General features: G+C 41.3%; 1 protein-coding gene across 1 annotated transcript; it reads left to right on the forward strand.

Moving 5' to 3' along the window:
- Window positions 1-32680: 32680 nt before the first annotated feature.
- Window positions 32681-38187, forward strand: LOC117501954 (CD59 glycoprotein-like). The gene is made up of 3 exons (XM_034160932.1): window positions 32681-32755; window positions 33548-33652; window positions 37730-38187. The coding sequence occupies exons 1-3, from the start codon at window positions 32695-32697 to the stop codon at window positions 37888-37890; spliced, it is 327 nt and encodes a 108-aa protein (XP_034016823.1). The 5' UTR covers window positions 32681-32694; the 3' UTR covers window positions 37891-38187.
- Window positions 38188-72089: the final 33902 nt, after the last annotated feature.

The following is a 72089-nucleotide window of genomic DNA, read 5'->3' on the forward strand; positions in this document are numbered from 1 at the left end:
ATCTGCTGGCGATACAGAACCCAGGTTTCAGCTCCATACAGGAGGGTAGGGACCACAATGGCTCTGTAGACCTGCACTTTTGTGGAAAGGCGCAGTGCATGATTCTGCCAGACTTTCTTTGAGAGTCAACCAAAAGAACTGCTGGCCTTGGCAAGGCGACTGTCTAGGTCCTTGGCAACAGATGCGTCATTTGAGATAACACTACCGAGATACGTGAAGTGCTCTACTGCATTCAGGCTGGTACCCTCGATGTTGATTTGGGGTGGGGTATATGCTGTATGGGGGACCGGTTGATATAGCACTTCTGTCTTTCTCAGGCTGATGGTGAGGCCGAAGGCACTTGCTGCTTCAGCAAAACAGTTGACAATGTGCTGCAAGGCTTGCTCCGTATGGGCGACGAGGGCGCAGTCATCTGCGAAGAGCAGCTCCATGATTAGCTGTTCTGTGATCTTAGTGTGGGACAGAAGGTGCCGCAAGTTAAACAGACCTCCGTCAGTTCTGAAGCGGATATAGATGCCGTCTGTCAAGTCTTCTTTGGCCTCACAAAGCATCATGCTGAAGAAGATGGAGAACAGAGTGGGCGCGAGGATGCAACCTTGTTTGACGCTATTTGAGATGGGGAAGCTGCCGGACAGAGTCCCATTGTACTTCACTTGTCCCATCTGGCCTTCATGCAGCTGGCGGATGATGGTGAGGAGCTTTGGAGGGCAGCCAAGGCGTGCAAGAATCTTCCACAAACCCTCACGACTGACCATGTCAAAAGCCTTGGTTAGGTCTATGAAGGCTGCATAAAGGGCCATGTTCTGTTCTCTGCACTTCTCCTGGATCTGTCTCAGGACGAAGATCATGTCAGTGGTTCCCCTGTTGGCCCGAAATCCGCACTGACTCTCGGGAGTATTTTCATGCGCTATGGTAGGGGTAAGCCTGTTGAGCAGCACTTGAGCCAAAATCTTGTGGAACCATGGTCCTGTGGAACCATTTCCTTTTCCCAGCAACTGGAGAAGAGAATCTGAAGCTTGTTGAGGACTGCCTCACCTCCATTTTGGTACACTTCTGCTGGGATGCCATCTATGCCAGGAGACTTCCCTGGATTCAGCTGCGTGGTGGCTTTTCGGATCTCTTCAAGTGTTGGGAGTCATCAAGTTCCCATTTCACCTTCACTTGGGGAATCTTCTCGATTGATGACTCTTGCACAGTGCGCTTGTCACTGAAGAGGTTTTCAAAGTGTTCTGACCAACACTGCATAATGGTTTCCTTGTCCGTCAGAAGGGTGGAGCCGTCTGAGGAGCGCAGGGGTGCTTGCACTTGATGTGCTGGCCCATGGATGGTCTTAAGGGCTTCATAAAAGGAGTGCATGTCTCCGGCATCGGCATGTTGTTGTGTCTTCTCCGCAAAAGCTAGCCACCAGTCATTCTGCAGTATACAGAGCTTGCTTTGCAGTGTGGAGCAGGCATTTCTGTAAGCTGTCTTGGCAGAGTGGTCATCAGGTTTAGCTAAAAGAGTCTTGTGGCATGCACGTTTCTTTTCTAGTAGTTCCTGGATCTGTGCATCAGACTCATCAAACCAGTCTTTATTTTTCCTGGCTGAGAAGCCCACTACTTCTGCTGCCGTCTCCTGAAGGATGGTCTTTAATCTCATCCATTGTTGTTCAGGGTTGTCAGGCAGGCCTTCTTTTCCACCCAGTCTCTCCTCTAGTTTGGCCTGGAACTCCATTTTTGTGTCTATGTCTTGCAGCTTGTGGAATTGTAGCTTCTTAAACTGTGGGCCTTTCTTCTTAGGAGGGGGCTTGAAAGTGAAAGCAATCTTGGAACGGACCAAGCGATGATCCGTATAGCAATCCGCGCTAGGCATCACCCTGGTATGTAGTACGTTTCTTCTATCATGCTGTCGCATCAGAATGTAGTCCAGAAGGTGCCAGTGTTTGGAGCGTGGGTGTGTCCAGGTTGCTTTGAATCTCTCTTTCTGTTGGAACAGGCTGTTGGTGATCGTCAAGTCAGAACTCCAGCAGCAGGCGGCCATTGTCGTTACAGTTGCCTATGCCATGTTTCCCTAGCACGTCCTTCCATACATCAGAGTCGCGGCCCACTCTGGCGTTGAAATCTCCCATGATGAGGAGCTTGTCCTGGGTGTCGACGTGCTGTAGAAGGTTGTGCAGATCGCTATAGAAAGCCTCCTTAACTCCGATGTCGGCCTGCATGGTTGGGGCATACACAATAACAATAGTGGCAAAATCCTTGTTGTTGATGGGGAGCCGGAGTGACATGAGTCGGTCAGAATGTCCAACTGGCAAACTGTGTAACCTATGTGCTATGGCGCTCTTAATCATGAACCCGACCCCTGAGAATCGCCGATCTTCTTTAGCCTTCCCTGACCAGAACAGTGTGTAGCCTGTGCCTTCCTCTGCAAAGCACACCTCGCTGAGTGCAGCAATGTCTATGTCAAGCCTTGCTAGCTCTTTGGCGACTAAGGCTGAGCGTCTTTGAGGACGATCGCTATTGTCTAAGTCCATCATTGTGCGTACATTCCAGCACGTAATTTTCAGGTTCTTTGTTTTTCTTTTCACACCGCGTGTAGTGATGCCCGTTGGCAGCGGTGAGCCAACCGGGTCTAGTGAGACAAGCCATTTTTAGACCACCTTTTCTAGGTCTGTCTCCATGTGGAGCAAGCAGGGCTATCCCTAAACAGGGCTGCTTGATCACCCAGGGCCCTGCCGGATGATGCTGTTGTCTTGGGTCAGCAATCAAACGACCATAGCTCCTGAGCCGCCTGCATGCAGGATCGAGACTGCAGCTCCCAGTGCCATCATGCACCTGCTGTTTTCGCCTCTTCCCATTGCTGCAGGGCTTTCCTTCCCGCCTGCGCTCATTGCTTAAAGTGGGGATCAGCTCCCGCACACCAATTCCACTCTTTAGGCAAGGTGGCACTCCACAGTGGCACAGACAAGCTGAGACGGCTGTGGCGACCACCAGGCTGTAGGTGTTACATCAGAGTGACCTTCTCCTAGCCTCTGGCTAAAGAACCTTCCTCGGAGGCACGGGGGCAGTAACCCAGGCTGGGGGTTTAACATCAGGGTTTTTCTTCCCCTAGGTGGACCGCCTTAACAGGGCTAATGAGTCCCATCTACCCACTGTTATAACCCAGTCAGCTGGGAGGCTCGTGATGGCGGGAGCGCCTAGATCCCGTATAGGTCATGGACCTACCACTGCCATAATGTTATGGGTTATGGGTATGTACATCCACACAACTGGTGTATGTCAGGATTTGCCCCTGCTCGGGTCTAGATGATTATTTCTGTCAGTCTCTCTTCATTGATTTATTTTTGTCTGTTTTTTGATCAACTGTTTATTTTCCTTTTGTCACAGGTTTTAGTTTCTGTTCCTCACTATAGCCACATGTTGCGTGCCATTCTTGTTTCGTTCAGTTTTGATCCACTGTTTTTGATTGTTTCATGATTGCTTTTGCCCATATAGAAAAGTTTTATTGAAAAGTGTATAAATTTCATATGTTTTAACTGATTTATATGTTGATCCTGTATGGTGTAAAATCTCCCTATACAAACTTTACAAATTTTATGTATTTTTAAAATAACATGTGTCATATTTGGCAAATATTACATATATGACACGTATGTTGTATATATAAAAGTCTATTGCCCCCTTTATAGAGTATCAAATTTCTACGAGATTTGTGTTGTGAAATTGTAGTGACACGGACCCACAACAGGGGGCGCAAATGAACGGCCAATAGATGAGCCAAAAAGTAACAATTTAATGTTGTGAAATGTGCACAACGAATATACAGACAATCTCAGAATATAATTACAGTCAATCCACAAAGGTGACGTGTGGGCAGGCTCGAGGATAGAAGACGTCCGTCCTGAGAAGAGCCGGAACCACACGATTTCCGCCACCACAGAACCTGGTGAATACTGGAGCCGCCAAGTCCCGAATTCCCAGGTGATCACCGTCCCCGACTGTCGGATCTGGTACTGCTGGCGAGAACAAAGACAGTCAAGTGTGGGTGTGTGTACACCCAGTAACAACAGCGGTGGGAATGCCACCTCCACCTCTCACTCAATAACTTGCAGAGTACTGAAGATTCCTCAGGGAAAAGAGTGCCTTCTAGCGCTCTCTCAGCTTCCACTGACAGCGGTACCGGTACTCCTGCAAACACTCACAATATACAAACAATATTGTAAAATGGCTGAGGATATTACCTCCAATGAAGTATGATATCTCGGCAACGAGGTGGAGATGACGTCTGGTCTTTATGGAGTGAGATGATGTTGAGTAGATGGGTGACAGCTGTCAAGAGGTAATGAGTGACAGCTGTCACCCCCGGCTGTGTCCATGGTGGCAGCGCCCTCTCATGCCTGAAGCCCGCACTTCAGGCAGGGCGCCCACTGGTGGTGGGCCAGCAGTACCACCTCTTCTGGCGGCCCACACACAACAATTTGTGCATTCTCAAACTTGTGAAAATATATCTTTAAAGAGGCCACTGATTCAGATCAATGACATAGAGCATTGCAGCAGGGTCTATTATAACACTGGCCAATATGAATCTAAACTACTGTAAAACCACTTTAGAGTGCTTTTTTCACATTTTTTGAATTCTGCGGCTTAAACAACCAAAATACACACATTGATGCATTGATTGGCAGAGTAAAAGACACGTTAGTAAATATAAATTCCTACCTGTTAGTTTCAGTGAAATTCATCTGAAGAAATAAAGTGTCCCTTTTTTTTTTATCCAAAACAGTGTCTAAACAGTGAAGAAAAGTCCCTCTGTACACACAGCTGCGCCATGAGAGCTCCTCTACCCATCGAGTCTTGGCGATTAAATTATTCCGTCAGCCACAAAGAAATAAAATAAAATAATGTTAAAATTAGTCAGTTTTGTTTGGGTCGAGCGGACGGTAACAGTGTAACATCTGAAGTGAACCTGAACTATACTACCCACAATGCTCCCTGCGTTGACTGGCCAATCACACACTTGCGCTTAACGGTGATGTCATCAGCAAGCGACAGGCAGCCAGTCTGCCACAAATACACAATAGACGGACTAAAATGTTTGATTTTAGGGTTTACAAATGTTTTTGACCGTTAAACTTTATTCACTTTACCAGGAAAAAAATGTTATTGACTGAAAGTTATCGGAACTAAATTTATCGGAAGATAATTGGTCCGTTGATGGTTTTACAACTTATCTGAAAAGCTAATCCGCTAGCAAAAACATTAGCTTTGATAATTATCTGTTATCGGATTAGTTGAACTGTGCCCACCACTGTCCAGTTGGCCATTAAAGCTTCACCACAATGGATATTTCCTGCATGATTCATATGTTTGCTTTGGATGTTGGTTTTGTTTTGTTCAAGTATAAAAAATGTTTGTAGAGTTTTGTATTGAAATAAAAAAATATTATTATAGTATTTTTATTTTAATTGTATGTTTTAGTTGAATGTTATATGGACACAGAATCTTATACAAAAAATAGTAATCTTATATTAAACTTATGAATATGTAAGAAATATAAAAATTGTATAGATACTTACATTTAAAATTAATATCTTGTATACGAGGTCTGTCCAAAAAGTATCGTACCTTTTATTTTTTCCTCCGCACGCTTTTCATTACAAAATCTCCTGTAACAGTGGAATGTGCCACAAAAGTGCTATGTCCAGCTCTGTTGCCATTTCTGTGGTAGTCACATGATGTCCCAGATCAACGCAGCGTTCAGTTTAGAAATGATCTGGTCGATCCAGCCTGTCGAATGGCCGCTCGGCGCGCCGCGCACCCTCCGCCGCTGTGTGCCGTCTTTAAAAAGGTTTTAACAGTCCATAATCCGCGTGACGTCGACAGAATCTTCACCGATATCCAACTGAATCTATCGAATGGTTTCAAACTGCCTGTCTCTAACAGTTTCTGAAAAAAATTTCATGGAGCAAAGCGGCAGTCTCTCAGCAAGTTCTCAGACAAAAGAAGTCCGACAAGGGGGGGGGTAGACCAGTGCTCACTCAAAGCCTGCCCACAAGTGAATGACGCAACCGACAGGCGTGGAAAAACTCACGCATGCGCACGAAGGTTCACACGTGATTCAAATCCATATAGTTTTTGAAAAAAAATAAAAAGGTACGATACTTTTTGGACAGACCTTGTATTATTTGTGTTTTTTGTATGCACTTTCACATGTTCATATAAGATTTTTATACTTTTTATATAGAATTATTTACTAGTACAATATATCTAAAATGCTAAATTGCATATATAAAGCATATAGTATTCATAAGAGTCTGAAAATCCATTGTATGATTTATGTGTTCTTTCTGGTATGAAAGAGGCCATAATCAGTTGGATATTTTACATAATATACAGTAGTCTTATAAAGACAATACGGCTTAATTTATATAAGAAAGACATGATGCTTGCCATATATAAACCATACAGTTTTTTCCATATGGATGTCGCTTTGTCAGGTTTAGTCCTTGGTTGTAATATTTGTGTTTTATACTCTTGCCACATATCAGTTCCATTCTAGTTTCAGCTTTTGATTTTCTTGTTGCTTTCTCTTCAGTCATTTCCATTTGTTGTCTAGTCTGATTTTTTTTCATGTTGAGGTTCAATGCAGCCTTTGGTTTTTAGTTCTTCTCTGTCTGGATATTTTAGTATTGTTAGTTTATGGTTTTTAGTCATGTCCATACTGTCACTGCACTCCCTTGTCTGTCCCTTCTCATCTTTGTTCTCTTGTATTCAAGTCCGGTTTCATTTGTATCACTGTCTCCCTACTGATCACTGCACTCTCTTGTTCTTCACCTGTAATTCCTCATCTCTGTTGGCCATGCCCCGTTTTGTTTGTCATCTCCTCGCCAACTTGTCACTGCACTCTCTTGCCTCACACAAAAAGGGGAAATTTCACACTTTTATAGTTATCTTTACAATGAAAGTGTGTTAAGAAATTTGTTCTAGTAGTCTATGATGACTTTTTCACCTTTTTTCAGCATCATTATATGCAAATATTGCCGTTTTGTGCTTGTCCCACACCCAGACTTTTGATCTTCAATGATAACATCCATCAATTCAAAAAAAGATACAAAGAAATGGTTCTGTTGAAATACATGAATGAGGAGAGAGGTGCGTGATCATCACGTCTTTTTAATTTATTTCTAGTTAATTTACCTTTGCTTTTTTGCCTTGTCAGCAATAAAAGGAGTCTCGCTAGGACACACAAACTTTCATAAAATACCTGGAATAATCCTGTACATCAATTTAATTATATATATCATAGCCATAATTGTAAACTATATTATAAAAAAAATGATAATAATGATAATAAAATCTTACTATATGTTTGTTAATATAATAGATGTTAACATATTTGCATAATACCTGTTATTTTCGGTTTTGTAACCATGGTCAAAAGTATAATTTTTATACATCATGATCCTGTAGTTGAAATGCTAGCCAAATAGAAGTATGGTGATGATGGTAATAACTTAGAGAGAGGGGGAAACATGTATATGTATGTATGTATATATGTATGCGTATATATATGTGTATGCGTGTGTGTATGTATGTTTGTATGTACGTATATATATATATATGTGTATGTATAATATGTATGTATATGTGGGTGTGTATGTATGTATATATACATATATGTATATTTATGTTTACATTTATATAAATATGTACATATGTAAGTTTATTGATACATAAAAAGACTTTTCCTTTTCTTTCCTCCTTGTTTCCCCCTCTTACATCACTTACATCATTATCACCAGATCAGGGTCGGCAAGTGGGGTCTGTTGCTCAAAGGTCTCCCCCTTCTGCCAGCAGACTCCAAAACCTTGTCTTTTAATGCAGAGCCTAGGACATTCAGCAAAGGGTGGACCTGTGTCAGGGGGCGACCCCTCTCTGGCAGCAGGTTTACAAAATACTTTGCATCTTTTAATGCACCACACACATGACAAATGGGGAAGGAGGGGAAGGGGAAAAAAAAAGAAAGAAAATATTGATAATAATAATGATAATGATAAATTAATAAAAAAGTTAAGGTAATTAAATTAATGAATAAATGAATGTAGCATAATTGTATATATGTATGTGTATTATGTGTATACATGTGTGTATAGGTGATGTATGTGTGTATTTTGTGTATGTATGTTCGCATGTATGATGTATATATATATATATATATATAGAGAGAGAGAGAGAGAGAGAGAGAGAGAGAGAGACAGAATTACCATCGACACACACAAGAATAGTCCTTTTAAATAGTAATTTTCTGAGTAAATGTGGGGAATTTATTGACATATGAAAATGGCTTAAGGAATGACACCAGCAATATCAATAGCAATAAAAAAAAAACGGTAGTAATAATAATAATAATAGAAAAAAAAATTTTTTTTGATTGACAATAATTATTGTCATTATTACTGTCTATTATGGTGGGAATTGTTTTATCATCATTATTATTATTATTATTGTTATAGATACTCATCACTAATATATGATATCAATTACATAGTAATAAAAAGGGAATATTGGTCACACTCGGTAGTCGTAATAACGTATGGGTATTTGGGGGTGGGATTAAATAAGTTCGTCTTCATCCCACCCCTTTTCGGGTTAAGTGCGCGGGTATGTATGCGTGTATGTTTGTATCTCCTGTTCTTTTCAACCCAATGTGGGTAAATGTAGATGTCAAAGAAATGCTTATTTTGTAAAACTCAAAATAAATGATCAATCAGTCAATATGTATGTATATGTACGTGTATATGTGTGTGTATATATGTATATGCATATATGTAGTATGTATGTGTATATATGTATATGTGTGCGTGTATATATATGTGTATATGTGTAGGGGTATGTATATGTATGTGTAGGTATAAATGTATGTATGTGTATATATATGTAGTGTATATTCATTTATGTGTTAGTGGGTATGTATATAGGTATATATGTGAGTGTGTGTATATGTATATAATGTGTGTATATGTATGTACGTATACAGGTATATATGCACGGCCCAAGCAGAGGGTCACACCCTAGAGCCTAGTCTGCTTGAGGTTTCTTCCTAAGAGGGAGTTTTTCCTCACCACAGTTGCCTAGTGCTTGCTCTGGGGGTCGGCAGGGTTAATATGGAGTGACTTGGGCCAAGTTTGCTGTGATTTGGCGCTTTATACATAACATACTTATACATGAATTGAAATGTAATTGAATATTGAAGTGTATGTCTGTGTTGATATGTAGTGTGTTGTGAATTTGTGTATATGTTGTTATGACTGTTATAATTGTTGGACTCATTCTAGCAGGGGTGGGCGTTGATAAGCTTTGCTTCTGCCCACACCCTTTCGGACTCACAGGCTTGTTTATATAACATTCATATTATTGGTATGTTTCTGTTCTTTCGGATTTGTGTGTGTGCTGAATAAATCCATTCATTCATTCATTCATTCATAAAAATGAATGGTAAAGAAACGTTTTTTCTAATGTTTTAAAATATCTCTGAATAAAATATCAGTAAAATAATCAAAACATAATTGGGGTATTCAATGTCATACAACTGTTGTGATTTTTTTAAACAAAATGTAGTTGTCCCACACTATTGCCGTAATTTCCACCACAACACTGTAATGTCCCTTTAAACAGTTTGTATGAAAGATTGTTTGGGTAGTTTCTATGGAGATAAACAGTGACATCAGAGCACATGTATATAGCGCCAATTCACAACAAACAGTTGCCCCAAGGCGCTTTACATTGTAAGGCAATGGTGTGGTGGAAATTACATTTACAAGGCCAATAGTGCCCGTAGTTAAAGAATCATCCATTAATGATATATGTTTGGTTTCTAAGTATGTAAGTTGTATTTTATTTGCGGACGATACGACTGTGTTTTGTAGTGGGGATCATCTGGATGGCTCCTGGACAAGATGGAGAACGAATTACATAAATCTAAAAAATGGTTTGATTTAAACAAATTATCACTCCATTTTGGTAAAACTAAGTGTATTATATTTGGGAATAAGTCCAGGAATTTAAGCAAAAAACTATTACTACATGATATTGAAATTGTAACAGATACAAAATTTCTTGGTGTTCATATTGATGATAGATTAAGCTGGAAAACACATATTAACTATGTTAAAACTAAAATGTCAAAAGCCATTGCAATTCTGCACAAAGCCCAGGACTTCCTCACCCAACATGCATTGACCACTTTATATCATGCATTACTTGTTCCATATATGACATATTGTGTCGAGGTTTGGGGAAATACATACAGAACTAATACTAAACCAGTTTTTCTGTTGCAAAAGAAAGCTATAAGAATTATCAGTAATAAACCATATCGAGAGCCAACAAATTTGTTATTTGCTTGTCTGCAAATTTTAAAATTCCGGGACCTGGTTGATTGTAGTACAATATAGATTATGTATAAAGTTAAAAATAAGCTTTTGCCTCTACATGTCCAGAATCTGTTTAAAATGAGAGACTCCAGCTACAGTTTGAGAAGAACATTATTATTTGAGAAACTGAAGATCCGAACTACTGTTAAAAGTCATTGTGTTTCTGTCAGGTGTGTTAATATTTGCAATAATTGTCCTGATAATATTAAAATACTTGGTACACTGGTTGATTTTAAAAGGCTTTCCACAAAGAATATATTTACATGTTATAGGTTGAAGGATTAGGTTTACCATTTTGTCACTGTTCACTCTTACTTGTTTGGTTGTGTTTTGAAATTTTGTGATTAAGTTAAATTGTTTATATAATTGTTTTTTTTCTTTTCTCTCTTTTCTTGTACAGCTATTATGATCATATGTGTAGGTGTGTAATATATATATATATATATATATATATATATATATATATATATATATATATATATATATATATATATACGAGGTCTATTAGAAAAGTATCCGACCTTATTTTTTTCAAAAACTATAGGGATTTGAATCACGTGTGATTACATCAGACATGCTTGAACCCTCGTGGGCATGCAAGAGTTTTTTCACGCCTGTCGGTTACGTCATTCGCCTGTGGGCAGTCTTTGAGTGAGGAGTGGCCCACCCTCTCGTCGTTTTTTCATTGTTTAGGAATGGCTCAGAGACTGCTGCTTTGTTTGATAAAAATTTTTTCAAAAACTGTAAGGCACAACTGAGTGGACACCATTCGATAAATTCAGCTGGTTTTCGGTGAAAATTTTAACGGCTGATGAGAGATTTTGGTCTGTTAGTGTCGCTTTAAGGACGGCCCATGGCGCCTGACGGCGATCTGCGCTTCAAGGCGGCGGCGTCTCACTGTTTCAAGCTGAAAACTTCCACATTTCAGGCTCTGTTGACCCAGGTCATCATCAGAGAACAGAGAAGTTTCATAAGAGGTCGGCATGAGGAGTTTATTCGGACATTCCACTGTTAAAGGAGATTTTGTAATGAAAGAACGTGCGGGCAGATTCGCATGTCGGGCCGGACCCGACCGCGGGGGGTTGCGACAGGAAAAACACCTCCATTGGAAACCTTAACGGACAAGTTGGAACATGCCCAGCTGTTAAACAATTTCTCAGATACTCACTTGTTGAAAGCCATCAAAAGCCGCCTGAATTTTACAAATGGTTTTCAACACGGAGGTGTTTTTCCTGTCGTGGCGCAGACGGATTTGCGTCGTCGTCACGGAACCGACTCGGCGAATTTGCCCGCACGTTCTTTCATTACAAAATCTCCTTTAACAGTGGAATGTCCGCATAAACTCCTCATGCCGACTTCTTCTGAAACTTCTCTGTTCTCTGACGATGTCCTGGGTGAACGGAACCTTAAATTAGGATGTTTTCAGCTCGAAACAGCCAGACGGACGCCACCTCCGACTGTGCCGCGCTGATCCGCTTTGTGAGCTGTCCTTAAAGCGAAAGAAACTCCACAATCTCTCATCAGCTGTTAAACTTTTCACTGAAAACCAGCTGAATTTCTCGAGTAGTGTCCACTCGGATATCCCTCACAGGTCCTGAAAAAATTTTGATAAAGCAACGTGCGCCGTCTCCAGCAGTGTCTCACACAAAGGATTTCAGCCGTGAGGGCTGGACCAGTGCTCACTCAAAGCCTGCCCACAGGCGAATGACGTCACCGACACGCGTGAAAAAACTCACGCATGCGAACGAGGGTTCAAGCATGTCTGGTATAATCGCACGTGATTCAAATCCATATAGTTTTTTTTTTTATAAAACTGCCGGTTAGTTTTCTAATAGACCTCATACATATACATTCTTTATTTTTAATGGTATAAGGGGAGGGTGCTTATAAGCTTTGCTTCTGCCTTCACCCTTTCGACCACACAGGTTTTTCGTACATTGTTTCTTTTATGTTTTGTTATTGCCTTTGTTGTTGCTCAGCTGTGTGCCGGATAAATAAATAAATTCAATTCAATATGTTGGGGAAGACTATTGGAAGTATAATCTTCCAGCAAATTTGAAATTTGTTGGACTTTTGTAGGATTTATTATAGGTTTTATGGGTTCTGTGTTTTTGGTCACCCTGTACACCTTGTTAATGCCAATTTAAATATGTAAAAAGATTAAGATTTGTGTTATTATTGGTTACTAATAATAACCCACTAAGATATTTTGTAAAATGATGTGATAATCCTGCTTCATGGAATGTGTCTGATGTTTTATGTATTGACTTGTGATTGTCGGTCGTGCAGTGTAAAAGAATGACAAACTGATGTTTGCTGTATTGATTTGATTACCTCAGAGCGTCATGGTGATGAATCAGCTCTTGAAGCAGAATCTCTAATCCATGAATGTGCATGTGGTCATGCTCATGGTGCGGCATGTGGTCTTCATGGTGATAATGATGATGATGATGATGTGTGATTGTATGAAGAAAATTTTCCATCTCCTCTTCCAACCTCCCATCCCTCAGTGCACTACAGACCAGGTCGGGTGAAATGAGGAACAAGAGACAGCCAGCCAAGACATCCTCTGATCCCAGTTTTTATTGTTCTGAAGTTACATTTTTGTGATCTTCATGGATGGAATGATGTCTGATCATCTGGTGAAAGACCTCTGTCAGATTACACTGACCATTCAGAAAGCACATCATCTAAACAAAGAGAAAAACAAGAATTAATTTAATAAAAGGCTAATTCATGCTGTAGGATCAACAACATTATGGCATTTGTCTTGTCTACCTTTCATTTTTTTGAATGAATCAGTTTTTTAAAATTATTTCCAAAATAAGACAAGAAATTATACCTTACTGATGTAATAGCAGATGAACTACTGTCTTAGCATGTGGGACAACGGGGTGTGGATTATCCTGAAAGAGCATCGCTCATTCATTTTGAAATCATTTTTGGCCAAATATTCACAGTACAGCATGTTAATTCTCCTGAAAAATTAAGATTATGCCTCACTTTTAAGTAAAATTGAATTAATAAAATGTCTACTTTTTTCTGCTTCATGTTCAAGTGCATGTGACTTCATTTATGGTTCAAATTGCATCTTTTGTTCAAGCAGTAGTGGATTCAAACATGTACCTAACAACATACATACTATCCTGTACAAAATCTGGTATTTGTTTATTTTTACATAACTATTTTCATACATGGTAATGTATTACAGAGGAGTTATGAATTAATATGGATTTAAATTGTGTTTCAGAAAATTAAGTCGATTTTGTTAAAAATGTTTCTCCACTCTAATGTGTGAGAAGCTCAGGAAGACGGGTGCATGGTGTCTTCGAAAATTAGACTTTTAACACAAGAAATTTTTATAGTTTAGCTGCTGACAAAACTTGCAAACTGAGATGTAGAATAAGCCTTGTACAGACTTGTGAATGTTTTCTTTTTTCCTCATGATGTTCTGAAAGGTCATGCACAGTCATCAAAATGCATATAATTAACTGGCATTTACCAGCTGAATGTTAGCTTTTTGGACCTCCAACCTCTGCACACTTCAGTTTTTCTCTCCTCGCAGCTCACCTGGCTGTTGACTGATTGTCTAATAAAATGTACCTTTTCACATGACACTTCGTCGCACAGCACATGGTTCTCCAGCGCCTCTTCGGTCAGATGCTGCTGTTCGGGCAACACAACTCCAACCGGCAAACCCCCAACAGAACCCAACAAACCCAAAGCCACAAACTGACAGAGGAGTAACAGGACAGAGAAAATCATTTTCTTAACACTTAAATGAGAAGTGCTGAGAAAGTTAAAAAGCCAAGAAAATTACTACGAGGCAGAGTGAGGCAGTGCCACAAACACTCTGAGGTGCACAGACCTCAGCACGTGCATTTTATCAACCGAATGTGGAGGGGCTGAACTGTGGCTCGTGATTGGCTGAGATGTTTCTCACATTGTTGAACCTGTACATTTTAAGAGGACTCATTATTCACTCTTCTAGGGAACCGTTATACTCCAAAAACAGATTAGTTACACGGTCCGGTATTGTTTGCTTTCAACAGATACGTTAGTCAAACTGTGGCCAGTCTGTCGGTCTTCCCCATTACCATTGTGTTTGTACGGCCAGTGCTGCACATTTCTCTGATTTAAGGAAAAGATAGTCTTGTCAGTATCTTCGACTTTGAGTTGGCCAAATCTCAGAACGTTTTTGAGTCTCCAATTTGAAAAATACACACGTTGAGTCCAGCGTAAAAATCTGTATCGGGTGTTTTGATTGGGCACATAACACAGAGCATGGGATAATTTCAACCAATACCTTGCTTGACCAATTCCTTTTTAGAGTATCTGTCATTTAGTTGTCTTGTACATTATAGTTTGTTGGCAAAAATAACCCATAATCATTGAGCGAATGCATTCTTGGGAAAAATTGTTTTTCAAGCCTTTCTGCACATGTTGCTTTAAATGGAAAGTTGCTGCTGCTTGCCCCAGTGTGCCTTTAAGTTTCAACATTTGTCAAGGTCCTGCATTTCTTTCACTGTGCCTGTCGATGCTCCCCTTCTACGTATAACAGAACATTATGCCTGAAACAGCTCATTTTTCACATCTGTAAAGGAAGGCTATAGACAGACTCCTGTTGGTCCTCTCTATTAAATAAAAAAAGTAAGAATCTTCTTCAGAGGACTAAAAACCCCCGATTACTTTGAAGCCCTTAGCCCAATGCATTATTCCACGAAGACAAATGGAAGAGTCATCACAAAATAATGACTTAACATGGAGAACGTTTAGATAGTTTAACCAAAATAAGTATGAACGGTAAAAAAGGGTTCATTATTATGAATTGCCCATTTGTCCAAGACAAGTAGAAAAGCTGTTGGGACAACAGGAGTACTCCATGTTGTCCAAATTGGACAAGTGCAGATTTTTTGTGTGAAGTTCTTTATTTCGGCGAGATATTTTAGCACGTTAGTTGACCGTTGAGCCACGGGTACGACATGAGAGGGTTGTAGTTGTTTTCAAGACATGTGACTGACAGACTGCGTACAAAATGCATTTATTATGGTATACACAGTTATAGAATAATTAGCTTGCAGAAAATTTTATTAACTTTTGTTTCAGATGGTCGACCTAAGTGACAGGGAGAAGCTGGAAGCAGCAATTCACCATCAACTTAATCATTTACGTGTCTTGAAAACTTCATGTTTTAGATCTTTTGTCACATAATGCGATGCTAATGGGCTAACAGCATTGGTGAGTGTGTGTAAATAAGTAATGGCACCTTGACACTTGCACAAATTTGATCCCAGCACTGCCTCGCAATTCGTCATGCCAGTGCGTCCTGCTTTGTCCCACACTATATACTGCATTGTGTGGTGCAGAATGCATTTGAAATCTTCTCTCAAAGGTAATTAGTTATAATATATATATATTGTAATGGATTGGTAAAACAGTTAGCTAATAGTTAGCTAATAATAGCAATAGCTAATAGTTAGCTAATGCATCTATAAAATTATGTTTATTATAGATTTAACGTCTCTTCATAATGTAATTTCAGGTTCAGATGCCCTGCACGCAATGACATGCATTGATACACAATATTTTTGAATAGGTGGCACGAAATTAATCAGAAATTTTGAACATTTCAAAATTTTCTTTGTGCACTGGCACGCAGCCACACACAGTTTACAGTGACTTCAGTTATTGGCATGCAAGATTGCATGCCAATAACTTGCAAAATTTGTGCAAGTGTCAAGGTGACTTAAGTAAGTAAATAAGGTTTATTTGTATAGCACCTTTCAAAATAAAATCACAAAGTGCTTTACAGTGAAAATAACTCGAATAGAAACAGAAATTAAAAACAGCAGTAACATAAAACTATTTGAAAGCAAGCCTGTACAAGTGGGTCTTGAGCTTCTCCTTAAAAGTTCCAACAGAGTCCACAGAACATAGATGTAGTGGCAGTGCATTCCACAGTTTCGGAGCCGCAACCTCAAATGCACAGTCTCCTTTGGTCTTCAGCCTTGACCTTGATACAACTGACAGGTTGTAATCCGAGGACCTCAGAGACCTGCTTGTTACACAGAGTTCACTGAAGTGGCATTTGACTGTGCAGAGCTCTAAAAGTCATCACCAGTATTTTAAATTGCAGTTTGAACTGAATGGAGAGCCAATGCAAAGAGGACAGAATGGGTGTTATGTGAGACCTCTTAGATGACCTTGTAAGGAACCTTGCAGCTTCATTCTGGACCATTTCTAAGCGATCGAGAGAAGATTTAATGAGGCCAGGGAACAGTGAATTACAAGTCAAGATGTGATGAAAAAAAGCATGGATGACCTTTTCCAGCTCAGCTTGAGACACAATGTTTCTAAAGTGGGCAATGTTAAGTAAATGGAAGAACTAAGATTGCGTTACAGATAGCGTGTATCAAAATTAAGAGCCTGATCAAATGCAACACCCAGATTGCTGACTGAGTGAAGAGAAGAGGACAGACAGTCTTGTTCTTAATCACTGAGGGAACAAACTCCTCAGGTGCACAAACCAGAACTTCAGTTTTGGCTGTATTAAGTAAGAGATAGTTAGCAGCCATTCAGTTTTTTATGACATTAACCCAGTTTTGAAGGATAGCTACCTTAGTAACATTTTGTAGAGTTAAGGAGATGTACAGCTGTATGTCATCTGCATAACGATGATATGAGACATCATCAAAAAAATTCAAGACATGTCCAAGTGGGAGCAAATACAATGCAAATAAAATAGGTCCCATAATGGAACCTTGGGGCACACCACAAGACAGAATGGAAGAAGAAGACGACCTGTATTTAGCTGCAGCAACTGAAAAATTCCTGTTACAGAGATAGGATGAAAACCAATTTCAGGCTGACCCAGAGATGACGACTCGTCCTTACATCTATTCCGAGATCAAAGGGTCCTTTTGTGTCTCACTATAGGCCAAAAATTATTTTCCTCCTTTTTGCCAACTTATATGCTATAATCAGTCTTCAGTCTTACAGTAACTGGAATTTGCACAACAATTCTCAGTTTTCTCTGTATAGACAAGTGAAGACAACAACTTCTATGGGGAGGGACATGACACAAAATTAACGATGGTGTTAAAAATGTTCTTCAAAAACACATCAGACAAGAATATCTTACACAATTTTCATTTTTTTTTATTTCTGAAATAAGCTTACAGTTAAACAATAAAATTAATAAAACGTCCATTACACCTCTTAGACCTATGCAGCTTCCATCTTAAAGGAAATGTCTTACAGGCATACAACATCTTTTTGTATTACCTTTCCATTCATGATTACTTTGTGTGAGAGAACATAAGAAGTAAAACTCTGTCATTACAAAGGGGTACAAACACTATAGATTATCATGGAAAAAGATTATACAACATGAAAACACTATTTCCTCTGCTTATAGAGGGGGACTGACATTACATATTTGAACAGACACTACATCCATCCATCCATCCATCCATCCATCCATTTTCCTCTGCTTTATCCGGAGTCGGGTCGCAGGGGCAGCAGTTCAAGCAAAGCCGCCCAGACCTCACGATCCACACACACCTCCCCCAGCTCCTCCGGGGGAACCCCGAGGCATTCCCAAGCCAGCCGAGAGACATAGTCCTTCCAGCGTGTCCTGGGTCTTCCCCGGGCCTCCTCCCAATGGGATGTGCCCGGAACACCTCTCCAGCGAGGCGTCTAGGGGGTTAGGAAAAGATGCCCGAGCCACCTCAACTGGTTCCTTTCGATGTGGAGGAGCAACGGCTCGACTCAGAGCTCCTCCCGAGTGACCGAGCTCCTCACCCTATCGCTAAGGGAGCGCCCAGCCACCCTGCAGAGGAAACTCATGTCAGCTGCTTGTACTAGCGATCTCGTTCTTTCAGTCATGAGCCAAATCTCATGACCATAGGTGAGAGTCGGAACGTAGATCGATCGGTAAATCGAGAGCTTTGCCCCCCTGCTCAACTCTCTCTTCACCATGACGGTCCGATACAGTGACTGCATCACTGCAGATGCTGCACCGATCCATCTGTTGATCTCATGCTCCATCCATCCCTCGCTCATGAACAAGACCCCGAGATACTTAAACGCCTCCACTTGAGGCACCGACCTGAAGAGGGCAAAGCACCTTTTTCCGGTCGAGAACCATGGCCTCGGCTTTGGAGGTGCTGATTTTCATCCCGGACGCTTCACACTCTGCTATAAACCGCCCCAGTGCACGCTGAAGGTCCTGATTTGACGAAGCCAACAGAACCACATCATCCGCAAACAGCAGAGATGAGATTCTGTGGTTCCCAAACCAGACCCCCTCTACATCCTGGCTGCGCCTAGAAATTCTGTCCATAAAGGTAATGAACAGAACTGGTGACAAAGGGCAGCCCTGGCGGAGGCCAACATGCACTGGAAACAGGTTTGACTTACTACCGGCAATGCGAACCAAGCTCCTGCTACGGTCGTATAGGGACCGGATAGCCCTTAGCAAAGAACCCCGGACCCCGTATTCCTGGAGCACCCCCACAGGGTGCCCCGAGGGACACGGTTGAACGCCTTCTCCAGATCCACAAAGCACATGTGGACTGGTTGGGCGAACTCTCATGAACCCTCGAGCACCGTTGGAGGGTGTAGAGCTGGTCCAGTGTGGCGCGAACAGGACCAAAACCACACTGCTCCACCTGAATCCGAGGTTCGACTATCGGTCGAATTCTCCTCTCCAGTACTCTGGAATAGACCTTACCGGGGAGGCTGAGGAGTGTGATCCCCCTATTTGGAACACACCCTCCGGTGCCCCTTCTTAAACAGAGGGACCACCACCCTGGTCTGCTAATCCAGAGGCACTGTCCCTGACTGCCACACGATGTTGCAGAGGCATGTCAACCAAGACAGTCCCACAACATCCAGAGACTTAAGGTACTCAGGACGGCTTTCATCCTCCCCAAGGAGCTTTGCCACCAAGGAGCTATCTGACCACCTCAGTGACTTCGGCCTGGGTGATGGATGAGTCCGCCTCTGAGTCCCCAGTCTCTGCTTCCTCTTCAGAAGATGTGATGATGGGATTGAGGAGATCCTCGAAGTATTCCTTCCACTGCCCGACAACATCCCCAGTCAAGGTTAACAGCTCCCCACCTGCACCGTAGACACTGCCGGTAGAGAGCTGCTTCCGCCTCCTGAGATTTCAGACGGTTTGCCAGAATTTCTTTGAGGCCGACCGATAGTCCTCCTCCATGGCCTCCCCGAACTCCTCCCAGACCCGGGTTTTTGCCTCTGCGACTGCACAGGCTGCAGCACGCTTAGCCTGCTGGTACCTGTCAGCTGCCTCCGGGGTCCCACTTACCAACAAAGACAAGTAGGACTCCTTCTTCAGCTTGACAGCATCCCTTACTTCCGGCATCCACCACCAGGTTTGGGGATTGCCACCGCAACAGGCACCAGATACCTTGCGACAACAGCTATGAGTGGCTGCATCAACAATGGAGGTGGAGAACATGGTCCACTTGGACTTCCTGGTCCAAACTCCCTGGGATCTGAGAGAAGCTCTCCCGGAGGTGGGAGTTGAAGACCTCGCTGACACAGGGTTCTGCCAGTTGTTCAAAGCAGACACTCACGATATGTTTTGGCCTGCCAGGTCTGACCGGCTTCCTCCCCTCCAAGTGGATCCAACTCACCACCAGGTGGTGATCGGTTGACAGCTCAGCCCCTCTCTTCACCCGAGTGTCCGAGACACGTGGCCGAAGGTCAGATGATACAACTACAAAGTCAGTCATCGACCTCCGGCTCGGGGTGTCCTGGTGCCATGTGCACTTATGGACACCCTTGTGCTCGAACATGGTGTTCGTGATGGACAAACTGTGACTAGCACAGAAGTCCAACAACTGAACACCACTCGGGTTCAGATCGGGGAGGCCGTGCTTCCCGATCACCCCCCTCCAGGTCTCACTGTCGCCGCCCACGTGGGCGTTGAAATCCCCCAGGAGAACAATGGAGTCCCCAGTCAGAGCACTATCTAGTACCCCTCCCAGGGACTCCAAGAAGGTCGGGTACTCTGCACTGCCACTCGGCCTGTAGGCCGAGACAACAGTAGGAGACCTGTCCCTGACCCGAAGGCATAGGGACGCAACCCTCTTGTTTACCGGGGTGAACTCCAACACATGGCGACTGAGCTGGGGCGCAATAAGCAATGCTACCCCAGCTCTCCACCCTCTCCCCGTGGGCAATGCCAGAAAAGTGGAGCATCCAGCCCCTCTCCAGGAGTTGGGTACCAGAGCCCAAGTTGTGCGTGGAGTTGAGCCTGACAATCTCTAGTCGGTATCTCTCAAAATTCCGCACAAGCTCAGCCCAGCGAGGTGACGTTCCATGTCCCAACAGCCAGGGGCTGTGAGCGCAGACCGGGCCGCTGGGCCACCCACCCTCGACTGACACCCAATCCTCTCTGCACCCGATCCCCATGGCCCCCTCTGCAGGTGGTGAACCCACAGGAGGGTGTGCCCACATTGCTCTTTCGGGCTGAGCCCGGCCGGGCCCCGGTGGCTAAGGCCCGACCACCAGGCGCTCATGCGCGAGCCCCAACCCCAGGCCTGGCTCCAGGGTGGGGCCCCGGCTACGCCATACCGGGCGACGTCTCAGTCCTTGATTTTGTACTGGTAATGGGAGCTTCTGAACTGCCCAGACACTACATCACATGTTTAATGTTCCATATATATGAAGCTTTCCAATTTTAATGGTTTATGGGTGTTTTGTCTAATGCTGCGTTCACACCGGGCGTGACGCAAGCGACAGCAGCGACAGCAGCGGCAGCAGCGACAGTAGCGACAGGTTGCCATGTAATCCCTATGGAAGGACACGATGTGGTGCCAAGCCACGCAGTGCGATGCGATGGACACGAATGAAGCGACGCGTGTGAAGCGATTTTAAGCGATTGGTGTGTTTGTGGTGCGATATTGCATCACGTCACGTTGCGTTGCCGTCCTCCCCAAGTTGAAAAATCTGAACGTTTTCATCTTATTGCACAGCGATGACTAATCAGGGACTGAATATGTAGTGATGTGGAGATGGCTGGAGTTTGACTGAGTTGGATGTGAACATGTCCTGTCTCTTGTAGCCAGCCTGTGAGCAGGACTTATGTCCCCTTTGTACTTTATTTCACAATTATGACAGAGTTTGTGGGAAGAGCGAGCTGCAGCCCTGCAGCAGGGGGAGCGAAGCTTTTTCTGTTTCATGTGCGTGCACGAGCGAATCGTCTAAAGATTATTTTATTTATTAACTACACAATGGTGACTGGTTTCTAAACACAATTATGACAGAGTTTTTGGAGCGAGCAGCAGCCCCGCAGCAGGGCGAGCGGAGGTTTCTTTTTTTTATGTGCACGCGCGAGCAAATCATCCATGAAGGTTATTTTGTTTATTAACCACACAGATGTATAATAAAGCAAATGGTGACTGGTTTCTAAACACAATTATGACAGAGTTTCTGGAACGAGCAGCAGCCCAGCAGCAGGGGGAGCGGAGGTTTATTTTTTCACGTGCGCGCACGAGTGAGTCGTCCGTGAAGATTATTTTATTTATTAACTACACAGATGTGTAATAAAGCAAATGGTGACTGGTTTCTAAACACAATTATGACAATTATTAACACCACCTATCAATCATTCATGACAACCCTGATAGGACTACATGGCCAGGAAACAGACACTACAAAAATTTGGCTTCACTTTTAAGGCTCAGTTCAACAATTCATTGTGTAATATTGATACTTCATAGTCGGTTGTCTTTATCATCTACCATTTGCACTATAGGCTTAGAGTTAGCATGTAGCCTAAATATCCTATATTTCAATGTGATTTTCCCTATTAGGGAACCACATAATTGACACAAAGCAAGAAAAAACAAAAAGCTGTAACAAAATAATTTTTTAAAAGTTTAATCATGGTTTCCATCCATACTTCTTTTTCTTCTTGAAAATACCTGAAAATCAAAAGAAACTCCTTGTGTTTAGATACAATAATTTAAGAATATGAATTTAGTCTGGCTGTCAATAGAAGCTGTTCAAAATCTTGAATTTTTTATTGAGACTCTAACGCTCCAAACGCAGCCTCCTTCAGACACAAAAAGTGTGATATTTTGATGAATTAACCGATTTGCATGATTTTTTTCATGACAGTTTTGGTAATCTCTCCCCCATGTAACACATCTATCCTAATTACGTTATTATGTACCATTTCAAAGATACTATCAAAAGGGGCCTCTTGATCTCAGAACAGGTGTAAGTCTCTTAATTAAAACACCATCAACAGCATGAAAAGCTGCAGACAGACCCAAAAGTACAAGTGCAGAATATTCACTTGCATCTTTGTAAATTAAAATATCATTTGAAACTCTAAGAGCTGTTCAGAGTGCAAGTGGTGGAAACCAGATTGAAACCACTCCATATGAGCCTGTTTAAAATACTGAAGGATACAGCCAGAAATCAATGATCTGTTGATTACTGATAAAACACACACACGGGGCAATGGTGTGGATGACCTTTTTCTGAATGAGGTGGGGACAATATCAAGTGTTTATGAGGAAGGTTTCATTCTCTCAACCAGATTGATGAGCTCTTTCAGCGATACTGGTGTGAAACTCTGTGTGTGTTTTGCCTTTGCTGTGTTTTGCAGAAATCACTTTGTGAAAGTCACAGGTCGAGTCCAAGCATAATGTCTAAACCTGTAAAATGTTAATGGTTACATTTTTCCTCCCAGGAGTGGAGGAATAAATACCCTCTTTAAAAAAAATGATTGTGCGTCGGTCACACTTTCATGCACATTTTTAAAAGAAGTCAGATGGCAAACAATGCTTGTGCAAAAAAAACTGGGCAACATGCGCAGCAAAATGCCTATATAAAGTCCTGAATATATTCTCCAAATGCAATGCTTTAGTTTTATTTAAAGAATTATCATTAAAAACCACAGAGGTCTTTAAGAAACACAGGAATGTTATTTCAAAATTAATATGTTACAATGTAACCAGATGACTTTTAGAACACTGTGGGACAAAATGTTCACATTCTGCCATAAATTTTGTCCTGAGTACAAATGAAACAAATTAACTTTCTGCCAGAACTTTATCACAAGATCAGAGACTGTGCAAAAAAAAAAACAACAACAAAAAACAAAACACAAACAAACAACAACAACAAAAAACAAGTACAGGTTAAAGATAATTAACTAACAAAATCAGAGGAATATTCCAGAAAGTGACTAAAGTATCCTGTTAAATTCTTACTGTTACGGTCTGGGACCGGGTTGTGTGTTAGACCCAAGAGCAGGAGCAGTAAGGCAGACACAGGAGGAGTAACCAAAGGTTTATTGAACCAAACAAGAGACTGTGCAGTGGAGGGATAAAGGAGGATGGACCAAGAGGACTGGATGGACGAGACTGACAGGACCACGAGACCGGAACAGGAACCAGGGAAGTGAGCCTGTGGTGCTGCTGGGGGAAGGGAGAGGGCAGGTGAGATTATGGAGTGCATATGGGCACACATCTGAAAGTGAAAATAAATCTAAACTAAATAGATCAGAGGTTCAGTTCATTCAGGACATGAGAGCACACACACACACACACACACACACACACACACACACACACACACACACACACACACACACACACACACACACACACACACACACACACACACACACACACACACACACACACACACACACACACACACACACAGAGAGAGAGAGAGAGAGAAATTGGGCTTATAAATTATGTCTTTGAGCTTTATTTTTTTTGGCAGGGTGAAATAATTGTACAGCATACATCAATAATCCAGCGCACAATTTTGAATTTATTTGGGATCTTCTCTGCAATTAGTGTGCAGCAGATGGAATTTATGACTAAACTGAACGTTTGCACCTGGTACTGGAAAGTTGCACCAGGAAAGTCTTTATTATTTTCTCCAAATATTAATTAATTTGGTACAATTAGACCATCATTTATCCATTAGTGTAAACGCGACCAAACCACTTTCAGTTTGCACTTGATACTGTACGCGTCCACCAGATGGCGCAAGAGCTCTGTGCAGTGGTGACACCCTGCCTCATGCTCCATGACTGCTGGGATAGGCTCCAGCTCACTCGCCCCCCCCCCCCCCCCCCCCCCAAAAAAAAACAATGCTGAAAGGAGATGCAACATTTGATTTTTTTTTTTTTGAATATGATCATAGAAAAGTGTAACTGATTTATACAGTGTGGCGCAGTTTTGGGCACATTTACTGTGCTTACTACTACAATTTTTTTTTTAAAAAAGTTGCTAAATATAATCGATAAAATATAACAATAAATACATAAGAATTTATGCTAAAGGTTTTTATCATGAACAACATGCCATAATTTTTGTTGTCAGTTGTCTCTTGCAAGGTTAAAGATAAACATGGTGTGTATAATGTATATAAGGTTCTTTAAAAAAAATTTTTTTTCTTTTTAGAAAATTGAGTACTCAGCAACTACACCCACAAAAAAAGAAAATCTTTTAAAAAATGGGTTCGACTGAGGTTATTGTAATGGCGTTCATTATATATACTATACTATACTATACACACACACACACACACACACACACACACACACACACACACACACACACACACACACACACACACACACACACACACACACACACACACACACACACACACACACACACACACACACACACACATATATATATATACGACTATAAATGGTACCAAAAAGAAATTAAAAACATGAATGTTAACAGAGGTTGCATATTTGAATAATTAAAATATACTGTATATTAAATTCACTTGAAGCAATATTGTTTTATAACTATATAACAATTCTACTTTAAGGTAGTGAATTACAGGTATTTGCAGATGTGTACATAATTACAAATGTAATTATTTACCACCTCTGGCTCTGTGCCTGATACTATCTGGGTAGATTTTACTTATATATTTTACTATATATCTGGGTATATTTTAGATATTTTACTGAAAACATAAGAATATTCACGTATCCCCAGCTGCCCTGTCCCTTTATTTTTGGATTAGATGATCTAAAATGCTGCGATTCAACAGAACAGATGATTCACAGATCCTGATGTCTGAAATCATGACAACACTCATGCAGCGTCTCTATTAGAAATCACTGGCATGAAAGATATTGATTTGATTGGCTACACACACACACACACACACACACACACACACACACACACACACACACACACACACACACACACACACACACACACACACACACACTTGCTTGTCTGGGATCTTTGACATCTGTCACTCATTTCTTGGAGACAAAGCGCACACTGTCCAGTGACCTGCTTTTACACACCCTGTTGTCATGTCACTCTGTGTTTTGTGGCCTGTCACATGAACCTGTAGATGTTCCCAGCACACACATTCATCACGTCCATTGGCCCCTGGTCGTTTGGGGTCATCAGAGCAGATCTGATTCAGATCAACATTGGGATTTGGCACAGATTTGACCCGGGATGGTCTTTCTGACACATCCCCTATTCAACATAGAACAACTTGCTCACTTCAGGAGGTCACAATGCATGCCCAACAGTCAGTGAATCTTCCAAAATTCAGTTCACTTTTGAGTCCATGGATAAACTTTTTGAGCTGGACTTGGATAAAAATGTGATATTGTACTGCTGGAAAATGGCTGTAATTGCTGCCAAAAGTGCATCAACAGAGTATTGAGCAAAGATTGTGAATACTTATGTACATGTGATTTCTTAGTTTTTTTTTCTCACTTTTTAATAAATTTGCAAAAATTTGAAAAAAAAAAACCCATTGTTGTCATTATGGGGTGTTGTGAGTACAAGTTTGAGGGAAAAAATGAATTAATTCCATTTTGGAATAAGGCCGTAACATAACAAAATGTGTAAAAAGAATGGAATTTTCTTTTACGTGTATTGTTGCTGCTTGTCTCTGGGTCGCTCACCCTTTCTCCAACTGTCTCACACACACGTACTGCAAGGCCTCAGACCTACTTTTCTTTCTGCGGCTGCAATTTCCATTACAGAAATAAAAGCATGACAGCTAATCCTGTTATGTGTTCCCTAGACTACTTGCACAGCCACACATATGCGTGCACACGCAGCTAAAGTTCCAGCACAGTTTTCCATAGAGATACAGTGCATCCAAGTGTTTACAGTGCTACACTTTTCCCACATATTGTTATGTTACAGCCTTATTCCAAAATGGAGTAAATTCATTTTTTCCCTCAAAATTCTACTCACAACACCCCATAATGACAGCATTATTTTTTTTTGTAGATTTTTGCAAAAACTAAGAAATGACATGTAGATACGTAAACACCCTTTGCTCAAATCTTTGTTGATGCACCTTTGGCAGCAATTCCAGCTTCAAGTCTTCTTGAATATGATGCCACAAGCTTGGTGGACTCCAATTAAACTGTAGAAACATCTCAAGGATGATCAGTGGTAACAGGATGCACCTGAGCTCAATTCTGAGCTTCATGGCAAAGGCTGTGTGTTGGGAAAGTGTAGGAACACGGACCCACAACAGGGGGCGCAAATGAACGGACAATGGAGAAAGTCAAATCACAAAGTTTTACTGTTGTGAACTCACACAACAAACACAACAGATTTACAAATACAGCAGTAACCGAATTCCAAAGGTGTCATGTGGGCAGGCTCGACGATAGGAGACGTCTGTCCGAGTCGAACCGGAACCACCCGATTTCCTCTGCCACCGAACCCCGGGGATACTGGAGCCGCCAAGTCCCGAACCCCAGGTGGCCACTGCCTCCGCTCGTCGGATCCGGTACTGCTGGCAAGGAACAGATACAGTCAGGTGTGGGTGCGGCTGCACCCAGCAACACACAGGGTGGAAACACCACCTCCACCTCTTGTCAGGAAAATACAGGTGAGTGCAGGAATGTGAGTACTTATCCAAAATACAGTCTCCTGCTGTCTTTTCTCTTTCTGTGTAAAGGCAAAAAGTATTTAATGGTCAAAAGATGATCCGTTTGGCTGGATACGTTACCTCCTTAGTAGAGCGATATCTCGGCAATGAGGTGGAGATGCTGTCCTGCTGATATACCTCCCTGTTGATTGATATCAGCTGTCTCGTCTCAGGTGATGGGTGACAGCTGTCACCCTGGCTGCTCCTGTGAGGCGGCAGCGCCCTCTGGTGCCTGGAGCCCGCACTCCAGACAGGGCGCCCTCTGGTGGTGGTGGGCCAGCAGTACCTCCTCTTCAGCGGCCCACACAACACTGTGAATACTTTATGTACACGTGATTTCTTTGTTTTTCTTTTAGATTTTTGAAAAAATAAAACAAAAACCTTTTTTCACATTATTGTTATGGGGTTTTGTGTGTAGAATTTTGAGAGGGGCGGGATTTCATCCATTTTGGATGAAATTCAACAAAATGTGGAAAAATGAAGCACCGTGAATGCACTGCACACATGCAGCTAAAGTTCCAGCAGAGTTTACCACAGACATACATCTTCCCTCACACTTTCAGGCTAAGATGAAACTAATCAGTTCCCAATGAGAAAAACTCAACACTGTTGAAATCCTGTTACCAGCCTGGCTCCAAGAGGAAGCCTATTCCAAGAAGTGTTACTTCAAAATATTTCTGATTTTAGGATCCTGGGTATTTCAAGTGTTGTTCAGAGTGAAAAGATGGCCTATAAGTGTTATGTGGGCCGCTGAAGAGGAGGTACTGCTGGCCCACCACCACCAGAGGGCGCCCTGCTTGGAGTGCGGGCTCCAAGCACAAGAGGGCGCCAGACCCAGAAGAAGTGACAGCTGTCACTCATCGCACCAGCTGTCACTCATCATCATCACCATAAAGGCCGGACTGCAACTCCACCTCCTCGCCGAGAAATCGACTACCATTGAAAAGGTCATTTCTCTGCTGACAGACACTTTGTGTGTATAACCTGAACTTCTGTTGCAGCCGTTTTCCTGGAGTGTTTCCTTGTCTGAGGGATTGGCGTTTGGTGTGACAGCGACGGCTTCGCCTCACATCCAAACCCAGATAAGTGGTTAAACCAGGAGCTGTACGAGTGTGTGATTGGAGGTGGAGGTGCTCCCTCCTAACTGTGTATGGACTGTGGATTACTGAGTGTGCGGACTCACACTCATACATCTTATCTCTGCTTTCTGCCAGCAGTACCAGGGTCGACAGCCGAAGACAGAGGCCACCTGGGGACTCGGGACTTGGCGGCTCCGGTGTTCTTCAGACCATTGGTGGTGGAAGCCGTGTGGGACGCGGCTTCTCTCTCGTCGGGGGTCTTCTATCTTCGAGCCTGCCCACACGTCACCTGGTGTTTATTGACTGTGCAAATTTCTGTAAATTTAGTTGTGTATTATCACAACATTAAATTGTTACTTTTTGGCTTACTCATTGTCTGTTCATTTGCGCCCCCTGTTGTGGGTCCGTGCTACGACACCTTCCCTACAATAAGATTGACATGTGGAATGGTGTGGTGCCAGAAGAAATGTAGCCATCACTTCACTCTGCAGCAGTGAGGAAGTTCCAAGTCACTCAGATTACTTTTAGTCAATTGTGTAGTTACTATATTTCCTTTAATTCCTTAAAGGGTTGTTATTCTCCTGCAAATAAGCTTATATTATTTGCATGCATGAATAACTGCAACTTTTTTTTTTTTTACAATATACAGAAATCATGCAGAAACTTTGTGCAGAATCATGTTTATTTTAATATCTATGTCAGACTGAATAGTGATCGTGCTCTGACAGTATCATGCCAATATGTAATCATACTCTGCAGTCCCATGTATTGCCTTCTAATAATTCCCTTAATATAATGGCTGAGTGGATCCTTGTCATTTGATTGGTGGGTTGTATGTCACGTGACATGGATTATTCATACCATTTGCCATTGTGTTTCATTCACTGTGCAACAGTTCCTTTTTAGTGTGCAATTTTGGTGCTATATGAAATGTGCTATTGCATGTCCCAACCACCGCACACGCTCACACTACTGGGGCGGCATTTAGCTAAACATGGCAGAGTTTGTTTTGCTGACAGACGACAACTTGAAGGAGCTAATTGACACTGCTAATTCTTGTAACACACACACACACACACACACACACACACACACACACACACACACACACACACACACACACACACACACACACACACACACACACACACACACACACACACACACACACACACACACACACACACACACACAAAACAAATCCGTTATGCTTTAAGCTGTCTGGATGCATGAAGAGCTGTTAGGATGAAAAGCTGGACAAATTTCCGATGTGATTTTTCGCTGGACTGAGGAACTCCACAAAGTCTTTTTTTTTTTTTGAAGTACATGAAGTCAGCATCACATGGACAGCATCACAGACTACATCGATGCAATTTTGGACTACTATATAAAGTTAGCGTTGGACTGTTACGCACTAGAGGAATAACAAAATGTAAGTCCCTTTTCTGCTATTTATAAATTATTGAAATATCAAATGACAAGAATCTAGTTTAGTCATTAGATAAAACAAATAGTGAATGTTTTTTTCATTCTTTCAATGGAACGAATATTTAACTCAGAATTATTCATTATTTGTATACTATAAGATGATAATCAACTAAAACCTGTTCATAAGGGCTATGTTTATTTATTTATTTATTTATTTATTGCCATTTCTCACTCCACAGGTCCGGCTCTCCAACATGCATCATGCTCCAATCCTGTCATCCTAAACAAGCTCATATGTGGTAGCTCTGTGCATGCATATTAGATTAGATCAGATTAGATTAGATTAGATAGAACTTTATTCATCCCTTGGAAAGAAAATTGTGGTTCCAGCAGCATTGTATAGCAGCACACAGGGTAAGAAGCACACAGAGTATCAAAAGAGAAAGTAATAAAGAAAAACAGTTTGCAAATATAAATACCAGAGGTGGGATGAAGTCACCATCAAGTTACTCTCAAGTCATGAATCAGCAAGTCCCAAGTCAAGTCTCAAGTCACAATGACCACCAATTGTTTGCAAGCTGACTTGAGACTTGACTTGGGACTTGCAGATTGATGACTTGAGAATGACTTGACAGTAACTTCGTCCCACCTCTGATAAATCCACAATATAAATACCAGACATACTAATACAATAACATGCTTTTGGAGGGCGGTATGCATTTTCAGAGGCCCGACGTTCACGCCCAGTCGCCCGCAATGACAGATATTCGCCCGAGTTAGACTCGGGCGAATATCTGTCATTGCGGGCCGCACGACAACAGCATGTTATTTGCATTATTATCACTTTTTACTGAGATACACAACACGTAATGCGTACATAAAAAGTTGGCTCACTTAACTTTTGTCGTGTTGGCTGGCATGCGCTGCTCTCCAATTTAGCCAGTGCGTCCTCATCAAGCTGGCTGCTTTAGCTTCTGTTCATTGTCGTACTATCCATGAGAAAATCATGCAGAATATCCATATTGGGACCAAAACACACTTCTCGCATTTTCATCTTTTCCTCTGCGGACAGGTTTTTTTTTCCCCTCTGCGGACAGTTCTTGGGCTGCACTCGCGCTATGACGTCATTTGTTTACGCACAGTGGGCAGGTATAGCCAGGTACCGTAGACATAAATCTACGATACCGGCCTAGCAACGCCCCAGTAAAGTAATAATAATGACCAATACTGGTTTACTGGCTGTTACTGTTCCTCTCATTCCCGTCCTCTGTCTTCCTGTTACTCCACCCCCCTGAGTGAGGAGGTGTACAGTCTGATGTCCTGAGGGACAAAGGAGTTTTTTCAGTCTGTTGGTCCTGCACTTGGGAAGGAGCAGTCTGTGGCTGAAGAGGCTCCTCTGGCTGTTGATGACAGTGTGCAGAGACTGACTGGCATCGTCCATAATGTCCAGTGTTCTCCTCTCTCCCATCGTCACATATGTATGTATTTATTTATATGTGTTTTGAAACGTTTCCACGTGTATGCAGAGATTGAAATTATGAATGAAAATCAGGACTGTCTTTCCTTTTTCTTCCTGCCACTAACCCTTTTATCTTACTGCATTATTTGCTCCATTCTTTCCCATCCTTGTAGAAATGTAGGCAATTCTAATGTAACCTAATTACAATGACTGCAAAATCTGGCTCTGATTGTAATTCCTTTACCATGCAACTGCCCATGTATAAATTCTCATCTTGAATCTCCTTGTGTGAAAGAAATCCAACATCACTATTTGAATCCCTTGATAAGGTGAGTAACTGCACAGCTGGAGCACGATATGCATAACACACACCATTTGTGCAAGTCACAATATCGTGCAAATGTCATTATGTTGTATTAATGAGCTACTGTTGTGGAATTGTTTCTTACACTGAGCAACAGAATGCAGTTTTTAAAAAAATATATGCTAAATAAGACAATCCTGAGAATGCTTCCAAAGACACATTCAGCACAGTTTCATGTTGGTCAAATGTTGCTAATTCAGTAATCCAAAGCGTTAAACCTTATGGAATTCAAATTATTCAACCTTGCAGATGGACGGAATAATGACGGAGAGGAAAAGAGAGAGAATAAAGTCAGTACTTAAAAATAATAAGCATGTCATGGCCTGATTGGTTTTAGTCTTTCCCATATTTAACTCGGTGGGCTGCGAAATGAGAAAACAATGAGAGAAATGGTGGAAGAGGAAGGGAATAAAAGAGAATAAGTGAAAATAGAGGAAAAGTTACAAGACAAATTTCTTGATTTACCCCACTTACCTGCATCAGTCTGCAGATTTGTCATTTTGTGCTGCAGCGAGATAACATGCAGTGGACTCTGGACTCAAACTGGCAGTTTGCTTTTTTGTTTAAAGGCTGCTGAAGATGTTTTGGAATCATTTTCTCTATTGGCCAACATTTTGAACAAATAAATCAAGTACACCAATGGACTCTGAACTCAAACTGGCTGTTTACTTTTTGTTGTGAGGCTATTGCAAGACGTTTTTGGACTCATTTTCGCCACGTTTACGGGTGAGTAACAGAAGTCAGAGCTGTTAACAATTTTTGATGATACATTTTTCCAACAATGAATCAGGAGCATTTCCAAACATCTAATCCAAACTATCAGCATGCATTCAAATCAGTGCTATTACATCAATAGGATAACAGAAGTTATTTGTTGAACTTTCAGTCATTGTTATTATTGTTAGTTTCTTAATGTTGTTGTCAGTTCAGCTGCTCCCGTTATTAGTTTTTTAATATTTACATATATATTTGTATTTTTTTTTTATTTACAGCTGTGCGCTCAGTCATGATGAGGACCTGTTTGCTGTTTTATTTGGCTCTCAGCTTTGCTGGTTTCGGTTTTGGTAAGAAAACCAATCAGAATAACAACGACATCAGATTTATTTGAATTATGCTCACCTTTATCTGAAAAGTTTTAAGTTTCTCAAAATGCAAAGATCAAGATTTCTGTGTAGTCCCCGAAGCTTGAATCTTCGACTGGACTGGGTTGCTTGACACAAGGACGTTTCGCTTCAAATCACAGAAGCTTCCTCAGCTAAAATTCTTGCTCTGGTAGTCTGACTTCTGTCTTGACTCTTGTAGAGAAGAACAAACAGAAGCCACAAAAGCTGGAGTTTTAAACCTAACCAGCCCCTCCTACCGAGAGGCCGACTGCTATAACTAGTGAGTGACTAACAATAGCTTTAATTAGCACCTGTTGTACTCTAGTTGGCACCCTCCTAATGACATGGTAGCTGTCCCTCCTAACGATGGGACTGACGGCTCTCCTGACGGCTCTCCTCACGAGTCTCCTGATGATGTGAATGACTATGGAAACTACCTGGACAACTGAGAGCCTCACAGAAACATGCCTCTTATTAACACAATGTAGATGTCTGTGTTGGGCACAACTAATGCAAAAGATGACTTTGATAACTGCTAATTTTACTTACTCACTCACCCGCTTACTCCACTTAAGGGTCACGGGGAGCTGGAGCCTATAACAACACTCATAGAGCATCAGTTATGGATATTTAAAATAAATAAAAATTCAACTTAATGCGGCCCCAAATTAGACTTTTCTGAGATTTGGTGACACACACAGTCACACACTTACAAATTCAGATTTCTAAAACAATAATATATCTCTGCTACAGGCATGTCGCTGCAGTGCTATAACTGCTCTTTTGGCGTCTCCGACTCCTGCGAGGACACAGTGCAGTGTATGTCACAAGAAGACAGCTGCCTCAAACTCATCAGTGGTGGTAAGTAAAAATTAAAATGTTCAAAATGTAGGACTAACTTGAGCATTTATGTCAAACCAGGCAGGCAGTAAATATGACAAATTTGAACAGAACAAAAATGTAATAAATATTAGGGAACACTTTACAATAAGGGTTCATTAATTCAAATCAAATCAAATCAATTTTATTTATATAGCGCCAAATCACAACAAACAGTTGCCCCAAGGCGCTTTATATTGTAAGGCAAAGGCATACAATAATTACGGAAAAACCCCAACGGTCACAGCGACCCCCTGTGAGCAAGCACTTGGCGACAGTGGGAAGGAAAAACTCCCTTTTAACGGGAAGAAACCTCCAGCAGAACCAGGCTCAGGGAGGGGCAGTCTTCTGCTGGGACTGGTTGGGGCTGAGGGAGAGAACCAGGAAAAAGACATGCTGTGGAGGGAAGCAGAGATCAATCACTAATGATTAAATGCAGAGTGGTGCATACAGAGCAAAAAGAGAAAGAAATACTCAGTGCATCATGGGAACCCCCCAGCAGTCTAAGTCTATAGCAGCATAACTAAGGGATGGTTCAGGGTCACCTGATCCAGCCCTAACTATAAGCTTTAGCAAAAAGGAAAGTTTTAAGCCTAATCTTAAAAGTAGAGTGGGTGTCTGTCTCCCTGATCTGAATTGGGAGCTGGTTCCACAGGAGAGGAGCTTGAAAGCTGAAGGCTCTGCCTCCCATTCTACTCTTACAAAACCTAGGAACTACAAGTAAGCCTGCAGTCTGAGAGCGAAGCGCTCTATTGGGGTGATATGGTACTATGAGGTCCCTAAGATAAGATGGGACCTGATTATTCAAAACCTTATAAGAAGAAGAATTTTAAATTCTATTCTAGAATTAACAGGAAGCCAATGAAGAGAGGCCAATATGGGTGAGATATGCTCTCTCCTTCTAGTCCCTGTCAGTACTCTAGCTGCAGCATTTTGAATTAACTGAAGGCTTTTCAGGGAACTTTTAGGACAACCTGATAATAATGAATTACAATAGTCCAGCCTAGAGGAAATAAATGCATGAAATAGTTTTTCAGCATCACTCTGAGACAAGACCTTTCTAATTTTAGAGATATTGCGCAAATGCAAAAAAGCAGTCCTACATATTTGTTTAATATGCACATTGAATGACATATCCTGATCAAAAATGACTCCAAGATTTCTCACAGTATTACTAGAGGTCAGGGTAATGCCATCCAGAGTAAGGATCTGGTTAGACACCATGTTTCTAAGATTTGTGGGGCCAAGTACAATAACTTCAGTTTTATCTGAGTTTAAAAGCAGGAAATTAGAGGTCATCCATGTCTTTATGTCTGTAAGACAATCCTGCAGTTTAGCTAATTGGTGTGTGTCCTCTGGCTTCATGGATAAATAAAGCTGGGTATCATCTGCGTAACAATGAAAATTTAAGCAATGCTGTCTAATAATACTGCCTAAGGGAAGCATGTATAAAGTGAATAAAATTGGTCGTAGCACAGAACCTTGTGGAACTCCATAATTAACCTTAGTCTGTGAAGAAGATTCCCCATTTACATGAACAAATTGTAATCTATTAGATAAATATGATTCAAACCACCGCAGCGCAGTGCCTTTAATACCTATGGCATGCTCTAATCTCTGTAATAAAATTTTATGGTCGACAGTATCAAAAGCAGCACTGAGGTCTAACAGAACAAGCACAGAGATGAGTCCACTGTCTGAGGCCATAAGAAGATGATTTGTAACCTTCACTAATGCTGTTTCTGTACTATGATGAATTCTAAAACCTGACTGAAACTCTTCAAATAGACTATTCCTCTGCAGATGATCAGTTAGCTGTTTTACAACTACCCTTTCAAGAATTTTTGAGAGAAAATTCTTGAAAGGGTAGTTTATATAATTTATATAATTAATATATGTTAATAATTAACATATATTAGCCAATGCAGTGATAAATATGAACTAAATGAATTACCTGTGTTTAGTAATTTATTAATGATGTTCAGTTATTTATTAATTCATTCATTTTCTACACACACTTGTTTCAGTTAAGTGTCACGGGGGAGCTAGAGTCTATCAAAGCAGTCACTGGGCGAAAGGTCGGGTACACTCTAGACAGGGCTCCAGTCCATCGAAGGGCCACATTATTGCATTAACTGAAGTTACGAACCACAATTAATATTTAGTTCACTGTTAGTTAGTGTTTATTACTACATTAAGATAACAGCATTAATAAATTATCTAAGGGTCTTTATTGTCATTGTACTTACATAAGAAAAGGACCATGAAAGAAGCGAACACACAGACTTCTTGCTGTGAAGCATCAGTGTTAACCACCAAACACATTTGTTAACTCTTAATTGGTCTACTAGTGTGTTGCGTGTGGGGATCCACAGGCTCTAGATTGGGTAGTGTTTATAAAATAGGTAGCTGACATTTTTAAAGGGTGGTAATAAAATAAGCAAAGCTTGTATAAGGAGTTGGAACGGCACGTGATTCCAGAATGTTTTTAGAACCTTAAATCTCAACAATCTTTAGAAGAAGAACTTAACCCTTTTATTTCATGTCAATTATGTAATTTTTTAATGTTATTTTACAGTGTTAATGTATTTATAAATTGTTTAGGTTCTTGTTATCATATACACACTATTATTATTATTATTATTATTATTATTGTTTTAACTTCTATTTTGTCATTTGATTTTTAAATGGATCACAGTGGAAATAAATGTTTTCACTTCCTTGTGTCATCCATGTATTTTTAACATATTACATTGAACTTACTAAATAAAATCACTCTCTACACTCACACTTTTAATATATAGATGATTTACTGCCTTCTGCTGGAATAGCATGTGAGACTAGAAAGTAAATAGCAACATCCATTGTTCAGTGTTCTTAGCTAATATCCATAGCTTCTCCAAAAATATTAGTCCTATCAACGTTACATTTTCGCAGTGTTCATCCGTGACCCAAAATACTTAAGCATATCAAACAGCAAATGTCAGTTGTCCACAGTTTATCGGTGATCAAAGCTGCAAGCACACACAGCTGCTGTAAGCAGGCGCTTTAAATTTGACCAAAAAAAAAAAAAAAAAAAAAAAAAAAAAAAGACAGTGGCTGAAGACATTAAAACCACTCATGGTATGAACATGAGACTTAACTCACTCATGGTAAGAGCAACATAAAACTTAACTAAATTAACTAAACCAATTGAACTACAAAAACACAATAAATCAATAACACTAATAACACCGTTAAACGAACATGAAGCACAATAACAACATTTAAAACCCTGAACTCCCATGGTGCATTGCAGCACAATGTCCATTGTTTACTGGTTAGCTCAAATTGCTAATTTCTCCAGAAATATTTGTCTTATCAACATTCTGTTTTTGCAGATTTCATCCTTGAGCCAAAATACATGAGTATACCAAACAGCAAACGTCAGCTCTCCCTGGTTTTTCATGATCAAAACCATACACATGCATGCAGGCATGCACGTACACACATAAAGGCCACTTGGCTATTATAATATAGATACTTATTACTGCATTAACTAATGTTAATGAATTACCCTTATTGTAAAGTGTTGCAAGAAAAACTACTTTTTTTCCCATTTCAGTTACACATTATTTTTCCAGTGTTGATTGATTAACTTAAATACTAATATTTTCGGCATCATGCAGGTTAAATGAGGCATTTGCTCACAGTTCTTTAGATAATCAAGAGGCAATAATAAAACACAAAATATTTGGCTATTGATGTGCATTAGGTTTCATGCAGTTTTGACAGTTTACATCAAAACCCCTGAGAACAAAACATTTTTTTCCGTACTAATAATAATGATACTGAGGCACATTTGGATGCAATGAAAAACAAATTGTGGTGAAGTCATATAAAAGGACTGCAATTACAGAGGATGTGACGAAACAACAAAATGTCTTGTATTTGTCTATTATGTTTTTCAACACATATCAACAAAATGTTCCTGAATTAGTCATTTCTCATCATTTTCTTTCTTTAACATGTTTTATTAAGTTGTCTAATACTGTTGTTGTGAATTCCTCCCCTGTTCAGAAAAGACCTACACTTCGTGCATCAAGTATTCAGACTGTGACGTCATGATTCTGGCTTCCAAATATCCAGTTCCTGGCTTCACCTTCTCCTGCTGTCAGTCAGATTTATGCAACACTGAAATTAAAACGTGGCTCCAGAAACTTAAAGATTTCTTTGGTTAAGAAGATAATGGCCATTTTCACCTACTCTCAGAGTAGTAGTAGTATTCCCCTGAAAACAATGTCTTCAGTTTAATTTGTCATTCATTGATTCACTTATTTAATTGTGCTTTTGCTGTACAATGTGAAACATCAACATAAACCCCTTTGCATTGCTGTTGAAAATGTATCTAACTGAACTGATGCTGGCAATAAACAGATAATCACACCATATTGTGGCTTTTTACCTCAGATCATATGCTTTTCTGCTTTTTTTCTACACTAGGCGGGTGCAGTGAGGCTCCTTGGAATGGGCTGCTGGGTAGTGTGGGAGCTGTATTGCAGATGTCGCCGCTCTTACAATGTGGATGACTACTCCAAGGGAAAACATACTGAGCTTCTATGTTTCGAAGCGGTTAGCATCAGGGTAAAGGTTGACTGGAGAGAATGGAAATTATAGCCAACTACTTCTTCATTATATTCTAGATGAATTCCACCTCCCATGAAATCACATTAAAAAGTATTCCTACCACTTAACAAAAGGGAATCCGCAGGGATGCACTCATCACTAATATATGATATCAATTACATAGTAATAAAAAGGGAATATTGGTCACACTCGGTAGTCGTAATAACGTATGGGTATTTGGGGGTGGGATTAAATAAGTTCGTCTTCATCCCACCCCTTTCGGGTTAAGTGCGCGGGTATGTATGCGTGTATGTTTGTATCTCCTGTTCTTTTCAACCCAATGTGGGTAAATGTAGATGTCAAAGAAATGCTTATTTTGTAAAACTCAAAATAAATGATCAATCAGTCAATATGTATGTATATGTACGTGTATATGTGTGTGTATATATGTATATGCATATATGTAGTATGTATGTGTATATATGTATACGTGTGTGTGTGTATGTACACTCAACAAAAATATAAACGCAACACTTTTGGTTTTGCTCCCATTTTGTATGAGATGAACTCAAAGATCTAAAACTTTTTCCACATACACAATATCACCATTTCCCTCAAATATTGTTCACAAACCAGTCTAAATCTGTGATAGTGAGCACTTCTCCTTTGCTGAGATAATCCATCCCACCTCACAGGTGTGCCATACCAAGATGCTGATTAGACACCATGATTAGTGCACAGGTGTGCCTTAGACTGCCCACAATAAAAGGCCACTCTGAAAGGTGCAGTTTTGTTTTATTGGGGGGGGGGATACCAGTCAGTATCTGGTGTGACCACCATTTGCCTCATGCAGTGCAACACATCTCCTTCGCATAGAGTTGATCAGGTTGTCAATTGTAGCCTGTGGAATGTTGGTCCACTCTTCTTCAATGGCTGTGCGAAGTTGCTGGATATTGGCAGGAACTGGTACATGCTGTCGTATACGCCGGTCCAGAGCATCCCAAACATGCTCCATGGGTGACATCTCTGTGCATTCAAAATGCCATCAATAAAATGCACCTGTGTTCTTCGTCCATAACAGATGCCTGCCCATACCATAACCCCACCGCCACCATGGGCCACTCGATCCACAACACTGACATCAGAAAACCGCTCACCCACACGATGCCACACACGCTGTCTGCCATCTGCCCTGAACAGTGTGAACCGGGATTCATCTGTGAAGAGAACACCTCTCCAACGTGCCAAACGCCAGCAAATGTGAGCATTTGCCCACTCAAGTCGGTTATGACGACGAACTGGAGTCAGGTCAAGACCCCGATGAGGATGATGAGCATGCAGATGAGCTTCCCTGAGACGGTTTCTGACAGTTTGTGCAGAAATTCTTTGGTTATGCAAACCGATTGTTTCAGCAGCTGTCCGAGTGGCTGGTCTCAGACGATCTTGGAGGTGAACATGCTGGATGTGGAGGTCCTGGGCTTACACGTGGTCTGTGACTTGTGAATGTTTTCTTTTTTCCTCATGATGTTCTGAAAGGTCATGCACAGTCATCAAAATGCATATAATTAACTGGCATTTACCAGCTGAATGTTAGCTTTTTGGACCTCCAACCTCTGCACACTTCAGTTTTTCTCTCCTCGCAGCTCACCTGGCTGTTGACTGATTGTCTAATAAAATGTACCTTTTCACATGACACTTCGTCGCACAGCACATGGTTCTCCAGTGCCTCTTTGGTCAGATGCTGCTGTTCGGGCAACACAACTCCAACCGGCAAACCCCCAACAGAACCCAACAAACCTAAAGTCACAAACTGACAGAGGAGTAACAGGACAGAGAAATCATTTTCTTAACACTTAAATGAGAAGTGCTGAGAAAGTTAAAAAGCCAAGAAAATTACCACGAGGCAGAGTGAGGCAGTGCCACAAACACTCTGAGGTGCACAGACCTCAGCACGTGCATTTTATCAACCGAATGTGGAGGGGCTGAACTGTGGCTCGTGATTGGCTGAGATGTTTCTCACATTGTTGAACCTGTACATTTTAAGAGGACTCATTATTCACTCTTCTAGGGAACCGTTATACTCCAAAAACAGATTAGTTACACGGTCCGGTATTGTTTGCTTTCAACAGATACGTTAGTCAAACTGTGGCCAGTCTGTCGGTCTTCCCCATTACCATTGTGTTTGTACGGCCAGTGCTGCACATTTCTCTGATTTAAGGAAAAGATAGTCTTGTCAGTATCTTCGACTTTGAGTTGGCCAAATCTCAGAACGTTTTTGAGTCTCCAATTTGAAAAATACACACGTTGAGTCCAGCGTAAAAATCTGTATCGGGTGTTTTGATTGGGCACATAACACAGAGCATGGGATAATTTCAACCAATACCTTGCTTGACCAATTCCTTTTTAGAGTATCTGTCATTTAGTTGTCTTGTACATTATAGTTTGTTGGCAAAAATAACCCATAATCATTGAGCGAATGCATTCTTGGGAAAAATTGTTTTTCAAGCCTTTCTGCACATGTTGCTTTAAATGGAAAGTTGCTGCTGCTTGCCCCAGTGTGCCTTTAAGTTTCAACATTTGTCAAGGTCCTGCATTTCTTTCACTGTGCCTGTCGATGCTCCCCTTCTACGTATAACAGAACATTATGCCTGAAACAGCTCATTTTTCACATCTGTAAAGGAAGGCTATAGACAGACTCCTGTTGGTCCTCTCTATTAAATAAAAAAAGTAAGAATCTTCTTCAGAGGACTAAAAACCCGATTACTTTGAAGCCCTTAGCCCAATGCATTATTCCACGAAGACAAATGGAAGAGTCATCACAAAATAATGACTTAACATGGAGAACGTTTAGATAGTTTAACCAAAATAAGTATGAACGGTAAAAAAGGGTTCATTATTATGAATTGCCCATTTGTCCAAGACAAGTAGAAAAGCTGTTGGGACAACAGGAGTACTCCATGTTGTCCAAATTGGACAAGTGCAGATTTTTTGTGTGAAGTTCTTTATTTCGGCGAGATATTTTAGCATTTTATTAACTTTTGTTTCAGATGGTCGACCTAAGTGACAGGGAGAAGCTGGAAGCAGCAATTCACCATCAACTTAATCATTTACGTGTCTTGAAAACTTCATGTTTTAGATCTTTTGTCACATAATGCGATGCTAATGGGCTAACAGCATTGGTGAGTGTGTGTAAATAAGTAATGGCACCTTGACACTTGCACAAATTTGATCCCAGCACTGCCTCGCAATTCGTCATGCCAGTGCGTCCTGCTTTGTCCCACACTATATACTGCATTGTGTGGTGAAGAATGCATTTGAAATCAAAGGTAATTAGTTATAATATATATATATTGTAATGGATTGGTAAAACAGTTAGCTAATAGTTAGCTAATAATAGCAATAGCTAATAGTTAGCTAATGCATCTATAAAATTATGTTTATTATAGATTTAACGTCTCTTCATAATGTAATTTCAGGTTCAGATGCCCTGCACGCAATGACATGCATTGATACACAATATTTTTGAATAGGTGGCACGAAATTAATCAGAAATTTTGAACATTTCAAAATTTTCTTTGTGCACTGGCATGCAGCCACACACAGTTTACAGTGACTTCAGTTATTGGCATGCAAGATTGCATGCCAATAACTTGCAAAATTTGTGCAAGTGTCAAGGTGACTTAAGTAAGTAAATAAGGTTTATAAATAACTCGAATAGAAACAGAAATTAAAAACAGCAGTAACATAAAACTATTTGAAAGCAAGCCTGTACAAGTGGGTCTTGAGCTTCTCCTTAAAAGTTCCAACAGAGTCCACAGAACATAGATGTAGTGGCAGTGCATTCCACAGTTTCGGAGCCGCAACCTCAAATGCACAGTCTCCTTTGGTCTTCAGCCTTGACCTTGATACAACTGACAGGTTGTAATCCGAGGACCTCAGAGACCTGCTTGTTACACAGAGTTCACTGAAGTGGCATTTGGCTGTGCAGAGCTCTAAAAGTCATCACCAGTATTTTAAATTGCAGTTTGAACTGAATGGAGAGCCAATGCAAAGAGGACAGAATGGGTGTTATGTGAGACCTCTTAGATGACCTTGTAAGGAACCTTGCAGCTTCATTCTGGACCATTTCTAAGCGATCGAGAGAAGATTTAATGAGGCCAGGGAACAGTGAATTACAAGTCAAGATGTGATGAAAAAAAGCATGGATGACCTTTTCCAGCTCAGCTTGAGACACAATGTTTCTAAAGTGGGCAATGTTAAGTAAATGGAAGAACTAAGATTGCGTTACAGATAGCGTGTATCAAAATTAAGAGCCTGATCAAATGCAACACCCAGATTGCTGACTGAGTGAAGAGAAGAGGACAGACAGTCTTGTTCTTAATCACTGAGGGAACAAACTCCTCAGGTGCACAAACCAGAACTTCAGTTTTGGCTGTATTAAGTAAGAGATAGTTAGCAGCCATTCAGTTTTTTATGACATTAACCCAGTTTTGAAGGATAGCTACCTTAGTAACATTTGTAGAGTTAAGGAGATGTACAGCTGTATGTCATCTGCATAACGATGATATGAGACATCATCAAAAAAATTCAAGACATGTCCAAGTGGGAGCAAATACAATGCAAATAAAATAGGTCCCATAATGGAACCTTGGGGCACACCACAAGACAGAATGGAAGAAGAAGACGACCTGTATTTAGCTGCAGCAACTGAAAAATTCCTGTTACAGAGATAGGATGAAAACCAATTTCGGGCTGACCCAGAGATGACGACTCGTCCTTACATCTATTGCGAGATCAAAGGGGTCCTTTTGTGTCTCACTATAGGCCAAAAATTATTTTCCTCCTTTTTGCCAACTTATATGCTATAATCAGTCTTCAGTCTTACAGTAACTGGAATTTGCACAACAATTCTCAGTTTTCTCTGTATAGACAAGTGAAGACAACAACTTCTATGGGGAGGGACATGACACAAAATTAACGATGGTGTTAAAAATGTTCTTCAAAAACACATCAGACAAGAATATCTTACACAATTTTCATTTTTTTTTATTTCTGAAATAAGCTTACAGTTAAACAATAAAATTAATAAAACGTCCATTACACCTTTTAGACCTATGCAGCTTCCATCTTAAAGGAAATGTCTTACAGGCATACAACATCTTTTTGTATTACCTTTCCATTCATGATTACTTCGTGTGAGAGAACATAAGAAGTAAAACTCTGTCATTACAAAGGGGTACAAACACTATAGATTATCATGGAAAAAGATTATACAACATGAAAACACTATTTCCTCTGCTTATAGAGGGGGACTGACATTACATATTTGAACAGACACTACATCCATCCATCCATCCATCCATCCATCCATCCATTTTCCTCTGCTTTATCCGGAGTCGGGTCGCAGGGGCAGCAGTTCAAGCAAAGCCGCCCAGACCTCACGATCCACACACACCTCCCCCAGCTCCTCCGGGGGAACCCCGAGGCATTCCCAAGCCAGCCGAGAGACATAGTCCTTCCAGCGTGTCCTGGGTCTTCCCCGGGCCTCCTCCCAATGGGATGTGCCCGGAACACCTCTCCAGCGAGGCGTCTAGGGGGTTAGGAAAAGATGCCTGAGCCACCTCAACTGGCTCCTTTCGATGTGGAGGAGCAACGGCTCGACTCAGAGCTCCTCCCGAGTGACCGAGCTCCTCACCCTATCGCTAAGGGAGCGCCCAGCCACCCTGCAGAGGAAACTCATGTCAGCTGCTTGTACTAGCGATCTCGTCTTTCAGTCATGAGCCAAATCTCATGACCATAGGTGAGAGTCGGAACGTAGATCGATCGGTAAATCGAGAGCTTTGCCCCCCTGCTCAACTCTCTCTTCACCATGACGGTCCGATACAGTGACTGCATCACTGCAGATGCTGCACCGATCCATCTGTTGATCTCACGCTCCATCCATCCCTCGCTCATGAACAAGACCCCGAGATACTTAAACGCCTCCACTTGAGGCACCGACCTGAAGAGGGCAAAGCACCTTTTTCCGGTCGAGAACCATGGCCTCGGCTTTGGAGGTGCTGATTTTCATCCCGGACGCTTCACACTCTGCTATAAACCGCCCCAGTGCACGCTGAAGGTCCTGATTTGACGAAGCCAACAGAACCACATCATCCGCAAACAGCAGAGATGAGATTCTGTGGTTCCCAAACCAGACCCCCTCTACATCCTGGCTGCGCCTAGAAATTCTGTCCATAAAGGTAATGAACAGAACTGGTGACAAAGGGCAGCCCTGGCGGAGGCCAACATGCACTGGAAACAGGTTTGACTTACTACCGGCAATGCGAACCAAGCTCCTGCTACGGTCGTATAGGGACCGGATAGCCCTTAGCAAAGAACCCCGGACCCCGTATTCCTGGAGCACCCCCACAGGGTGCCCCGAGGGACACGGTTGAACGCCTTCTCCAGATCCACAAAGCACATGTGGACTGGTTGGGCGAACTCTCATGAACCCTCGAGCACCGTTGGAGGGTGTAGAGCTGGTCCAGTGTGGCGCGAACAGGACAAAAACCACACTGCTCCACCTGAATCCGAGGTTCGACTATCGGTCGAATTCTCCTCTCCAGTACTCTGGAATAGACCTTACCGGGGAGGCTGAGGAGTGTGATCCCCCTATTTGGAACACACCCTCCGGTGCCCCTTCTTAAACAGAGGGACCACCACCCTGGTCTGCCAATCCAGAGGCACTGTCCCTGACTGCCACACGATGTTGCAGAGGCATGTCAACCAAGACAGTCCCACAACATCCAGAGACTTAAGGTACTCAGGACGGCTTTCATCCTCCCCAAGGAGCTTTGCCACCGAGGAGCTATCTGACCACCTCAGTGACTTCGGCCTGGGTGATGGATGAGTCCGCCTCTGAGTCCCCAGTCTCTGCTTCCTCTTCAGAAGATGTGACGATGGGATTGAGGAGATCCTCGAAGTATTCCTTCCACTGCCCGACAACATCCCCAGTCAAGGTTAACAGCTCCCCACCTGCACCGTAGACACTGCCGGTAGAGAGCTGCTTCCGCCTCCTGAGATTTCAGACGGTTTGCCAGAATTTCTTTGAGGCCGACCGATAGTCCTCCTCCATGGCCTCCCCGAACTCCTCCCAGACCCGGGTTTTTGCCTCTGCGACTGCACAGGCTGCAGCACGCTTAGCCTGCTGGTACCTGTCAGCTGCCTCCGGGGTCCCACTTACCAACAAAGACAAGTAGGACTCCTTCTTCAGCTTGACAGCATCCCTTACTTCCGGCATCCACCACCAGGTTTGGAGATTGCCACCGCAACAGGCACCAGATACCTTGCGACAACAGCTATGAGTGGCTGCATCAACAATGGAGGTGGAGAACATGGTCCACTTGGACTTCCTGGTCCAAACTCCCTGGGATCTGAGAGAAGCTCTCCCGGAGGTGGGAGTTGAAGACCTCGCTGACACAGGGTTCTGCCAGTTGTTCAAAGCAGACACTCACGATATGTTTTGGCCTGCCAGGTCTGACCGGCTTCCTCCCCTCCAAGTGGATCCAACTCACCACCAGGTGGTGATCGGTCGACAGCTCAGCCCCTCTCTTCACCCGAGTGTCCGAGACACGTGGCCGAAGGTCAGATGATACAACTACAAAGTCAGTCATCGACCTCCGGCTCGGGTGTCCTGGTGCCATGTGCACTTATGGACACCCTTGTGCTCGAACATGGTGTTCGTGATGGACAAACTGTGACTAGCACAGAAGTCCAACAACTGAACACCACTCGGGTTCAGATCGGGGAGGCCGTGCTTCCCGATCACCCCCCTCCAGGTCTCACTGTCGCCGCCCACGTGGGCGTTGAAATCCCCCAGGAGAACAATGGAGTCCCCAGTCAGAGCACTATCTAGTACCCCTCCCAGGGACTCCAAGAAGGTCGGGTACTCTGCACTGCCACTCGGCCTGTAGGCCGAGACAACAGTAGGAGACCTGTCCCTGACCCGAAGGCATAGGGACGCAACCCTCTTGTTCACCGGGGTGAACTCCAACACATGGCGACTGAGCTGGGGCGCAATAAGCAATGCTACCCCAGCTCTCCACCCTCTCCCCGTGGGCAATGCCAGAAAAGTGGAGCATCCAGCCCCTCTCCAGGAGTTGGGTACCAGAGCCCAAGTTGTGCGTGGAGTTGAGCCTGACAATCTCTAGTCGGTATCTCTCAAAATTCCGCACAAGCTCAGCCCAGCGAGGTGACGTTCCATGTCCCAACAGCCAGGGGCTGTGAGCGCAGACCGGGCCGCTGGGCCACCCACCCTCGACTGACACCCAATCCTCTCTGCACCCGATCCCCATGGCCCCCTCTGCAGTGGTGAACCCACAGGAGGGTGTGCCCACGTTGCTCTTTCGGGCTGAGCCCGGCCGGGCCCCGGTGGCTAAGGCCCGACCACCAGGCGCTCATGCGCGAGCCCCAACCCCAGGCCTGGCTCCAGGGTGGGGCCCCGGCTACGCCATACCGGGCGACGTCTCAGTCCTTGATTTTGTACTGGTAATGGGAGCTTCTGAACTGCCCAGACACTACATCACATGTTTAATGTTCCATATATATGAAGCTTTCCAATTTTAATGGTTTATGGGTGTTTTGTCTAATGCTGCGTTCACACCGGGCGTGACGCAAGCGACAGCAGCGACAGCAGCGGCAGCAGCGACAGTAGCGACAGGTTGCCATGTAATCCCTATGGAAGGACACGATGTGGTGCCAAGCCACGCAGTGCGATGCGATGGACACGAATGAAGCGACGCGTGTGAAGCGATTTTAAGCGATTGGTGTGTTTGTGGTGCGATATTGCATCACGTCACGTTGCGTTGCCGTCCTCCCCAAGTTGAAAAAATCTGAACGTTTCATCTTATTGCACAGCGATGACTAATCAGGGACTGAATATGTAGTGATGTGGAGATGGCTGGAGTTTGACTGAGTTGGATGTGAACATGTCCTGTCTCTTGTAGCCAGCCTGTGAGCAGGACTTATGTCCCCTTTGTACTTTATTTCACAATTATGACAGAGTTTGTGGGAAGAGCGAGCTGCAGCCCTGCAGCAGGGGGAGCGAAGCTTTTTCTGTTTCATGTGCGTGCACGAGCGAATCGTCTAAAGATTATTTTATTTATTAACTACACAGATGTATAATAAAGCAATGGTGACTGGTTTCTAAACACAATTATGACAGAGTTTTTGGAGCGAGCAGCAGCCCCGCAGCAGGGCGAGCGGAGGTTTCTTTTTTTTATGTGCACGCGCGAGCAAATCATCCATGAAGGTTATTTTGTTTATTAACCACACAGATGTATAATAAAGCAAATGGTGACTGGTTTCTAAACACAATTATGACAGAGTTTCTGGAACGAGCAGCAGCCCAGCAGGGGGAGCGGAGGTTTATTTTTTCACGTGCGCGCACGAGTGAGTCGTCCGTGAAGATTATTTTATTTATTAACTACACAGATGTGTAATAAAGCAAATGGTGACTGGTTTCTAAACACAATTATGACAATTATTAACACCACCTATCAATCATTCATGACAACCCTGATAGGAACTACATGGCCAGGAAACAGACACTACAAAAATTTGGCTTCACTTTTAAGGCTCAGTTCAACAATTCATTGTGTAATATTGATACTTCATAGTCGGTTGTCTTTATCATCTACCATTTGCACTATAGGCTTAGAGTTAGCATGTAGCCTAAATATCCTATATTTCAATGTGATTTTCCCTATTAGGGAACCACATAATTGACACAAAGCAAGAAAAAACAAAAAGCTGTAACAAAATAATTTTTTAAAAGTTAATCATGGTTTCCATCCATACTTCTTTTTCTTCTTGAAAATACCTGAAAATCAAAAGAAACTCCTTGTGTTTAGATACAATAATTTAAGAATATGAATTTAGTCTGGCTGTCAATAGAAGCTGTTCAAAATCTTGAATTTTTTATTGAGACTCTAACGCTCCAAACGCAGCCTCCTTCAGACACAAAAAGTGTGATATTTTGATGAATTAACCGATTTGCATGATTTTTTTCATGACAGTTTTGGTAATCTCTCCCCCATGTAACACATCTATCCTAATTACGTTATTATGTACCATTTCAAAGATACTATCAAAAGGGGCCTCTTGATCTCAGAACAGGTGTAAGTCTCTTAATTAAAACACCATCACAGTATGAAAAGCTGCAGACAGACCCAAAAGTACAAGTGCAGAATATTCACTTGCATCTTTGTAAATTAAAATATCATTTGAAACTCTAAGAGCTGTTCAGAGTGCAAGTGGTGGAAACCAGATTGAAACCACTCCATATGAGCCTGTTTAAAATACTGAAGGATACAGCCAGAAATCAATGATCTGTTGATTACTGATAAAACACACACACGGGGCAATGGTGTGGATGACCTTTTTCTGAATGAGGTGGGGACAATATCAAGTGTTTATGAGGAAGGTTTCATTCTCTCAACCAGATTGATGAGCTCTTTCAGCGATACTGGTGTGAAACTCTGTGTGTGTTTTGCCTTTGCTGTGTTTTGCAGAAATCACTTTGTGAAAGTCACAGGTCGAGTCCAAGCATAATGTCTAAACCTGTAAAATGTTAATGGTTACATTTTTCCTCCCAGGAGTGGAGGAATAAATACCCTCTTTAAAAAAAATGATTGTGCGTCGGTCACACTTTCATGCACATTTTTAAAAGAAGTCAGATGGCAAACAATGCTTGTGCAAAAAAAACTGGGCAACATGCGCAGCAAAATGCCTATATAAAGTCCTGAATATATTCTCCAAATGCAATGCTTTAGTTTTATTTAAAGAATTATCATTAAAAACCACAGAGGTCTTTAAGAAACACAGGAATGTTATTTCAAAATTAATATGTTACAATGTAACCAGATGACTTTTAGAACACTGTGGGACAAAATGTTCACATTCTGCCATAAATTTTGTCCTGAGTACAAATGAAACAAATTAACTTTCTGCCAGAACTTTATCACAAGATCAGAGACTGTGCAAAAAAAAAACAACAACAAAAAACAAAACACAAACAAACAACAACAACAAAAAAACAAGTACAGGTTAAAGATAATTAACTAACAAAATCAGAGGAATATTCCAGAAAGTGACTAAAGTATCCTGTTAAATTCTTACTGTTACGGTCTGGGACCGGGTTGTGTGTTAGACCCAAGAGCAGGAGCAGTAAGGCAGACACAGGAGGAGTAACCAAAGGTTTATTGAACCAAACAAGAGACTGTGCAGTGGAGGGATAAAGGAGATGGACCAAGAGGACTGGATGGACGAGACTGACAGGACCACAAGACCGGAACAGGAACCAGGGAAGTGAGCCTGTGGTGCTGCTGGGGGAAGGGAGAGGGCAGGTGAGATTATGGAGTGCATATGGGCACACATCTGAAAGTGAAAATAAATCTAAACTAAATAGATCAGAGGTTCAGTTCATTCAGGACATGAGAGCACACACACACACACACACACACACACACACACACACACACACACACACACACACACACACACACACACACACACACACACACAGAGAGAGAGAGAGAAATTGGGCTTATAAATTATGTCTTTGAGCTTTATTTTTTTTTGGCAGGGTGAAATAATTGTACAGCATACATCAATAATCCAGCGCACAATTTTGAATTTATTTGGGATCTTCTCTGCAATTAGTGTGCAGCAGATGGAATTTATGACTAAACTGAACGTTTGCACCTGGTACTGGAAAGTTGCACCAGGAAAGTCTTTATTATTTTCTCCAAATATTAATTAATTTGGTACAATTAGACCATCATTTATCCATTAGTGTAAACGCGACCAAACCACTTTCAGTTTGCACTTGATACTGTACGCGTCCACCAGATGGCGCAAGAGCTCTGTGCAGTGGTGACACCCTGCCTCATGCTCCATGACTGCTGGGATAGGCTCCAGCTCACTCGCCCCCCCCCCCCCCCCCCCCCCCCCCCAAAAAAAAAACTGCTGAAAGGAGATGCAACATTTGATTTTTTTTTTTTTGAATATGATCATAGAAAAGTGTAACTGATTTATACAGTGTGGCGCAGTTTTGGGCACATTTACTGTGCTTACTACTACAATTTTTTTAAAAAAAAAGTTGCTAAATATAATCGATAAAATATAACAATAAATACATAAGAATTTATGCTAAAGGTTTTTATCATGAACAACATGCCATAATTTTTGTTGTCAGTTGTCTCTTGCAAGGTTAAAGATAAACATGGTGTGTATAATGTATATAAGGTTCTTTAAAAAATTTTTTTTTTCTTTTTAGAAAATTGAGTACTCAGCAACTACACCCACAAAAAAAGAAAATCTTTTAAAAAATGGGTTCGACTGAGGTTATTGTAATGGCGTTCATTATATATACTATACTATACATACACACACACACACACACACACACACACACACACACACACACACACACACACACACACACACACACACACACACACACACACACACACACACACACACACACATATATATATACGACTATAAATGGTACCAAAAAGAAATTAAAAACATGAATGTTAACAGAGGTTGCATATTTGAATAATTAAAATATACTGTATATTAAATTCACTTGAAGCAATATTGTTTTATAACTATATAACAATTCTACTTTAAGGTAGTGAATTACAGGTATTTGCAGATGTGTACATAATTACAAATGTAATTATTTACCACCTCTGGCTCTGTGCCTGATACTATCTGGGTAGATTTTACTTATATATTTTACTATATATCTGGGTATATTTTAGATATTTTACTGAAAACATAAGAATATTCACGTATCCCCAGCTGCCCTGTCCCTTTATTTTTGGATTAGATGATCTAAAATGCTGCGATTCAACAGAACAGATGATTCACAGATCCTGATGTCTGAAATCATGACAACACTCATGCAGCGTCTCTATTAGAAATCACTGGCATGAAAGATATTGATTTGATTGGCTACACACACACACACACACACACACACACACACACACACACACACACACACACACACACACACACACACACACACACACACACACACACACACACACACACACACACACACACTTGCTTGTCTGGGATCTTTGACATCTGTCACTCATTTCTTGGAGACAAAGCGCACACTGTCCACTGACCTGCTTTTACACACCCTGTTGTCATGTCACTCTGTGTTTTGTGGCCTGTCACATGAACCTGTAGATGTTCCCAGCACACACATTCATCACGTCCATTGGCCCCTGGTCGTTTGGGGTCATCAGAGCAGATCTGATTCAGATCAACATTGGGATTTGGCACAGATTTGACCCGGGATGGTCTTTCTGACACATCCCCTATTCAACATAGAACAACTTGCTCACTTCAGGAGGTCACAATGCATGCCCAACAGTCAGTGAATCTTCCAAAATTCAGTTCACTTTTGAGTCCATGGATAAACTTTTTGAGCTGGACTTGGATAAAAATGTGATATTGTACTGCTGGAAAATGGCTGTAATTGCTGCCAAAAGTGCATCAACAGAGTATTGAGCAAAGATTGTGAATACTTATGTACATGTGATTTCTTAGTTTTTTTTCTCACTTTTTAATAAATTTGCAAAAATTTGAAAAAAAAAACCCATTGTTGTCATTATGGGGTGTTGTGAGTACAAGTTTGAGGGAAAAAATGAATTAATTCCATTTTGGAATAAGGCCGTAACATAACAAAATGTGTAAAAAGAATGGAATTTTCTTTTACGTGTATTGTTGCTGCTTGTCTCTGGGTCGCTCACCCTTTCTCCAACTGTCTCACACACACGTACTGCAAGGCCTCAGACCTACTTTTCTTTCTGCGGCTGCAATTTCCATTACAGAAATAAAAGCATGACAGCTAATCCTGTTATGTGTTCCCTAGACTACTTGCACAGCCACACATATGCGTGCACACGCAGCTAAAGTTCCAGCACAGTTTTCCATAGAGATACAGTGCATCCAAGTGTTTACAGTGCTACACTTTTCCCCACATATTGTTATGTTACAGCCTTATTCCAAAATGGAGTAAATTCATTTTTTCCCTCAAAATTCTACTCACAACACCCCATAATGACAGCATTATTTTTTTTGTAGATTTTTGCAAAAACTAAGAAATGACATGTAGATACGTAAACACCCTTTGCTCAAATCTTTGTTGATGCACCTTTGGCAGCAATTCCAGCTTCAAGTCTTCTTGAATATGATGCCACAAGCTTGGTGGACTCCAATTAAACTGTAGAAACATCTCAAGGATGATCAGTGGAAACAGGATGCACCTGAGCTCAATTCTGAGCTTCATGGCAAAGGCTGTGTGTTGGGAAAGTGTAGGAACACGGACCCACAACAGGGGGCGCAAATGAACGGACAATGGAGAAAGTCAAATCACAAAGTTTTACTGTTGTGAACTCACACAACAAACACAACAGATTTACAAATACAGCAGTAACCAAATTCCAAAGGTGTCATGTGGGCAGGCTCGACGATAGGAGACGTCTGTCCGAGTCGAACCGGAACCACCCGATTTCCTCTGCCACCGAACCCCGGGGATACTGGAGCCGCCAAGTCCCGAACCCCAGGTGGCCACTGCCTCCGCTCGTCGGATCCGGTACTGCTGGCAAGGAACAGATACAGTCAGGTGTGGGTGCGGCTGCACCCAGCAACACACAGGGTGGAAACACCACCTCCACCTCTTGTCAGGAAAATACAGGTGAGTGCAGGAATGTGAGTACTTATCCAAAATACAGTCTCCTGCTGTCTTTTCTCTTTCTGTGTAAAGGCAAAAAGTATTTAATGGTCAAAAGATGATCCGTTTGGCTGGATACGTTACCTCCTTGGTAGAGCGATATCTCGGCAATGAGGTGGAGATGCTGTCCTGCTGATATACCTCCCTGTTGATTGATATCAGCTGTCTCGTCTCAGGTGATGGGTGACAGCTGTCACCCTGGCTGCTCCTGTGAGGCGGCAGCGCCCTCTGGTGCCTGGAGCCCGCACTCCAGACAGGGCGCCCTCTGGTGGTGGTGGGCCAGCAGTACCTCCTCTTCAGCGGCCCACACAACACTGTGAATACTTTATGTACACGTGATTTCTTTGTTTTTCTTTTAGATTTTTGAAAAAATAAAACAAAAACCTTTTTTCACATTATTGTTATGGGGTTTTGTGTGTAGAATTTTGAGAGGGGCGGGATTTCATCCATTTTGGATGAAATTCAACAAAATGTGGAAAAATGAAGCACCGTGAATGCACTGCACACATGCAGCTAAAGTTCCAGCAGAGTTTACCACAGACATACATCTTCCCTCACACTTTCAGGCTAAGATGAAACTAATCAGTTCCCAATGAGAAAAAACTCAACACTGTTGAAATCCTGTTACCAGCCTGGCTCCAAGAGGAAGCCTATTCCAAGAAGTGTTACTTCAAAATATTTCTGATTTTAGGATCCTGGGTATTTCAAGTGTTGTTCAGAGTGAAAAGATGGCCTATAAGTGTTATGTGGGCCGCTGAAGAGGAGGTACTGCTGGCCCACCACCACCAGAGGGCGCCCTGCTTGGAGTGCGGGCTCCAAGCACAAGAGGGCGCCAGACCCAGAAGAAGTGACAGCTGTCACTCATCGCACCAGCTGTCACTCATCATCATCACCATAAAGGCCGGACTGCAACTCCACCTCCTCGCCGAGAAATCGACTACCATTGAAAAGGTCATTTCTCTGCTGACAGACACTTTGTGTGTATAACCTGAACTTCTGTTGCAGCCGTTTTCCTGGAGTGTTTCCTTGTCTGAGGGATTGGCGTTTGGTGTGACAGCGACGGCTTCGCCTCACATCCAAACCCAGATAAGTGGTTAAACCAGGAGCTGTACGAGTGTGTGATTGGAGGTGGAGGTGCTCCCTCCTAACTGTGTATGGACTGTGGATTACTGAGTGTGCGGACTCACACTCATACATCTTATCTCTGCTTTCTGCCAGCAGTACCAGGGTCGACAGCCGAAGACAGAGGCCACCTGGGGACTCGGGACTTGGCGGCTCCGGTGTTCTTCAGACCATTGGTGGTGGAAGCCGTGTGGGACGCGGCTTCTCTCTCGTCGGGGGTCTTCTATCTTCGAGCCTGCCCACACGTCACCTGGTGTTTATTGACTGTGCAAATTTCTGTAAATTTAGTTGTGTATTATCACAACATTAAATTGTTACTTTTTGGCTTACTCATTGTCTGTTCATTTGCGCCCCCTGTTGTGGGTCCGTGCTACGACACCTTCCCTACAATAAGATTGACATGTGGAATGGTGTGGTGCCAGAAGAAATGTAGCCATCACTTCACTCTGCAGCAGTGAGGAAGTTCCAAGTCACTCAGATTACTTTTAGTCAATTGTGTAGTTACTATATTTCCTTTAATTCCTTAAAGGGTTGTTATTCTCCTGCAAATAAGCTTATATTATTTGCATGCATGAATAACTGCAACTTTTTTTTTTTTTTTTACAATATACAGAAATCATGCAGAAACTTTGTGCAGAATCATGTTTATTTTAATATCTATGTCAGACTGAATAGTGATCGTGCTCTGACAGTATCATGCCAATATGTAATCATACTCTGCAGTCCCATGTATTGCCTTCTAATAATTCCCTTAATATAATGGCTGAGTGGATCCTTGTCATTTGATTGGTGGGTTGTATGTCACGTGACATGGATTATTCATACCATTTGCCATTGTGTTTCATTCACTGTGCAACAGTTCCTTTTTAGTGTGCAATTTTGGTGCTATATGAAATGTGCTATTGCATGTCCCAACCACCGCACACGCTCACACTACTGGGGCGGCATTTAGCTAAACATGGCAGAGTTTGTTTTGCTGACAGACGACAACTTGAAGGAGCTAATTGACACTGCTAATTCTTGTAACACACACACACACACACACACACACACACACACACACACACACACACACACACACACACACACACACACACACACACACACACACACACACACACACACACACACACACACACACACACACACACACACACAAAACAAATCCGTTATGCTTTAAGCTGTCTGGATGCATGAAGAGCTGTTAGGATGAAAAGCTGGACAAATTTCCGATGTGATTTTTCGCTGGACTGAGGAACTCCACAAAGTCTTTTTTTTTTTTTTGAAGTACATGAAGTCAGCATCACATGGACAGCATCACAGACTACATCGATGCAATTTTGGACTACTATATAAAGTTAGCGTTGGACTGTTACGCACTAGAGGAATAACAAAATGTAAGTCCCTTTTCTGCTATTTATAAATTATTGAAATATCAAATGACAAGAATCTAGTTTAGTCATTAGATAAAACAAATAGTGAATGTTTTTTTCATTCCTTCAATGGAACGAATATTTAACTCAGAATTATTCATTATTTGTATACTATAAGATGATAATCAACTAAAACCTGTTCATAAGGGCTATGTTTATTTATTTATTTATTTATTTATTGCCATTTCTCACTCCACAGGTCCGGCTCTCCAACATGCATCATGCTCCAATCCTGTCATCCTAAACAAGCTCATATGTGGTAGCTCTGTGCATGCATATTAGATTAGATCAGATTAGATTAGATTAGATAGAACTTTATTCATCCCTTGGAAAGAAAATTGTGGTTCCAGCAGCATTGTATAGCAGCACACAGGGTAAGAAGCACACAGAGTATCAAAAGAGAAAGTAATAAAGAAAAACAGTTTGCAAATATAAATACCAGAGGTGGGATGAAGTCACCATCAAGTTACTCTCAAGTCATGAATCAGCAAGTCCCAAGTCAAGTCTCAAGTCACAATGACCACCAATTGTTTGCAAGCTGACTTGAGACTTGACTTGGGACTTGCAGATTGATGACTTGAGAATGACTTGACAGTAACTTCGTCCCACCTCTGATAAATCCACAATATAAATACCAGACATACTAATACAATAACATGCTTTTGGAGGGCGGTATGCATTTTCAGAGGCCCGACGTTCACGCCCAGTCGCCCGCAATGACAGATATTCGCCCGAGTTAGACTCGGGCGAATATCTGTCATTGCGGGCCGCACGACAACAGCATGTTATTTGCATTATTATCACTTTTACTGAGATACACAACACGTAATGCGTACATAAAAAGTTGGCTCACTTAACTTTTGTCGTGTTGGCTGGCATGCGCTGCTCTCCAATTTAGCCAGTGCGTCCTCATCAAGCTGGCTGCTTTAGCTTCTGTTCATTGTCGTACTATCCATGAGAAAATCATGCAGAATATCCATATTGGGACCAAAACACACTTCTCGCATTTTCATCTTTTCCTCTGCGGACAGGTTTTTTTTTCCCCTCTGCGGACAGTTCTTGGGCTGCACTCGCGCTATGACGTCATTTGTTTACGCACAGTGGGCAGGTATAGCCAGGTACCGTAGACATAAATCTACGATACCGGCCTAGCAACGCCCCAGTAAAGTAATAATAATGACCAATACTGGTTTACTGGCTGTTACTGTTCCTCTCATTCCCGTCCTCTGTCTTCCTGTTACTCCACCCCCCTGAGTGAGGAGGTGTACAGTCTGATGTCCTGAGGGACAAAGGAGTTTTTTCAGTCTGTTGGTCCTGCACTTGGGAAGGAGCAGTCTGTGGCTGAAGAGGCTCCTCTGGCTGTTGATGACAGTGTGCAGAGACTGACTGGCATCGTCCATAATGTCCAGTGTTCTCCTCTCTCCCATCGTCACATATGTATGTATTTATTTATATGTGTTTTGAAACGTTTCCACGTGTATGCAGAGATTGAAATTATGAATGAAAATCAGGACTGTCTTTCCTTTTTCTTCCTGCCACTAACCCTTTTATCTTACTGCATTATTTGCTCCATTCTTTCCCATCCTTGTAGAAATGTAGGCAATTCTAATGTAACCTAATTACAATGACTGCAAAATCTGGCTCTGATTGTAATTCCTTTACCATGCAACTGCCCATGTATAAATTCTCATCTTGAATCTCCTTGTGTGAAAGAAATCCAACATCACTATTTGAATCCCTTGATAAGGTGAGTAACTGCACAGCTGGAGCACGATATGCATAACACACACCATTTGTGCAAGTCACAATATCGTGCAAATGTCATTATGTTGTATTAATGAGCTACTGTTGTGGAATTGTTTCTTACACTGAGCAACAGAATGCAGTTTTTAAAAAAATATATGCTAAATAAGACAATCCTGAGAATGCTTCCAAAGACACATTCAGCACAGTTTCATGTTGGTCAAATGTTGCTAATTCAGTAATCCAAAGCGTTAAACCTTATGGAATTCAAATTATTCAACCTTGCAGATGGACGGAATAATGACGGAGAGGAAAAGAGAGAGAATAAAGTCAGTACTTAAAAATAATAAGCATGTCATGGCCTGATTGGTTTTAGTCTTTCCCATATTTAACTCGGTGGGCTGCGAAATGAGAAAACAATGAGAGAAATGGTGGAAGAGGAAGGGAATAAAAGAGAATAAGTGAAAATAGAGGAAAAGTTACAAGACAAATTTCTTGATTTACCCCACTTACCTGCATCAGTCTGCAGATTTGTCATTTTGTGCTGCAGCGAGATAACATGCAGTGGACTCTGGACTCAAACTGGCAGTTTGCTTTTTTGTTTAAAGGCTGCTGAAGATGTTTTGGAATCATTTTCTCTATTGGCCAACATTTTGAACAAATAAATCAAGTACACCAATGGACTCTGAACTCAAACTGGCTGTTTACTTTTTGTTGTGAGGCTATTGCAAGACGTTTTTGGACTCATTTTCGCCACGTTTACGGGTGAGTAACAGAAGTCAGAGCTGTTAACAATTTTTGATGATACATTTTTCCAACAATGAATCAGGAGCATTTCCAAACATCTAATCCAAACTATCAGCATGCATTCAAATCAGTGCTATTACATCAATAGGATAACAGAAGTTATTTGTTGAACTTTCAGTCATTGTTATTATTGTTAGTTTCTTAATGTTGTTGTCAGTTCAGCTGCTCCCGTTATTAGTTTTTTAATATTTACATATATATTTGTATTTTTTTTTTATTTACAGCTGTGCACTCAGTCATGATGAGGACCTGTTTGCTGTTTTATTTGGCTCTCAGCTTTGCTGTTTTCGGTTTTGGTAAGAAAACCAATCAGAATAACAACGACATCAGATTTATTTGAATTATGCTCACCTTTATCTGAAAAGTTTTAAGTTTCTCAAAATGCAAAGATCAAGATTTCTGTGTAGTCCCCGAAGCTTGAATCTTCGACTGGACTGGGTTGCTTGACACAAGGACGTTTCGCTTCAAATCACAGAAGCTTCCTCAGCTAAAATTCTTGCTCTGGTAGTCTGACTTCTGTCTTGACTCTTGTAGAGAAGAACAAACAGAAGCCACAAAAGCTGGAGTTTTAAACCTAACCAGCCCCTCCTACCGAGAGGCCGACTGCTATAACTAGTGAGTGACTAACAATAGCTTTAATTAGCACCTGTTGTACTCTAGTTGGCACCCTCCTAATGACATGGTAGCTGTCCCTCCTAACGATGGGACTGACGGCTCTCCTGACGGCTCTCCTCACGAGTCTCCTGATGACGTGAATGACTATGGAAACTACCTGGACAACTGAGAGCCTTCACAGAAACATGCCTCTTATTAACACAATGTAGATGTCTGTGTTGGGCACAACTAATGCAAAAGATGACTTTGATAACTGCTAATTTTACTTACTCACTCACCCGCTTACTCCACTTAAGGGTCACGGGGAGCTGGAGCCTATAACAACACTCATAGAGCATCAGTTATGGATATTTAAAATAAATAAAAATTCAACTTAATGCGGCCCCAAATTACACTTTTCTGAGATTTGGTGACACACACAGTCACACACTTACAAATTCAGATTTCTAAAACAATAATATATCTCTGCTACAGGCATGTCGCTGCAGTGCTATAACTGCTCTTTTGGCGTCTCCGACTCCTGCGAGGACACAGTGCAGTGTATGTCACAAGAAGACAGCTGCCTCAAACTCATCAGTGGTGGTAAGTAAAAATTAAAATGTTCAAAATGTAGGACTAACTTGAGCATTTATGTCAAACCAGGCAGGCAGTAAATATGACAAATTTGAACAGAACAAAAATGTAATAAATATTAGGGAACACTTTACAATAAGGGTTCATTAATTCAAATCAAATCAAATCAATTTTATTTATATAGCGCCAAATCACAACAAACAGTTGCCCCAAGGCGCTTTATATTGTAAGGCAAAGGCATACAATAATTACGGAAAAACCCCAACGGTCACAGCGACCCCCTGTGAGCAAGCACTTGGCGACAGTGGGAAGGAAAAACTCCCTTTTAACGGGAAGAAACCTCCAGCAGAACCAGGCTCAGGGAGGGGCAGTCTTCTGCTGGGACTGGTTGGGGCTGAGGGAGAGAACCAGGAAAAAGACATGCTGTGGAGGGAAGCAGAGATCAATCACTAATGATTAAATGCAGAGTGGTGCATACAGAGCAAAAAGAGAAAGAAACAGTGCATCATGGGAACCCCCCAGCAGTCTAAGTCTATAGCAGCATAACTAAGGGATGGTTCAGGGTCACCTGATCCAGCCCTAACTATAAGCTTTAGCAAAAAGGAAAGTTTTAAGCCTAATCTTAAAAGTAGAGTGGGTGTCTGTCTCCCTGATCTGAATTGGGAGCTGTTTCCACAGGAGAGGAGCTTGAAAGCTGAAGGCTCTGCCTCCCATTCTACTCTTACAAAACCTAGGAACTACAAGTAAGCCTGCAGTCTGAGAGCGAAGCGCTCTATTGGGGTGATATGGTACTATGAGGTCCCTAAGATAAGATGGGACCTGATTATTCAAAACCTTATAAGAAGAAGAATTTTAAATTCTATTCTAGAATTAACAGGAAGCCAATGAAGAGAGGCCAATATGGGTGAGATATGCTCTCTCCTTCTAGTCCCTGTCAGTACTCTAGCTGCAGCATTTTGAATTAACTGAAGGCTTTTCAGGGAACTTTTAGGACAACCTGATAATAATGAATTACAATAGTCCAGCCTAGAGGAAGTAAATGCATGAATTAGTTTTTCAGCATCACTCTGAGACAAGACCTTTCTAATTTTAGAGATATTGCGCAAATGCAAAAAAGCAGTCCTACATATTTGTTTAATATGCACATTGAATGACATATCCTGATCAAAAATGACTCCAAGATTTCTCACAGTATTACTAGAGGTCAGGGTAATGCCATCCAGAGTAAGGATCTGGTTAGACACCATGTTTCTAAGATTTGTGGGGCCAAGTACAATAACTTCAGTTTTATCTGAGTTTAAAAGCAGGAAATTAGAGGTCATCCATGTCTTTATGTCTGTAAGACAATCCTGCAGTTTAGCTAATTGGTGTGTGTCCTCTGGCTTCATGGATAGATAAAGCTGGGTATCATCTGCGTAACAATGAAAATTTAAGCAATGCTGTCTAATAATACTGCCTAAGGGAAGCATGTATAAAGTGAATAAAATTGGTCCTAGCACAGAACCTTGTGGAACTCCATAATTAACCTTAGTCTGTGAAGAAGATTCCCCATTTACATGAACAAATTGTAATCTATTAGATAAATATGATTCAAACCATTGCAGCGCAGTGCCTTTAATACCTATGGCATGCTCTAATCTCTGTAATAAAATTTTATGGTCGACAGTATCAAAAGCAGCACTGAGGTCTAACAGAACAAGCACAGAGATGAGTCCACTGGCTGAGACCATAAGAAGATCATTTGTAACCTTCACTAATGCTGTTTCTGTACTATGATGAATTCTAAAACCTGACTGAAACTCTTCAAATAGACCATTCCTCTGCAGATGATCAGTTAGCTGTTTTACAACTACCCTTTCAAGAATTTTCTCTCAAAAATTCTTGAAAGGGTTATTTATATAATTTATATAATTAATATATGTTAATAATTAACATATATTAGCCAATGCAGTGATAAATATGAACTAAATGAATTACCTGTGTTTAGTAATTTATTAATGATGTTCAGTTATTTATTAATTCATTTTCTACACACACTTGTTTCAGTTAAGGGTCACGGGGGAGCTAGAGTCTATCAAAGCAGTCACTGGGCGAAAGGTCGGGTACACTCTAGACAGGGCTCCAGTCCATCGAAGGGCCACATTATTGCATTAACTGAAGTTACGAACCACAATTAATACTTAGTTCACTGTTAGTTAGTGTTTATTACTACATTAAGATAACAGCATTAATAAATTATCTAAGGGTCTTTATTGTCATTGTACTTACATAAGAAAAGGACCATGAAAGAAGCGAACACACAGACTTCTTGCTGTGAAGCATCAGTGTTAACCACCAAACACATTTGTTAACTCTTAACTGGTCTACTAGTGTGTTGCGTGTGGGGATCCACAGGCTCTAGATTGGGTTGTGTTTATAAAATAGGTAGCTGACATTTTTAAAGGGTGGTAATAAAATAAGCAAAGCTTGTATAAGGAGTTGGAACGGCACGTGATTCCAGAATGTTTTTAGAACCTTAAATCACCAGTAGAACTTGCCTCTACTGGTGGTTGGTTCTCACTGCGGTATTGTATCACTTCCTGTTCCGGAGCACAGCGGTGTTTTTCTGTATCTGTTAGCTGTTTAATCTGCGCAGTTAGATTGATCTAGTTATCTAGATTACGATTTGTTTCCCAGTGTAATCTTCACGTGCCTTAACTAAAGCACTCCTTCTGCTGAATCACCTCTGAATTATTTACACATTATTCACTTTGCGTGTTTTTAGGAATCCGCTAGCTTAGCGTAGCTACTAGCTCTTAGCCGATTTAGCATGGCGGCTTCTCCTGTCTCTCCCGCACTTTTCTGCTCTGGGTGTGAAATGTTTAGTTATTCCTCGGCCTCCTTTAGCAGTAATGGTACTTGTAATAAGTGTAGCTTATTCGTAGCTTTGGAGGCCAGGCTGGGCGAATTGGAGACTCGGCTCCGCACCGTGGAAAATTCTACAGCTAGCCAGGCCCCTGTAGTCGGTGCGGACCAAGGTAGCTTAGCCGCCGTTAGTTCCCCCCTGGCAGATCCCGAGCAGCCGGGAAAGCAGGCCGACTGGGTGACTGTGAGGAGGAAGCGTAACCCTAAACAGAAGCCCCGTGTACACCACCAACCCGTTCACATTTCTAACCGTTTTTCCCCACTCGGCGACACACCCGCCGAGGATCAAACTCTGGTTATTGGCGACTCTGTTTTGCGAAATGTGAAGTTAGCGACACCAGCAACCATAGTCAATTGTCTTCCGGGGGCCAGAGCAGGCGACATTGAAGGAAATTTGAAACTGCTGGCTAAGGCTAAGCGTAAATTTGGTAAGATTGTAATTCACGTCGGCAGTAATGACACCCGGTTACGCCAATCGGAGGTCACTAAAATTAACATTAAATCGGTGTGTAACTTTGCAAAAACAATGTCGGACTCTGTAGTTTTCTCTGGGCCCCTCCCCAATCGGACCGGGAGTGACATGTTTAGCCGCATGTTCTCCTTGAATTGCTGGCTGTCTGAGTGGTGTCCAAAAAATGAGGTGGGCTTCATAGATAATTGGCAAAGCTTCTGGGGAAAACCTGATCTTGTTAGGAGAGTCGGCATCCATCCCACTTTGGATGGAGCAGCCCTCATTTCTAGAAATCTGGCCAATTTTCTTAAATCCTCCAAACCGTGACTATCCAGGGTTGGGACCAGGAAGCAGAGTTGTAGTCTTACACACCTCTCTGCAGCTTCTCTCCCCCTGCCATCCCCTCATTACCCCATCCCCGTAGAGACGGTGCCTGCTCCCAGACTACCAATAACCAGCAAAAATCTATTTAAGCATAAAAATTAAAAAAGAAAAAATAATATAGCACCTTCAACTGCACCACAGACTAAAACAGTTAAATGTGGTCTATTAAACATTAGGTCTCTCTCTTCTAAGTCCCTGTTGGTAAATGATATAATAATTGATCAACATATTGATTTATTCTGCCTTACAGAAACCTGGTTACAGCAGGATGAATATGTTAGTTTAAATGAGTCAACACCCCCGAGTCACACTAACTGTCAGAATGCTCGTAGCACGGGCCGGGGCGGAGGATTAGCAGCAATCTTCCATTCCAGCTTATTAATTAATCAAAAACCCAGACAGAGCTTTAATTCATTTGAAAGCTTGACTCTTAGTCTTGTCCATCCAAATTGGAAGTCCCAAAAACCAGTTTTATTTGTTATTATCTATCGTCCACCTGGTCGTTACTGTGAGTTTCTCTGTGAATTTTCAGACCTTTTGTCTGACTTAGTGCTTAGCTCAGATAAGATAATTATAGTGGGCGATTTTAACATCCACACAGATGCTGAGAATGACAGCCTCAACACTGCATTTAATCTATTATTAGACTCTATTGGCTTTGCTCAAAAAGTAAATGAGTCCACCCACCACTTTAATCATATCTTAGATCTTGTTCTGACTTATGGTATGGAAATAGAAGACTTAACAGTATTCCCTGAAAACTCCCTTCCGTCTGATCATTTCTTAATAACATTTACATTTACTCTGATGGACTACCCAGCAGTGGGGAATAAGTTTCATTACACTAGAAGTCTTTCAGAAAGCGCTGTAACTAGGTTTAAGGATATGATTCCTTCTTTATGTTCTCTAATGCCATATACCAACACAGTGCAGAGTAGCTACCTAAACTCTGTAAGTGAGATAGAGTATCTCGTCAATAGTTTTACATCCTCATTGAAGACAACTTTGGATGCTGTAGCTCCTCTAAAAAAGAGAGCTTTAAATCAGAAGTGCCTGACTCCGTGGTATAACTCACAAACTCGTAGCTTAAAGCAGATAACCCGTAAGTTGGAGAGGAAATGGCGTCTCACTAATTTAGAAGATCTTCACTTAGCCTGGAAAAAGAGTCTGTTGCTCTATAAAAAAGCCCTCCGTAAAGCTAGGACATCTTTCTACTCATCACTAATTGAAGAAAATAAGAACAACCCCAGGTTTCTTTTCAGCACTGTAGCCAGGCTGACAAAGAGTCAGAGCTCTATTGAGCTGAGTATTCCATTAACTTTAACTAGTAATGACTTCATGACTTTCTTTGCTAACAAAATTTTAACTATTAGAGAAAAAATTACTGATAACCATCCCAAAGACGTATCGTTATCTTTGGCTGCTTTCAGTGATGCCGGTATTTGGTTAGACTCTTTCTCTCCGATTGTTCTGTCTGAGTTATTTTCATTAGTTACTTCATCCAAACCATCAACATGTTTATTAGACCCCATTCCTACCAGGCTGCTCAAGGAAGCCCTACCATTATTTAATGCTTCGATCTTAAATATGATCAATCTATCTTTGTTAGTTGGCTATGTACCACAGGCTTTTAAGGTGGCAGTAATTAAACCATTACTTAAAAAGCCATCACTTGACCCAGCTATCTTAGCTAATTATAGGCCAATCTCCAACCTTCCTTTTCTCTCAAAAATTCTTGAAAGGGTAGTTGTAAAACAGCTAACTGATCATCTGCAGAGGAATGGTCTATTTGAAGAGTTTCAGTCAGGTTTTAGAATTCATCATAGTACAGAAACAGCATTAGTGAAGGTTACAAATGATCTTCTTATGGCCTCGGACAGTGGACTCATCTCTGTGCTTGTTCTGTTAGACCTCAGTGCTGCTTTTGATACTGTTGACCATAAAATTTTATTACAGAGATTAGAGCATGCCATAGGTATTAAAGGCACTGCGCTGCGGTGGTTTGAATCATATCTGTCTAATAGATTACAATTTGTTCATGTAAATGGGGAATCTTCTTCACAGACTAAAGTTAATTATGGAGTTCCACAAGGTTCTGTGCTAGGACCAATTTTATTCACTTTATACATGCTTCCCTTAGGCAGTATTATTAGACGGTATTGCTTAAATTTTCATTGTTACGCAGATGATACCCAGCTTTATCTATCCATGAAGCCAGAGGACCCACACCAATTAGCTAAACTGCAGGATTGTCTTACAGACATAAAGACATGGATGACCTCTAATTTCCTGCTTTTAAACTCAGATAAAACTGAAGTTATTGTACTTGTCCCCACAAATCTTAGAAACATGGTGTCTAACCAGATCCTTACTCTGGATGGCATTACCCTGACCTCTAGCAATACTGTGAGAAATCTTGGAGTCATTTTTGATCAGGATATGTCATTCAAAGCGCATATTAAACAAATATGTAGGACTGCTTTTTTGCATTTACGCAATATCTCTAAAATCAGAAAGGTCTTGTCTCAGAGTGATGCTGAAAAACTAATTCATGCATTTATTTCCTCTAGGCTGGACTATTGTAATTCATTATTATCAGGTTGTCCTAAAAGTTCCCTAAAAAGCCTTCAGTTAATTCAAAATGCTGCAGCTAGAGTACTGACGGGGACTAGAAGGAGAGAGCATATCTCACCCATATTGGCCTCTCTTCATTGGCTTCCTGTTAATTCTAGAATAGAATTTAAAATTCTTCTTCTTACTTATAAGGTTTTGAATAATCAGGTCCCATCTTATCTTAGGGACCTCGTAGTACCATATCACCCCAATAGAGCGCTTCGCTCTCAGACTGCAGGCTTACTTGTAGTTCCTAGGGTTTGTAAGAGTAGAATGGGAGGCAGAGCCTTCAGCTTTCAGGCTCCTCTCCTGTGGAACCAGCTCCCAATTCAGATCAGGGAGACAGACACCCTCTCTACTTTTAAGATTAGGCTTAAAACTTTCCTTTTTGCTAAAGCTTATAGTTAGGGCTGGATCAGGTGACCCTGAACCATCCCTTAGTTATGCTGCTATAGACGTAGACTGCTGGGGGGTTCCCATGATGCACTGTTTCTTTCTCTTTTTGCTCTGTATGCACCACTCTGCATTTAATCATTAGTGATCGATCTCTGCTCCCCTCCACAGCATGTCTTTTTCCTGGTTCTCTCCCTCAGCCCCAACCAGTCCCAGCAGAAGACTGCCCCTCCCTGAGCCTGGTTCTGCTGGAGGTTTCTTCCTGTTAAAAGGGAGTTTTTCCTTCCCACTGTAGCCAAGTGCTTGCCCACAGGGGGTCGTTTTGACCGTTGGGGTTTTACATAATTATTGTATGGCCTTGCCTTACAATATAAAGCGCCTTGGGGCAACTGTTTGTTGTGATTTGGCGCTATATAAAAAAAATTGATTGATTGATTGATTGTTATCATATACACACTATTATTATTATTATTATTATTGTTTTAACTTCTATTTTGTCATTTGATTTTTAAATGGATCACAATGGAAATAAATGTTTTCACTTCCTTGTGTCATCCATGTATTTTTAACATATTACATTGAACTTACTAAATAAAATCACTCTCTACACTCACACTTTTAATATATAGATGATTTACTGCCTTCTGCTGGAATAGCATTGAGACTAGAAAGTAAATAGCAACATCCATTGTTCAGTGTTCTTAGCTAATATCCATAGCTTCTCCAAAAATATTAGTCCTATCAACGTTACATTTTCGCAGTGTTCATCCGTGACCCAAAATACTTAAGCATATCAAACAGCAAATGTCAGTTGTCCACAGTTTATCGGTGATCAAAGCTGCAAGCACACACAGCTGCTGTAAGCAGGTGCTTTTAACTTGATCAAAAAAAAAAAAAAAAAAAGACAGTGGCTGAAGACATTAAAACCACTCATGGTATGAACATGAGACTTAACTCACTCATGGTAAGAGCAACATAAAACTTAACTAAATTAACTAAACCAATTGAACTACAAAAACACAATAAATCAATAACACTAATAACACCGTTAAACGAACATGAAGCACAATAACAACATTTAAAACCCTGAACTCCCATGGTGCATTGCAGCACAATGTCCATTGTTTACTGGTTAGCTCAAATTGCTAATTTCTCCAGAAATATTTGTCTTATCAACATTCTGTTTTTGCAGATTTCATCCTTGAGCCAAAATACATGAGTATACCAAACAGCAAACGTCAGCTCTCCCTGGTTTTTTCATGATCAAAACCATACACATGCATGCAGGCATGCACGTACACACATAAAGGCCACTTGGCTATTATAATATAGATACTTATTACTGCATTAACTAATGTTAATTAATTACCCTTATTGTAAAGTGTTGCAAGAAAAACTACTTTTTTCCCATTTCAGTTACACATTATTTTTCCAGTGTTGATTGATTAACTTAAATACTAATATTTTCGGCATCATGCAGGTTAAATGAGGCATTTGCTCACAGTTCTTTAGATAATCAAGAGGCAATAATAAAACACAAAATATTTTGGCTATTGATGTGCATTAGGTTTCATGCAGTTTTGACAGTTTACATCAAAACCCCTGAGAACAAAACATTTTTTTCCGTACTAATAATAATGATACTGAGGCACATTTGGATGCAATGAAAAACAAATTGTGGTGAAGTCATATAAAAGGACTGCAATTACAGAGGATGTGACGAAACAACAAAATGTCTTGTATTTGTCTATTATGTTTTTCAACACATATCAACAAAATGTTCCTGAATTAGTCATTTCTCATCATTTTCTTTCTTTAACATGTTTTATTAAGTTGTCTAATACTGTTGTTGTGAATTCCTCCCCTGTTCAGAAAAGACCTACACTTCGTGCATCAAGTATTCAGACTGTGACGTCATGATTCTGGCTTCCAAATATCCAGTTCCTGGCTTCACCTTCTCCTGCTGTCAGTCAGATTTATGCAACACTGAAATTAAAACGTGGCTCCAGAAACTTAAAGATTTCTTTGGTTAAGAAGATAATGGCCATTTTCACCTACTCTCAGAGTAGTAGTAGTATTCCCCTGAAAACAATGTCTTCAGTTTAATTTGTCATTCATTGATTCACTTATTTAATTGTGCTTTTGCTGTACAATGTGAAACATCAACATAAACCCCTTTGCATTGCTGTTGAAAATGTATCTAACTGAACTGATGCTGGCAATAAACAGATAATCACACCATATTGTGGCTTTTTACCTCAGATCATATGCTTTTCTGCTTTTTTTCTACACTAGGCGGGTGCAGTGAGGCTCCTTGGAATGGGCTGCTGGGTAGTGTGGGAGCTGTATTGCAGATGTCGCCGCTCTTACAATGTGGATGACTACTCCAAGGGAAAACATACTGAGCTTCTATGTTTCGAAGCGGTTAGCATCAGGGTAAAGGTTGACTGGAGAGAATGGAAATTATAGCCAACTACTTCTTCATTATATTCTAGATGAATTCCACCTCCCATGAAATCACATTAAAAAGTATTCCTACCACTTAACAAAAGGGAATCCGCAGAGATGCACTCATATGCCACATCCTTAAAGTGATATTCACCAATCAAACCTCTCTCCCTCCTCGATATGCCTTTTCAGAGATTGTTTTCTGGAAATGATCCATTTTCAAGATGTAGAACATACCGCAGTTTATTGCAGACATTGTTCCAGTTACATAGTACGACGGAGTTTTAGGGCCTTCTTTTTTTTTTTTGGACTTTGAGAATAAATTCGTAATTGTACAAGAAAAAGTCGTAATTTTATGAGAATAAAGTCATAATTTTACGAGGAAAAGTCGTAATTTTACGAGAAAAAAGTCGTAATATTACAAGAAAAAAGTCTAAATATTATATTATGACTTTATTCTCGGAATATTACGACTTTATTCTCTTAAAATTATGAATTCATTCTCGTAATACGACTATTCTCATAATATTACATCTTTTTTCTCATAAAATTATGACTTTATTCTCGTAATCTTACAACTTTATTCTTGAAGTCTTAAAATTACGACTTTATTTTCATAATATTACAGCTTTATTCTTGTAATATTACAACTTTATTCTCGAAGTCTAAAAAAAAAAATTCTATGTGGCCCTAAAACGCCGTCGTAACATAGCGTGTATGACTACTGATGGATCATAATAAAGAAAACATCAACAGCAGTTAGCGTTAGCATATGCTGTCATGAATTAGCAGTGAGCATTTCTTTATGTGGTCATGCTAACAGTGGTTAACATTCACTTTAATGGTTGCTTCAACAAGAGTTAAAGTTTTCTGTAATACAGCTTGGGTCATGTCAGTGTAAAATTATCCAATATACAGTAGCGATATGCCCTACATCTGGAAATCTGGCGATTGTTGAAACTTTTTCATTGCTGGGTGGTGAGTTAAATCTTGTGAATGATGCAACTAAAAATTCTAGAAACACCCTGGTGGTAGGTGCTGGCATTGTTGGAAATGAAAGCACTTCCAATGAATTTTCTCAAGGCCCTTTCACACCGGGCCTGCGTAGAGTTGTGCTGCGTATCTAGTACGCAGGATTGGCTGTGTATGTTGCATGCAGGGGGAAGCTTGGCCTGCCTCTTCTTCTTCTGTGGTTTTGAAGCTTCACTGCCAGCAAAATTCAGCAGAGTCCAGCAGGATGAATAAAATCTAGCAATGCAGGAATGTACTGATAAAAAAAACGAACAGGATTTTTCGCTGAACTGGCGTAGGATAGCTTACAATTGCGGAGGCATGAAAATTCAGTCAGGTATATCTTATATAATATATTCCAATTCTAAGGTGGAACTATGCTAGTATACTAAGGTATATGTAAATATCTAAAAAGAAAGCGTAAAATAGAAGAGTAGAAAAGAGTAGAGTAGAGCCACTTAGGTGCCTGGTCTTGAGAACTAGGGATGGTGTACAGTAGCGGTGTGTTGCATAGACTTGTGAAAGTCTGCGAAAAAATTTAACTTGTTTAATTTTTTGCTTCCATTGCGTGGACCCCTTTGCATCCCTCAGTGTATTGCCACGTAGGGCTGCATAAGCTCAGCGTAGTCTGTATATCGTGTTACGCAACTCTATGATGGCCCAGTGTGAAAGGGGCTTCAGGGAGAACTTCAGAACCCCTTTGTCCTACAACAACATCAAAGTATCTCGTGCTGAAGTACAGTATTTGTGCAAGGTCGTGACTGGTATCTTTTAATAAAACATTATCTGTCAGGTTTAGCTTCTGATTTCTAAACTAGACTGAGTGAGTCGTTGCAGAGTATTTGGACAGTCATTACACATCACCCTGTATAAGCACCACTGATGCTGTTATATGCAAAGTGTCCAGGTGGTTAGATAATTAAAACATTTCTTACACTCAGTTTTACATCAACTACTTAATGCTAACATCTGGCAAAGAAGGAAACGCACATGTTTATGTGTGGTTATATGTGCATGTGCTAATTGTTCAGTTTGTGGGCGCCACAACAACTGGAAGAAGAGGAAACTATCGCTTTCAGAATGATGTTTTGAACATGGAAAGGAGAGATCTGAGTGCTGTGGACCAGCATTTAACTTGTTCCCTCCTCCATTGAAAGACGAGGATGTCCGGTGCTGGCTAAAAGCACTGAATTTGAAAAATCCCCCCAGACTTCCCTATGTCTGTTCTTTTTATTTTGTGGTTTAAAAATCCCACACCACTGCATCCTTACCCAGAGAAATGGTTGGACTGCAACACTCCGTTAAAGAAGCCACGGCGGATGCTAGTGAGACAAACGGGTAAGCTGTGTTTGTAGTGTTAGCTGCTATCGTTGACCGTTGGGGTTTTTACGTAATTATTGTATGGCCTTGCCTTACAATATAAAGCGCCTTGGGGCAACTGTTTGTTGTGATTTGGCGCTATATAAATAAAATTGATTGATTGATTGAACAAATATTGAATTTCCAGTATCTCTATTGTATCGGGTACATAAATGTGGTATTGTACCCTCCCTAATACAAACCAGTAAAACTACATAACATGATACAAATCAATACACGAGTTATAAGCAACAGAAATTTTTTTTTTTTAATGTTTTTTAAGATTAACCTTCTAATATCTACTGACTGATCCATAAAGTGGGTGCACGATATGCAAAGGCTCTGAAGCTGGCTGACTTCTTCTTAACCCATGATAGATGGAGTAAGCCCACATCCTGAGATTTCAGGGTAAAAGACGGCACATAGAGCTTAACAAGTTCTGTAAGATAGGTGGGTGTGCAATTATGCAATGCTGGAAATCATGACCAGGAACTGTATGATTGGATGAATGGAAAAAAATGGAAGGGAACCACTGATCTGTACAGTGAGGGGTATTGATGTATCCCACAGTGATCAAGAATTTCTGCTCAAGACCTGCTGTATGTAATTTAGTGAGATGATTTACAATACAATAAAGGAAATACTGCAAAAGCTGTAAAAACATGTGCTCTCTGTACTGTACATTGGACAGTAATGATTCAGGGTGTGCAAAAGGATCTTGGCATTCTCTTGATTTGAAATTCTTTTTTTATCATCATCTGTTTATTTCCACCATTTAATCCTAATTATATTGAATAAACCTACTCCTCAGCAGGTTTGCCATAATGGATATGTTGTTGTGATAATCAATCCAGCTTCTCTTTTGAAGAACCAAGAGATCCGGGATCATGCCATAATGCCAACAACTTAATGCGGCTAACATGATAATCCATGTACTAAGAATAGGACCTAAGTATCTACGCTTGAAGAAATCAGTAAAGTTTGAGGGATATTTATAAACATTAATGAGAACAAAGCAGGGGATTAAACAAAAAACTCTCTCAGCCTTTTCCTATCGGCCTGTTTTCGAGTGACAGGGAAGAAAAGTTGAGGCTTCCAGGGTGACTGCTTCGCCACAGATGAACCAGCAGCATGACGACTCTAGCTGACATGTTATGAAGC

Source organism: Thalassophryne amazonica, chromosome 20 (genome assembly GCF_902500255.1).
Source record: "Thalassophryne amazonica chromosome 20, fThaAma1.1, whole genome shotgun sequence".
Taxonomy (NCBI): domain Eukaryota; kingdom Metazoa; phylum Chordata; class Actinopteri; order Batrachoidiformes; family Batrachoididae; genus Thalassophryne; species Thalassophryne amazonica.

Coding starts and splice junctions, on each gene's coding strand:
- LOC117501954 (XM_034160932.1), top strand. CDS start 32,695: ATGATGAGGACCTGTTTGCTGTTTTATTTGGCTCTCAGCTTTGCTGGT. Junction 32,756..33,547: donor TGCTGGTTTCGGTTTTGGTA/AGAAAACCAATC, acceptor CTGCTACAGGCA/TGTCGCTGCAGTGCTATAAC. Junction 33,653..37,729: donor CCTCAAACTCATCAGTGGTG/GTAAGTAAAAAT, acceptor TCCCCTGTTCAG/AAAAGACCTACACTTCGTGC.